Consider the following 72,089-nt stretch of genomic DNA (forward strand, 5'->3'; position numbering starts at 1 on the left):
TACCACTTTTGCCGGGTTGTTGTCCGGAATTCTTACAACATGCCCCACCCAACGAATTCTTCCAGCTTTTGTTACCTGTTTGCCGTAAAGTTGGGCGAGCTCGTGGATCATCCTTCACCGCCACACACCGTTCTCCAGCATACCGCCAAAGATTGACCTAAGCACCCGACGCTCGAAGACTCCAAGTGCTTGCATATCTTCCTCGAGCATCGTCCACGTTTCATGCCCGTAGAGTACTACCCGCCTTATGAGCGTTTTGTACATGGTACATTTGGTGCGGGTGTGAATCTTTTTGGACTGCAGCTTATTGTGGAGGCCATAGTAGGCCCGACTTCCACTGATGATGGGTCTCCGTATTTCACGGCTATCGTTATTTTCAGACGTCAGTAAGGATCCAAGGTAGACGATTTCGAACGTATCTCCGTCTATCGTAACACTGCACCCTAGGCGAGCCCTGTCGCGCTCGGCCCCACCTGCTAGCATGTACTTTGTCTTGGTCGCATTCACCACCAGTCTCATTTTTGCTGCCTCGCGTTTTAGGCGGGTATACAGGTCTGCCACCTTTTCAAATGTTAGGCCAATAATGTCCATATCATCCGCGAAGCAGACAAATTGACTGGATCTCGTAAAAATCGTACCCCGGCTGTTAATCCCGGCTCTTCGTATAACACTTTCTAGCGCAACGGGTACGAAAGTCCATCACCTTGTCGTAGTCCCCTGCGGGATCCAAATGAATTTGTGAATAAACAATGGTGATTTGGAAATTTTATGCAACTACAGCAATTATATTTTAAATAAATGCTGAAGAACTGCCGAATTTGTAGCAATTCCTTATGGTAATCGTAGATGAATTTTTAAAATCCCCATGAAATAAACGTTTGTTGAAGAACTCCTATTGAATCTGTAGGAAACCTCCTAGAAGCAACCACTTAAAAATATATGGAGGCAATCCTGGGATAGTCGTTTCAGAGCAATTCCTGTGAAAATTACTGGAGGTCGTAATGTGGGCAGAATTTTCTGGACCAAATTCTAAAGAATTCCTGCAAACATCCTTTGAAATATCGCTCATAACATTCTTGGAGAAGTACCTTAACCCCTCTACCGGCAGCTTCATTTTTTACCGCAAAATTCAGATTCAAATCGTTATAACTTTTTTGTTTTTCAATATTTTTGCATCATTTTTTCACAAGCTCTCAAAAAACTTTTCTAGTTTAAGGATCTGTGTCGATATAGATCATTGGTCATCTGGTTTTGAAGATATTCCAAAATTCCTTGGGGGACCAACCCGTAACTACAATCTCCTGTTAATTTCTCAGGCTACATAATTTCATTCGTATTCGGATATTCACTCTTCGAAACAATACATTAATGAGAGTATGTTGTGAAAAAATGAAGCAATTTGGTGCAGCCGTCTTTAAGTAATGACCATTTAGGTTTCTGGAACCACGCTGGCCAAATAAAGATCTAAAAAACTTCCAAAAACATCATATCGTTATTTTCAGATGTCTCCAAGAATACTGAACCGATTTGTATGATTTTTTCAGAAAAGCTCCTTATTAATTGGCATTATATAGCCCACATTTTATTTTTTTGATAAATTGATCAAAAAAAAAATAGCCGCCAAAGGCATTTTATATGCAAAATGTCGGTCCCCCAAGGAACATCGGAATATCTTTAAAATCAGATCACCAATAATCAATATCGACACAGATCCTAAAACTGGAAGAGTTTTTTGAGAGCTTGTGAAAAAATGGTGCAAAACTATTGAAAAACAAAAAAGTTATAATGATTTGAATTTGAATTTTGCGGGTCTGAGAAAAATATCATTAAGAACATGCTGAATAGTCGCGTAATAGTCTCTGAAGGTGGTAGCCCAGTAAACACACCATCGTATATAATATGATATAAGAGTACAAATGTGGAGGCGATATACGTACATATTGCATACAGCCTTATGGCGCATGTACGTATATCGCCTCCACATTTGTACTCTTATGCGCTATCGTATACGAGTTTGTGTTTACTGGGAGGTCATTTGGCATAAAGTCGTTTGGAATAAAGCCGTTTGGCATAAAGTCGTTTGGCATAATAGTCGTTTGGCATAATGGTCGTTTGGCATAATAGTCGTTTGGCATAATGAGTCTGATACCAGAAATTTTTCAATTTTTCGATTTTAAGTTTCTATTGAATCTTTCTGATGCCATCAGGCTTGTTTTGGAGTCAATTGATACAAACATTTTATTCAACAATCATTCGCTCTTGAATAAATTTAAGCATATTATGAAATTATTGCCAATAGTATTTTATTAATTATCCAGAAATTACCCTTCTTTCAAATATAAATTCCTCTTTTGAGTTTCGCTATTGGAACAAATTTTTGCACTGAAGATTTTTATATATTTAGCACAAATTTACCCTTCTTTCAATTGTTCTATTTTTTTTTTTCTATATATGATGTTACCATAATTATAGGTTTGAAAACTGTTGATTTAAAATGTCAATAAATTTCTCCTTCTTTTATGCATAGGCTGTTCTTTGGAGCTATATTTTTTAAGTATTTTTTTGTTCCCAACTAACAAAAGGGCGGCAATCGATAACATTGATCTGCTCAAATTATCAGCAAAAAGAAAAATCGATTACTGTAGTTACTTCGATGGGTTGTGCTATTTTTCCCCGAATGTCGTTTCCCCGAGCGCCAGTTCCCCGAATACCCCGTTCCTCCGACTAGCCCATTTCCCCAAAAAGTTTTCAGCACTCATAATTGTCGTAACTTTATACATTTCAGGGTGGTAAACGAACTGACCATCTAATATGCACCCTTCTTTATTTAATTGGCAGTTCTTTCGAATTTTACCGTCCTCAGCATTTTTGCCAACATGCGTATTGCCGAGAATGACAGAATACTTCCTTATTTTGACTGTTTATCGTTTTTTCTCGTCACCACTTTTCGGGGAAACCAGTCATTCGGGAATATGGCATTCTGGGAAAAGTAGCACAATCACTTCGATGATTCTGAACGCACTTTTTATGTCTTTTCGTTTTATTATGTCGCAATATTTTTTGGCGTCCATTCTTCTATTGGTTCAATTATAAATTTTGCCTTCTTTTAAAAATAAGCTGGTCTTTATATTGATACTGTTTTAAATTTATTATTTAGTAAAGCTAAATGTTAACCATTTTTATATTTTTCTGTTTTATCAATTCTTGCCAGTGTGTTGTTAGAATGATAATTACTTTAGAACCAGCCAATATTCACCATATACTTTTTTTGGGGCAAACGCGTGATCTCCTTCTGAGATATGCTGGGTAAATATCATTTTAATCACAAATTTTCCCTTATCTCGATAATAGACGATGTTTTTGATATACACTTCCAAAATTAGAATTTATATTGAACCGTTGAAAAGTTTTGCCACTAATATTTTCTTTTAAGGCTCAAGAATCCATCATTCAATCATCAGCAATCATTAAACACGAAAAATCAGTTTTTTTGTTCAAATTTAAAGAAATCCTCATTAAAATCTATCGTCTCTGAAGGTTTCTCTTAACTTCTAGAATTTCGCTCCCGGATTCACTGCAAGCAGAATAAGTCCAAAAATTGTCTTAAAACCCCATTTTGTTTAAAAAGAGACTCTCTTAATTAAACATAGAAACTATTCAAAGATTTGCATTAAAATAGTGATCAAGACTCTAAAAAGAGACCTGTTTACCAGAAAAGACCTATTTTTCTAAACCTGTTGTAATTTTTGCTCTTTTCCTACAAAGTTTATTGTTTTTGTAGAATAGGCGAAAATAGTTTTGTAAAAAAATTAATGTTCTCAACCATGTTTCATATGCTCATGAACGAGAACCAACTTGGCAAACTTATGTTTTACGTTGAACAAATAAATATGACTATAGTATTAGTATAAGCGGTGCAGCCGAATTTTTTTTTTTCAAATCAGATTCCAGATCAGATTTTTTGATCCAAATTATACCATTATAAATTCAAAATAATTTCCCTAATTGTGGCTGAAATTCCCTGATAATTCCAGGATATTTCCAGGTTGAATAAAATTCCCTGATAATTCCAGATTTTCCAAGTTTTTCCATGTTTTTCCAGGTTGTAGACACCCTGTGTAATCAATAATGTCTGTCACGGATACAATGATAACCAATTTTGTTATCATTGATAACAGTTGTTATCATTTTGATATCATTTAGCCATCTGCCTTTGCTCGGGTAGGTTCTGACGTCGATAATGTTGAAGAAGTGCCGTCCATCAATCAGAACGTGGTCGATTTTTGCTTCTGTCTGCTGTGGTGATCTCCAGGTGTATCGGTATAAAAGGCTGTGCTACGAATGGCCATATTCTTGGAGGTGGCGAAATCAATTAGTCGTAAGCCGTTTTCATTCGTCAGCTGGTAAGCGTTGAACCTGGCCAACGTGAGCGTTTAGATTTCCTATGATGATTTTGACGTCGTGGTTTGGGCAGCGATCGTACTCGCGTTCGAGCTGCGCGTAAAAAGCGTATTTATAATCATCAGTGCTTTTATTAAGCTGTTGAAGTTGAAGAATCGGCCTTTGAGTTTCAACTTGCACATTCTCTCATTGATCGGCCACCACCCGATCACGCGCCTCTGCATATTTCCCATCACTATAAAAGCTGTTCCCAGCTCGTGTGTTGCCGCAGCTCTGGTAGATGATATGGTTACCTCTAAACGTTCGCACAATTGATCTCTTTCAACACACTTCCTGCAACGCTGCAATGCCGAATCAGCGGTCCTTCAGCATGTCGGCAAGTATGCGTGTGCTCCCGATGAAGTTGAGAGATTTACAGTTCCACGTACCAAGCTTCCAATCGCTCCTTTTCTGGTACTCGGACGATGATCAGCCGCCCCTGACATGGGGAACAGACGTTGTTGTGAGCCGCTCCTAACATGGAGTACAGACGCTCAAGGTTTGCAGAAGCAAACTCAAGCCTCCCCCCCCCCCCACCTTCCCTGTCAGCATACGACCAGAGTTCCCACCGGGGTTGGTTACCCGATCTTCCCTAAGGTTAATCTTACCTCGGCCAGTACCACGAGGAGGGATAGGAGTTACTGGGCAAGAGGCAAAGGACCACACAAAGGGGTCTATTTTATTCCTGCAGGTACGCGAGGTACCAATGGTATGCCTGGTGTGGTCCTCGAAGCTCTTTAATCTGGTAACGCAAATCCGTCTCTGAATATCAATTTGAGCTGGTAACGAGCCACTCTGGTCCCACTCATAAGCACGCTCTAAATATTTATGCCCGCTCCGAATTGCTTGTACTGACAAATGTGTTTACGAATGCAAATGCCTCCATCCAATGATTGCACAGCCCAGCCGAATGCGAGAAGTGTAACCGGGGAGCAAAAAATCGAAAATTACGTTCTGCCACTTTTATTATTGGAATAAATTTTGTCACTCTATATGCACACTCCGAACACAAAACACTCTTCGCCCGTCGTCGCTGTCGCACGGTGTTAAAATTTCGGATTATTATCGAAGTTTCGTGTATCAGAGATTTTTTTCGGTGAGAATAGGTTTCCTGACACAATTTCAATAACCTGAAAGTTTTGAAATATTCTGTCGGGAACAATTTGATTCATTCAACTTTGATTTAAATAATGAATATTCTCTATATTCGAGGTACATAAAAGTTGGACAATAATCGACATTTTGACACCGTGCGTCGTCATCCTCGGTGCTGTCGGTTTGCGAATATAAAAAAAAATACATTCGCGAAGGTTGAGAGTAAACAGTATTAGCATCATATGGAGAACCCATTTGCCAGAAATGGAAATGATTTACTCCCTCCGCTGGGGCCCTATGTTGTTGCTACGTTGCTGTAATGGTTCGGGAGTAATAGATATAAGCAACAAAAAATAGCAATAGATTTATATTCGCTTTTGCCGTTACACGTGCTGGGTACTCAAGATTCAGTTTAAGGGCCCTTCTGGAAATCTCAGAATGGATTTTCGAGTTTTATGCATGGAAAGCAGTTGCGTTGTATGTTTGTGATCGGTTTGAGTTCATAAGAAGGTATAAAATATCTTGGAATAACAGATTTTGCATTGAGAGAGAAAATGTAAATTTGGTTCATCCATCCATTTAATTGTGGTAATCCTTTCAGGACACTGTTGTAAAACAAAAATCACTTATAACCCACTGCTTTAAAATCTAAACTTTACCTGAATTCTAATTTCGTCAACTAATTCAACAAAAAATCGAAGGCGCAAGCACTTTTCTTAGAGCAGGAGTAGCAATCTTACCTAAGGGCATTAAATCAACGCGATGGAAAAGAAAAAACAACAGGATTCTTCGCTATTCCTAAGAATAAGTCTTGTTTCTTGAACCTTCTCCCCGTGTCAGATGTGTTGAGCAGCTTCAGTGGCTAGTTCATTCCCGGAAGGCAAACATATTTCAGAAAAATATCGCGTATTGTGCTTGCTACTTCAAGGACCTCGTATTCTGAGGAAATCACATCTAACGAGAAAACGAGGAGAACGTCAACACTTGTTCCCAAGTGACGCCAAAAAGCGCAAACATCAAACATTCATGAATGTGTGACAAATGGACTAGAAACAGAGCAGCGATGGAAAAAATGGCCTATTTCTGACGCCGTTACGAGTTGAGTGTCACTCGTCACGATTGTGGCACAGATACAGTCCTGCGCGGCTATACTCGGCTACCTACCTACCTACCTACATACATTGTATGGGCAACGTGATGGTGCTTCCGGCACGTACTCACACGGGCTATTTCCACTTCAGAGACCTCCGCTGCCCGCCCACATGTCGCTTGGATGGTTCTTTTTCCGTCCTTCTATCCTCATATCCATCCCTAAGGGGCACAGAGGAGGGTCTCCATAAAAAAGTTGGACAAACCCCCAGTAATCGCCCAAAATGGCTAAAAATGTTACCAGTCGATAATTTTAGTATTATGGTCCAGTATTTTAACTCATAAAAGTAAGTTTAATCATTCAATACTCAATTTTACATGAAAATTTAAACTTGTTCATAAAGTAATCATCCATTCATCCTGAAGTTTTCAGAGTTTTATCACACACAGTGTTGTGAAAAACTCAATTTCTCCAAACTTACGCTTGAGATTTTTCATGCGTGAATTGCCAATCACGCAACTCATCAGTAAAAATATCATGGATGAGTTGATTCACCTTTTTGACTCATTGTATTCTTCAATTTTGCACAGTTTACTCACATACGGCATTAATTTCCTGTTAGTCTGGTAAAATTATAGTAATCCTTTTTAACGTAAACAACAACATTCGGGTTTCACGAGTTTTTGACGGGTTTTGCGACTGAATCATTTTTTTACAATTTGAGTTGATTGAGTGATTTTGCAACAAAATCTCAAGCGTGAGATTTTCGAAGCAGATATCTAATGAGTTTGCTCTCACGGGAGAGCGTATTGATTGAGATTTGAGTGTGAGTCTATCAACACTGATCACACATAACAGAGCATATAACATATCGTCAGTCTTGGGCGATGACACTTCTCTAGTTGCGTACAGCCAGCATATTCGTGGTCTTCCACGAAGTCGCCGACCTCTACTTGGTTTCTTTTAGTCTGTCTAACGTCACAAAGGAAGGTGACACTTTGCCTGCAACCCGAACTCTTAATTTCGAACCATCTTGCGTAGCACCTATCAGCCTAAATAAATTCGCCGGAAAACCATGTTTAGACATTATCAAACTAATTAGTTAATTAATTGACTCCTTATTATGTGGAAATTCAGCCCGAGGCTGGTTCCTCCCCGTATATAAAGGGGTTAGTTTAAAAGGAAGGAGTTTATATATGCGGTGTTCGTCGTTTCGATGTTGTCGAATGATGTGCAAGTTCCGTATCGAGTTTAAAGTCATAGCAGGGGTCATAATTGTAAGAGATTACCCATTACGCGGGTAGATCACTTTTTCATGGTGCGTTATGGGGTAAAGATCTACCGATGAACCCTAGTCCTGACTGCTTGAAACGAAGAGAACAGGATATAATAGTATTCAAAGGAATATATTTTAGTTCTTGTTACATTTTTAAACCTTGTTGAAAATGACAAGTCTCGGTTTTCCCAGTTGCCGAGAATGATCTTGAGACAAGGGAAAAAAATGAGTCGAATACAACAGTTTGTTTTCTAGTCTTTTATTTTAGCGGTGTAATTTCTTGGCTTTATCAAGGGATCCGATTTTATTTTCAGATGTCACGTTGGATTCGATTTTGATTCTCTCCCTCACTGGCTTTCGATGACACTCCTTACCTAACGCGATTGTTATGTTTCAAGATTACGGCTCTGTTATGGTTTACTACCGTGTGAGCCTTTAGTTTTAAGTTTGATTTGTAACGTTTATCTAAAGGATAAGGAGGTATTGTGCCTCTTTGAGAATGATTTCCAATTAAAATTACTCAAAGGGGGTTTTCCCTCTTTCAAAATTTCAGTTGAAAATAAATAAATAATAAATAAATAAAGGGATCCGATTTTGACTGATAAATGGGCGCGCCTGTGGAGAGTGTACCCACCACATTCTTCAAAGGGTATAAATAGCGGAACCTTTCAATTAGAATCCTTTCCTGCCATCAAGTTAGGAATTACAACTATAAGAAAACCGAGTACTTTATCATTTCTCAATAGTGATAAGGTAACACGACATGCACTTAACAAAGGACACGGGATATACTACAATAGATCAAATATTGGTCGCATTGATTTACGTTCCGAACAGAAAAAAAAATGGTTGGGGGATGTGGTAATTTCGAATTCCTTAACTGGTCCATGGTCTTAGCAGGGGTCATATTAAAGTAGAGTCCAGCCTCTTAAAAAAAATATCAGCTGTCGTTCCTTTACCGCATAATTTTTGAGGGTGCTGTCAATTCCCTGGTTTTCTTGTAGATATTTCTTAGATGCTCCAGGGTAGGACAGTTTACCATAAAATGTTCGACATTTTTTTTGTGTCCCGCATGTCTCGCACTGGCGGTGGAAACTGTCCCCTGTGCTTCTCATGTTGTGTGTCAATCGTGTGTGTCCCGTACGCAGCCGAGAGAGGATGACCTGTTCTCAGTGAGCAGGTTGGTCTTGCCATGTAGTCGTGGTATTTTTAATTTTGCGGAGGAACAACCCTTTTTTCAGGAGCCATTCTCCGGACCAGGTGGTCCGCAGTCGCTCCTTCAGCCAGGATTTTACGTCATCACGAGGGATTTTTCTTGATAGTGCCGATTTACGGCCATTTACGGCCGATGCCAGCAGGTGTGTCAGCTCGCTCAATGCCGAAGATTCCGCAGTGACCGGGGACCCACATAAATGTGGCTCTAATGGATGGGCTATCCAAGGCTGCGTGGATTCTCTGTATGTAAGGGTGTCGATTGCTCAGGTTTGCATATTGCAGACAGGACACTGTATGAATCACTGATGATTAGCACCGGGTATTCGTAGGGCGTCGTGACGGCTACAAATATGGCCGCAGCTTCAGCCGAGAAAACGGAGCACTGATTAGGGAGCTTGACGCTCCGCCAGCTTGAGCCGTCCATGTATCGGACTTCATGTTAATTGAACTTTCTGTTCAGTATCTTTCTGAAAGCGGTATATACTTCCGTGGGATTGCACTGTCTCCGGAAATGACTCCTAATGTTTTGGGCTATCTGGGGTCTCTTGGCCGATCAGCTTCGGGATCCGATTCGGTGAAGCCCGGCCACCGGAGGATGCGTTAAGGGCAGAGTTCGCGTTCTCTTCAAGGATGTAAGTTTGCCGTCTTCCTTGGTCCTTTCAAGATAACTGACGGTGCGGTTTTTGAGGGTCAGAGTGGCTTTATACCGGAAAGGTAACACACCAGCTTCTGCGCAAGCTAAGTCAGCAGAAGTGCAAGGTAGCAGTGTAGAGATCGCCCGGATGGTGTTGTAGGTCGGCGTCAGTGTTCTCACTAGATTATCTTGTGATCGGCTGGTAATCTCGATTCCATAGAAGTGGTGGCTACATATTACGGCGATGGCCATCCGATATAACGTGGCACGGTCGTTGCGCGTCCGTTTGGAGGATATGCTATGGATCAAGTTGACATGGTTTGTACAACTCTTCTTCAGCGCGAGAAATTGACTGCGGAAAGAAAGTTTTCAATCAAGCGTCACTCCCAGCACCTTAAGAGTCTTCTTTAAGGCGACCGACTTTCCATTGGCTGTTATAGGTGTTTTTTGAGTTGCAGATGTGAAGTTTCGGGCTCTTTTCAGGGGCGATGTCAAAGCCTGTGTTGCCAGCCCATTTGGTGATGGCGTTCACTGCCGCTTGCATCTTCCGGCGGATCGAACCGGAATGTTTTCCGGTGACTAGGAGCAAGATGTCGTCTGCGTATACCCGTTTCGGTAGCACCAGAAAGAACCCACTCATGGCTACGAGGAAAAGTGTGATCAAAATCACAGAGCCTTGAGGCACTCCGGTCTCCTCTCTCGTGACCTTTGATCGGTGATATCAGGACCTCTAAGGTTCGGTTTGTGAGGAAAGTCTTAATAAAGTTCAACACGTTACCCGATACACGCCATTCTACTAGTTGCTTGAGGATGTTGGGGGCCCAGGCCCGGTTGTATGGCTTGGCAAGGAGGGATACGATTTCAACGTGTTCCTGCGCCTTCATTGCGCTTTCGAGGATACTTTCGAGGTTCGTTGGGTAAGTTACGGTGACCCTGGTCGGAATGCATATTGACGGTAACCTAGTAGGCCATTGGACTATCGGACGGTAGCTGGAGGTACTGTTAGCCGGTCCGGAACTCTTGGGTATGGGGACTACTAGGATGCGCTTTTAATCTTCTGATAGCGTGCCGGCAGTCCATTCTTGATTTATTATTTCTAGCAGCTTGCTTTTTCTGTTGTAACTAAAGTGTTTTCGCATTAGGTATACTCTTGTTTTTCTGATCCTGCAGACTTGCCCTTGACCTTTCCCAGGGCGTAATGGAGCTCTGCCATGGAGAAGGGTTGGTTGAAAAGTTGCTTTTTGTCAGGGGGAGTCGGGAAATTAATCACACATAATTGTGGGTTGGGATAATGCATTAAAAAAGGTTGGCGGGTATTTATCAATATCGGATATCCGTGAAAGTACTCCGCGAAGGCATCCGGGATCGTCTGTGGGTCCCGCGTGGATACTCCTTCGATCTGGTCCTTATTTATTGTGTCGACGAAATTGGTCCAGGATTTCCCCTTGGCTTCCCTGATGATTTCCCGGCATTCGTTCAGGGCGGCTTGGTAGCATTTGTTGGCCATCTCAAGGTCGGGGTGCTCAGCGAACTAGTTCGTCTTTGACCTTTAGCAGGCGCACAGGGCCTTTCTGCGAGTTTTCGTAGCCGTCCTCCTTTCGGGAGACCACCACTTCTACTCAAGTTTGGGGTAGTCTTCGGGATGGGCCTTTTTTGTCGATCAGGTAACTGGAGCAATTAGGTCCGTGATTTAAAATGGGGGGGGGGGGGTTTGTTCAATTCAGGAGTTAATGTCATATTGGAACTGGGTTCAGTCGGCCCGGTCATAGATCCAACGAGGTCGCCAAGAGGTTTGCAGGCTGATTGATTTGTCGAGTCTAAGCGTAATCGGGTAGTGATCACTTCCCCGGTTATCCGTTTCCACGGACCAAAAGAGGCGACTAGTGATGGAGGTAGAGGCAAGATAAACATCTATGGCCATCTCTGTCTGCCCGCGGATGAATGTAGGGGTCCCATCATGGTATTATCGGTTCGACTGCCCCATGCTCGGTAGTGTCTATTGACGTCGCCAAGTATCACCATGGGGCTGGGGATCTTGAGTAGGATTCTAGTTGGTTCCTTAGATGATCTTTTTCACTGGCTGTTATCTTGCTCTTGAATCCGACGAGGTTGTACTCGGGGAAGTTGAACACGAAGATGTTGGGCACGAAGATGTTGGACACGAAGTAGTTAAACCTCGTAGACAGCAGACCGGAGGGGATGACAAGGGTAATCCGTCGATTCCGGTACAGAAATGGCTTCCGGTCTGTCGGGGCCTTGTCTGCTCTGACCGTCCTCTGGGTATTGCGGGGTACAGTTTTCTACACCTTTGTGCGTCCCGTCAGCTGCAGCAACACTCGGGTGTTGAAAATTGTCCATCAGTACCGGTTGGGCTGTAGCTTCCGCACTGACGGGGCCCCCCCAGTAAACACAAACTCGTATACAATAGCGCATAAGAGTACAAATGTGGAGGCGATATACGAACATGCGCCATAAGGCTGCGTGCAAGATGTGCGTATATCGCCTCCACATTTGTACTCTTATATCTCATCATATACGATGGTGTGTTTACTGGGCCGACTACCTGAGGCTCCCGATGGTGGTAAGTTGGTTGAGGGGTTGTTCGTGGATGGATTTTGTGGTGTCTCGTAGTGAAGGTTGTGCTCAGTCGACCACAATAGCTTCGCAAGAAAACATGACAGTTTTGTTTGTTTCTGTTCTGCTTTCAATGTTTCACATTCGACAAAACAGGCAAGATCGTACTATTCTTGTTGTTTATGATCCGATGTCCGAATTCTATGCAAAACTTATGATTTATGCAAATGTCACCGTGTCAGACGACACTCAATTGACACTTTTATGTGTTTGTTGACGCTCATTCTGAAGCTCGTGCTGTGACTGCTGACCGTGGCAACGAAACTAATGTAGCGCAAAATGTCGAATGTTTACAGCATTGGTCTAGCTCGATACTGCATTTCATGATTTCGGCGTTCTCCTGTGTTTGTTGTTCCTTCGGGGTGTTTTGGTCGTTTGCAATGTGGGTTCTGTTTTTGATCCATTCCTAGACCTGGAAGAACGGTTGCAGGGTTACGTTGTCTACTATTATCTCCTCCAGTGTGTCATGTTGGCTTTTTTAGTTTCGGTGGCCGAGATGGTGCAGTTACTTGGGGATGCTACAGGGTGACTTCCTTTGGTAAGGAGTGTTTTGATGAACGCATCTTTTTTCGCCAGATCGGAGACTGCGTGTTTCGTGTCGAGCTTTTGGTTCTTCTCGTGCGTCTTGTTCTTTTCCTCGCAGTTCTTACAAGAGGCTGATTCGTCACAGTTTGTCCTTCCTCTCGATAGTTCGAATGCTGTTGCATCTTCAGCTATGTTCGGGGTGAGTTCTTCGTCGTAAGTCTTGCTGCACTTACCGCAGGTCCGCTAAGTGGCTGAGCACCGCTTGCCGGTGTGACCAAAAGCCAAGCATCGGAAACATAGGCGCGGAGAGGGATAGTAGTGGCTGGATTGACATCTGGTCCACCTTAAACCAATATGTTCCGGTATAATCGTGCCGTTGAGTGTCAAAATGATGACCGGGGAGTTGACTGGTTCGCCTTTATCATTACGGCGCTTGATGCGTCGCACCTCTTTGACATTCTGGTTCGTCAGGTTTTCGACCAAGTATTGGTCACTAAGACCCACGGTGTCGAGATTAGTGACGACGCATCTTACTTGATTGAGTGTCGAGTGCTCCTCGATAGTGTTACCAGTACCATCACTAAGTTGCTTCATCCGTAGTAGTTGTTTTATTTGTTCCTGACTACGTACCTTCAGTATGTACGTCAATAGGGTCACCGATGTGCTTTTCGACTGACAGAAGGAGAGGGAAGGGGTCGGTCCGAATTTGGACGGAAGTTCCGGACATCTTCAGATAGTGAAGCTGTTTCCTTCGGGGTCCATAAAGGAGGGTATTAATGCCTCTGTGTACTCTCCGTTTCTTTGGTTAGTGATTCCACTGCCGCCACCACCGGGGCCCCCTAGGTCCCCTGGTCGGAGGTGGAGGCCATTCGGAGACATGACGCCGCCGAGCTGGGAATAAGATGATCTAAGGATCTCCCAGTTCACCGGCTTGGAAATTCACAGGGCAGCACTCACTGTGATGACGAAACTTTTTGATAGAAATTCCAAAAAAGAATTTGTTCACTTTTTGAAACACTCGGGTTATGTAGCCACACACAGTCGTGTGCTTTAATGAATGACACTATGCCTGCGCCAACCGCACAATACGGAAACAATGGGTTATTACCGATTTCGACCGGGCTTTTGGTGAAATCACTCGTGATCACTTGTCGCTAAATAAATATAGCGAAAACGGAATCGATTATCACGAAACACCACCAAAAATTGACGAAAAATACCAAGCGCGAACGCGGTCGTTCATTGAGTCGTACGCCGCCTTGAAATCAATGAACAGATGTTATTAATCTAGGATCATTCACTAGGTAAATCTTGGCCCGTTTACAGTGGCCCTCATGGAAACTAGCTTGGCTACTTATCCATTTTCACCCTTTAACAACTGCAGAAAGTGCTCCTTCCACCTGACAGCCTCCGCCGTTTTATCGGTCAGCAAACTCCCTTCATGGGCAAGCACTGTTACGGTATTGTGGTGCGCCATTGACCTTTGCTAGAAGGAATGCTATCAGCAGTACCTGCTTTCCGAATTACGTGTTCTTTGAAAATACAACACTTCCAATGGAGTGTTAAATGAAAAAAACATATGTTTAATACGAGCATTTGTGTTTGCTCTGTAAATAAATTCAAATAATATTCTTTTACATCAAGGATTAAAGAATTCAAAAACTATAATATTTATAGATTTTTTTAACTTTGCAGTGAACCATTGAACTTTACTTCCCAAATAATGGCGATTAAAATAGCTTCTTTCTTAGTTGTGGGTGTTTGGAACACAAAACATATTTTATACACGAAATTTTGATATCAACTATGGAGCTTCGTTCGAATTTCTGCCACTGTGCACGTGACTGTGAATGAGACGACACATAACTATTTCAGCATTGCAATGCGAGCTTCCCATTGGGAAGGCAATGATGTTTACTGCAGAGATGGATGACAATTTTTATTTATTCACGAAAAATCTTCATCCCCCATAGATATCGGCTGCGGGCGCCAACGAAAGGCTCTTATCCACATGGTGACGTATCTATCCTGTGCTGGTTCCGTATGCCCACACTAGGAGCCATTTTTGCGTGTGAGAATGTGGGTATACGAGCGAGATGACAGAGTGTAGTAACCGAAGCTGGCAGCAAACAGCACTGGGATTCGAGGAAATCGCTCCAGGGAGGGTAATAGATATGGATGAGGCTGGGCGCGCCGCTGACGTTCTTACGTTTTATTTTTATGGAAAATTCTGATGTTCCCTACGTTGTCTATCTTTTTATAAGCAAAACACATTTTTACGCAAGGCAGTTCATAGTGACGCACTCAAATAAGCCTACGATAATTCAAAAATAATCGTTTTACGTTTGTAGTACACATCAACCTTGTATTACTATCTTTGACTTACATCACATAACGTTTATGGATTGTTAGTCGCTGGAAACAGTGCTAAAACTAGACAGAACCCAGCTGTAAGTGCGACGTAAGAAAAAATATGAATATAAACGTGCGACAATTTTGGGATAGTTACAGTCGTATTTAATGCGCAAACATCGTTCGCCGTCATCATCCTGACATATCTGCCACCAGATGTATCAGGTTTCTTACGGTAGTTTTGTTTCGTCGTAGTGCGAGCTTTGAACTTATTTGATTGCATTTAGTTTTATTTAGCGTGCACCTTTCTAAAATATAGATCGCTGTCTCAATGCTATCCAAGGTTTTTCTTTATCAAATTTTGTTTCGGCAAATGAAACACATCATTGCTGCAGTAGGCGTTGATTTGGCAGGACGTTCTTTTTTTCAAGCAACTGACATTTTTCTCTCAATTTCAGGAGAGAACATTTTCAAGTTGAGTGGATTCGGACCGTTTGTGATACGATTTAAGGAGAGGCTGATTATTCCTGTGTGGTGCGGTAGTAGAATTTATCCTGTATGGCACGGTGCTTGAAGATTTTCAAGCGGACGTTATTCGTCGTTATTTCAAGATCTCAATCTCCTGAATAAGTTTCCAAGGATTATTTGATTTTGGATCATCTTGTCTGTGTGGTGCGGAACACGGTAGACACAACAAGAAGTTATTACCTGTGTGGTGCGGAGGAAGTTATTGTCTGGGTGGTGCGCGAGGAGAAATTTATCAAGAGGGCCATCCAGTTTGAAGCTTGAGGTCTCATCTTCGCGTGAAGTTTGGATTTCCTAAGTATCTCTTTATTATTTTTTTTTTTTTTTATTTTCATTAACTGTTTTCATTAAAAGTTTTGATTTTCTTTTGAAATTTAATATTTTTGCGCCCCAATTATGGATGTTGATGCAAATAATTCTGTTTTGAAAGATGGTGATCCTCCACCGGGTCCATCATCTTCTACTACTAACAAATCTCGTATAAAAATATATCCTATTTCTTTTGCTGGTCCATTTGTGGTATTTTTTCGGAAAACAAACAAATGCCAATAAATGTTTTACTTATTTCATCCAAAATTTATGAAAAGTACTTTTCTGTCAAGGAAATCAAAAAGATTTCACTTGACAAATTACGAGTTGTGTTTAGTTCGCGTGATGATGCAAATTCTCTTTTAGAATCACATCTTTTCGCAGAATCTTATCGTGTATATGCTCCAAGTAATTTCTATGAAATTAATGGAGTTATATACGATGAGTCCTTAGAATGTGAGGAAGTTGTTAGTCATGGTATTGGTATTTTCAAAAATAAAGCTATTTCGCCTGTTCATGTTTTAGATTGTCATCGTTTATCTAAACTTTTATTGAATGACAAAGGCTCTGAATATGTTCATTCTAATTGTTTGAAAATTACATTTGCTGGATCAGTACTTCCTGGTTTTGTAAAAGTAAATAATGTCATTTTTCGTGTTAGAATTTTTTTCCGAAAATAATGCATTGTGAACGATGCCTTCTTTTCGGACATACAAATCAATTTTGCTCCAATAAACCAAAATGTACAATATGTGGTCAATCACACTTATCGACGAGTTGTAATAAAAATTCTGATTTATGTATTTATTGTATTCAAAAACAAAACCTTTTGAAAGATTGTCCTGTTTATAAAAGTAATGAATCCAAATTCCATCAAAAATTGAAGAGCAGAAATCAGTTGTCTTATTCTGAAATTTTGAAAAATTCGACAGATTATACCGCTCCGAATATTTATGAATCTTTAACTGATGATGAATTTGAGGACACATTGAATTTAGATAATTACATTTATAAGCCCCCGTCAAAAAAAAGAATTCAAAAAGAAACATCTAAAACTCATGTTAAAATTGATCCTAATGCAAAATCATTCAATGAAAATTTCCCGCGATTGAGTTTTTCATCTTCTCGAATTATTTAAGGTTTTCAACGAGTTGATTCTGATCCATCAAAAAGTAATGTGAATGAAAATGCCAATACTTCAAATGACAACAATAATATTAGTGAAAATTCTTCAATTTTAGGAATTTTGGAGGAATTTGTAGAATTGTTGGGATTTAGTGATTCCCGGAAAAAAAAATATTAAAATTATTTTACCATTTGTTGCTTCCCTACTTGATAAATTGAATGCTTTTGGACCCATCTTTGCTTCATTATTTTCATCGTAATGGCTTCAAATTCCAAAAATGATTTGAATATTTTACAATGGAACTGTAGAAGCATAATTCCAAAGGGGTGCACGACGTTAGGCATAAATACGTTAGGCATAAGGACGTTAGGCATAAGTACGATAGGCATAAATACGATAGGCATAATGGACGTTTGGCATAATGGATGTTTGGCATAATGGACGATAGGCATAATGCCCAAAATAATAAAATTAAAATTGTCTGTGTGAAACTGCTGTTCAAATAGTTATTGGAATTGTAGATGTAAATATTTCCATACAAAATGCACGCTATGCTAAATGCTGAATACTATGCTCTGTTAAATTTGAGCTTGACTGTTAATTGACTTTGAAATCATAGTTTACTTTTCAAATTAGACGAATTTCAAATATTTTCAAGGTGCTGATCAAAATTGTTTGAAAAAAGCCGAAAATTGTTGGCAGAAGAGGCAAAGGAACTGTTTTCATCACATTAAATTGACGAGCAGATTCGAAGTGGGAATGAAACGTTTTTATTGGCGTCACACTACCAGGATATTATTGTTGAAGAGTATGTCACCTATCATTACATGCTTTTTTGTCTTCACTCTAGATTGTTGTCTTCAAGTTAATCATTTGCATTATAAGTATTAATAATTACATGGAAAATTTCCCTTCTTTATCATTAACGCAATTATGGAAAAATATATAACAAAAAATGTCATTTAATCACCAAACTAAACATCTCTAGACATAAATAACACTTACTTTTCGCAAATATAAATGGATACTTACAAAAATGGATTGAACTGGACTTAAGAATGATAACAATGTCCATGATAAAAATCTTCTTCCATATCTTCCGATAATGGATTCATTGTCAAATTTCATAACACCGGAAATAGTAATTTATTACCAACCAATTACCCCACACCCTCGTAACATTTATTGTATGAGCTGTTACACCCATCCACCTCCATCACCGTAATCGAATTTGTAAATGGACCCCTACAATTTTCGATATGAGAAGAGTTTTTGAATGACACATACGCAAATTTTTTATGCCAAACGTCTATTATGCCTAACGCCTTTATGCCTAACATCCATTATGCCTAATGTCTTTATGCCTAACGTCCATTATGCCTAATGGGGTATACTCATTCCAAAGATAGATAGATTGAAAGTTATGCTTGAACATAACAAAATTGATATATTTTGTTTAAATGAAACTTGGCTAACTGAATCAAAAGCATTACGTATTCCATCATTCAATATAATTAAAAAAGATAGAGATATTCTTTTTGGGGGAGTTTTGATTGGCATTCGCAATGGTATTGAATTTAAATGTATCAATTTATCATTGAATGCACGTTTCGAATATATTATTTTTTCTGTAAATCATGCAGATTATCTTTTTCATATAATTTGTTTATATATTCCTCCTAATGCAAATTTTTCATTATCTGAATTGAAAATGATTTTAGATTGTATTCCTCATCCTTTTTATATTTTGGGTGATTTCAATGCTCATAATTATGCTTGGGGTAGTGATAAAATTGATGATCGGGGATCATGTTTATTGGTTTTGATTGATTAATATAATTTCAACATTCTTAATGATGGATCGTTCACCAGAATTGCTGTTCCTCCATTACAAAATTCACGCATTGATTTATCTTTATGTTCTAATAATTTATCTCTCAGGTCAACTTGGAGCATAATTAATGATCCTAATAATAGTGATCATCTTCCAATTTTGATTCAAATGGGCCATTGTAATCAAAACAATCATCATGTTAATTCCTCTAACCCTGATTATGCAAAAAATGTTGACTGGGTTAAATTTTCGGATTTAATCCTTTTTTAACTAATTAATCTTAAAGATTCAAATTCCCCAATGGAAAATTATACTAAATTCATCAAAATTGTGTTCAATTGCTTACTTAAATCTCGAAAAAATAAAGTTGTTTGCAATAATAAAAAAACAAACGTCCTACATTTTGGTGGGATATTGATTGTTCAATTGCTTTGAAAAATAAATCGGAGGCTTTTAAAAAATTTCGTCGGTCAGGATCTAGAGAAAATTATTTTTTATATTGTAAAGCAGAGGCTTGGTTTACCCGTACTACTAAATTTAAGAAAAGAAATTATTGGAAACATTTCACTGAAAACCTTGATAGAGACACTTCATTATCCACATTGTGGTCTGTAGCAAGAAATTTGAGAAATTATGATAATTTTTCTCCTGTTTTATTGGAGTATTCTGATAATTGGATTGATCAATTTGCATCTAAAATTTGTCCAGATTTTGTTCCTCAATCTATAAATTTTAGAACAAAACAATCAATTAACTATTTTCCGGAGCTTTGTTCGCCATTTTCGTTAGAAGAATTAGATTTGGCATTATCTATTACAAATAATACAGCACCAGGTATTGACAATATTAAATTTATAGTACTCAAAAACTCACCTTATGAAGGGAAAGTTCATCTACTTGCAATCTACAATTCATTTCTTTTACAAAATATTATTCCATTAAATTGGCGTTCAGTTAAAGTAGTTAGTATACTTAAACCAGGAAAAGATGCTTCTTTGGCTGATAGTCATAGACCAATAAGTTTATTATCCTGTCTTCGTAAACTTATGGAAAAAAAGGTTTTAAATCGTCTTGAGATATGTGCTGAACATAACATTATTTTATCTTCATGTCAATTTGGTTTCAGAAAAGGACGTGGTACTCTTGATTGTACAGCACTTTTGGCTTCTCAAGTTGAACTTGCATTTAATAAAAAAACAGGATACTATTTCTACTTTCTTAGACGTGTCTAAAGCTTATGATTCAGTACTTATTGATTTGCTATTCAATAAAATGAATACTTATAAAATTCCTTCAATTTTATCCAATTTCATATACAACTTATTTTCATTCAAAATTATGCATTTTTATCACAATGGGTCGTCTAAATTTACTCGTAATAGTTATTTTGGTCTTCCTCAAGGATCTTGTTTGAGTCCTTTTTTGTACAATTTATTCACATGTGATATTTCATCTATTATCCCAAATGGTTGTTTCTTAGTTCAATTCGCTGATGATAAGGTTATTTCCGTAAGTGGATATAACAGACAAATCATACGTCATTATATGCAAATTTGTTGAGATAATATTGGTTTGTGGGCTTTCGATAATGGTTTTACGTTTTCAGTGCAAAAAACTAAATATATTATATTTTCACGTAAACATTCCGCAGTAAGTGTAGATTTATTTCATAATGGATATGAAATCGAACAAGTATTTGAATACAAGTATCTTGGTGTTTGGTATGATTCAAAATTAAATTGGAACTTTCAAATTAAATACATCCAGAAAATTTGTTCTAAAAGGATTAATTTTCTTCGTACAATTACTGGTACTTGGTGGGGTGCTCATCCTTCTGATATGATTATTCTTTATAAAACTACAATACGCCCAGTTTTAGAATATGGTTGTTTTACTTTTGGTTGTGCCACTCAAACTCATTTTTCTAAACTTGAAAAAATTCAATTTCGTTGTTTAAGAATTTGTTTAAAATTAATGAATTCTACTCATACTAAATCTGTTGAAATTTTGGCAGGAGTGGTTCCACTCAAAATTCGTTTTCATGAATTTAATTGTAAATTTCTAAGTCAATGTTTCACAAATCAGCTTCCTCTTATTCAAATTTTAAGTGATTTACACGGAATAAATCCTTCTAGTAAAATGTTAAACTCATTTAATCATTGTTCTACCGAAAACATATTACCTGGTTTTCCAAATACATTTTATAATTGTGATATTAATGTATATTCTTTTAAGACCTTTGTTGATAAATCTTTACATTGGGAATTAAATCAAATACCAAGACATATGTGTAATCGATATGCCAAACTATGTTTTGAACGAAAATTTTTTGGATTCGACCAAAAATGTATTTATTACACAGATGGATCGTTAGTTCAAAATAGTGCAGGTTTTGGAGTTTATAATATTTATGTAGTCCATTTTTACAAATTGAAATCTCCTTGTTCTATTTTTGTAGCTGAATTGATAGCATTGTACTTCACATGTAATACAATAAAGGATCATCGTTCAAATATGTTCGTTATTTGTACTGATAGTTTGAGTTGTATTAATTCCGTTGAATATTTAAAATTTAATTTTAAAACTCATTATTTAATTTTATTGATACGAAAATTGTTATACGATTTGCATTCTCAGGGGTTTATAATTAAATTTGTTTGGGTTCCAGCCCATAGTAATATATTTGGTAACGAACAAGCGGATTATTTAGCTAAACTAGGAGCTACTCGCGGAATTATTTATGAACGAAATGTTTTTCATTCGGAACATTATGCTAAAATCAAAAGAAATGCTTTAGATTCTTGGCAAATTGATTGGGATTCTAGTGATAAAGGTCGATGGTGTCATTCCATTTTTCCAATTGTGGATGAAAGTACCTGGTTTAAAAAAATGTCTGTTGGAAGAAATTTCATTTGCATGTTTTCGAGACTAATTTCTAATCATTATATTTGTAATAGTCATTTATATCGTATTAAAATAAGGCTGATACAAATATTAAATTTCTTTTATGTCCGAGACCACTTGGAAGGTACGAGGGGGGGGGGGATAAAAATAAATAAGGAACAAAAATATAAGAAGGAAAAAAAAGTTATTTTTTTGAATTTTTATTTTTAACGATATTTGTTAAACTTTTATCAAACGTCCTCTGGTTAATTATTTTACTTGTTTTTACTTTAAAAATTGTAAAATCCTAACTGATGTCAAAAAAATTATGAATCTTTTTTTTTTTCTCCCCTTCAAAATTTTCGGATTTTTGAAGGGGGGGGGGGGTAAAAGACATAAAAGAAAATTAATATTTGTATCAGCCTAATTGATTCAAATTTATGTGATTATGATGAATCTTAACAAGATATCGATCATATAGTTTTTTATTGCAAAAAATATATTTTGCCAAGGAAAAAAACTAATAGAAAAATACAAAAAAATAGAAATTACAGTACCTTTATCTGTTCGTGATATTCTTGGTAGCAAATCACTTCCTATGTAAAAAGTTCATACAACTTTTTCAGAGATATTAGTTACACTGTTTGATACTGCTTTGCTTTTTATCTCTTTCGTTTCAGAAATCAAGAAAATAACCTTCCCTTGTACCCTGTAATAATCCTCCCTTTTTGGTTACTTCCTTTTCAAGAATTCGGCTCTGATATGGATCACTTCCGGTTGAGCCATTAGTTTTAAGATTTATTTTTGTAACGTAATAAGAAAAGATAAAGAGGTTTTGTGCCCTTTTGAGAACGATTTCCAATTGATATCACTCAAAGGGGTTTTTCCCTCTTTCAAAATTTTTAGTTCAATAAATAAATAAATAAATAAATAAATGAAACACATTCACCGCATAACGTATGACAGGAACAAGTTCAACAGCCCTTCTTAAGCGGCCAAGTGCACTAGATTCCACTAATGCTACCGCTAAACACTTATTAAAAACACCGAGTGGCTGGCGAACTTAACACGACACCAGATTCCGCTAATTTAATTGTCGTTAGTTAAGCGCAGCGCACACAACGCGCAATGAATCCCGAATGGAAAGCCACACAACACCCAGCAACTAACGCCATTCAGCAACAACGGCGGGTGAAAACCGTTGGGGTCCATACCGAAACGGGTTACAATTGAGCATGGTTGGGCACCAATATCAACAACAGTATTCGGTTGACTAAATGCAAGAAGCAGTCCGGATGATGCGTGGACAGTTGTAATTCAGTGAATGTTGGATAGCTCTCAGGTAAATAGATCTTACCTTATTCCAAAAATAAGAAAGCTCATCTGAGAAGGTGGGATGTCTATTAATAGGGACCTTCCTTAGCCGAGTGGTTGGAATCCGCCCCTACAAATCAAAGCCATGCTGAAGGTGTTTGGGGTCGATTCCCGGATCAGTCCAGGAACTTTGCGTGATGGAAATTTCCTTGACTTCCCTGGGCATAGAGTATCATCGTGATTGCCACACGATATACTAATGCGAAAATGCCAACTTTGGCAAAGAAAGCTCTCAGTTGATAACTGTGGAAGTGCTCATATGAACACTAAGCTGAGAAGCATGCTCTGTCCCAGTGAGGACGTAATGCCAAAAAGATGAGATTGATGTATTAAACGCAACCCTGAATTATGTGAGCAATGTCCTTGGAAAATTGTGGAAATGTTTGAATTTAGAGCTTCCCATGCCGTTGGTACAGGGAAACGACATTATTCACACCGTACCAACCAACTGGTGAAAGCAAACCCCCTTCCAAACACAAGCCAATGCTGGCACATCAATTGTGCCAGTGGCAGTTAGCTTCGCCGCAGAATTTATATGCAAAAGTTTAAATCCCTTTCATTGTGAGCATCTCTCGCTCTTATTTCGCGCGAATCGTCTTCGTCTTCGTCCTGGTCGGAATCCTGCGACGACGTTGCAGGATCAAGTTGATTCGAGGGAAATTGGTGGCGACGGAGCAGCATTTCTTTTCCCTCGTCAATTACTGGCGCTGACTGACAGCGACCAAAAGCGATTTGATTCAATGAGTGTGCATTTGGGTAATTTGGTTCGGGGTTCGTACGTTCGTTCGCTCGCTCGCTCGATGAATTAATCTGCTGGAGAATGCTTGGTGATCCATTCATGGGGCTCATAAAATGAAAATAAAGGATGCTAAATGGGAGGAAAAAAGTTCTGCCCCTGACACGTACAAGCTCTCTGGCTGGGGAGCAGAGATTCAACCCGATTAGTGTCAGATTCCGTGTGTAATGAGGTTAGTCCATATGGAACTGGAATGATGCAGCATAAAAGAGTTGGGGATCGTGAAAAACGAGTATTGAGCCAATTATAACTGAAAGCATAAGTTAACTGATGATTACATTACTGCCATTCCACGTAATTTTTTTTAGTTCTTTTTTAGTATGATATCATAGCAAAAACCGCTTTCAATTGACTTAACCTATTTGAACCTTAATATATAACGCATTAATCGTGGCAATGGAAGATTGCAACGATTTTTGTCTGAAATTATTAATTATTTTATTCGAAATTTGTTCCAATATTTCAACATTGGATATTCTATGTAACTCATTGGTACTATGCCAGGGAGGAAGCTTCAGAATAATTTTCAAAATTTTATTTTGAATTCTCTGCAGAGCTTTCTTCCTGGTATTACAACAGCTAGTCCATATTGGTACAGCATACAACATGGCTGACCTGAAAATTTGTTTGAATATCAAAAGCTTGTTCTTAAGACAAAGTTTTGATTTTCTATTAATAAGGGGATAGAGACATTTCACATATTTGTTACATTTGGCTTGAATGCCCTCAATGTGATTTTTGAAAGTTAAATTCTTATCTAGCATGAGCTCTAGATAATTAACTTCATCTGAACAATTTATTGGAACCCCTCTCAGCGTGACAACATGTCTACTTGAAGGTTTCAAATAAAAAGCTTTTGGTTTATGTGGGAATATTATTAGTTGAGTTTTGGAAGCATTAGGAGAAATCTTCCATTTTGCAAATATGAAGAAAAAATATCCAAACTTTTTTTGTAATCGACTACAGATGACACACAGGCTTCGTCCTTTGGCGAAGAGGCCTGTGTGATCCGCAAACAAGGATTTTTGACATCCATCAGGTAACTCAGGTAAGTCAGATGTGAAAATATTGTATAATACTGGTCCCAAAATGCTGCCTTAAGGAACACCAGCTCTTACAGGAAGTCTTTCAAATCTGGAGTTCTGATAATTAACCTGAAGTGTACGATTTGACAGATAACTTTGAATTATTCTAACAATGTATGTTGGAGAATTAAAGTTTTTTTTAATTTTACGATCAAACCTTCATGCCAAACACTGTCGAATGCTTTTTCTATGTCTAGAAGAGCAAGACCAGTAGAATAGCCTTCAGATTTGTTGGAATAGATCAAATTTGTTACACGTAAAAGTTGATGAGTGATCGAATGTCCATGGCGGAATCCAAACTGTTCATTGGCCAAAACATCATTCTGTTCGAAATGACCTTTTCAAAAAGTTTACTGATGGATGAATGCAAACTGATTGGACGATAGCTAGAAGCTTCTGCAGAATTTTTGTCTGGTTTTAAAATTGGAACAAATTTTACTTCACATTTTGGAATTGCAATGCTCCTGGCTTCAACAATGGAATTTGTTAAAGTTCCAAGACCATTGTCAATATCAAGTTTTGTTTGTGAAGAAATGTTAACATCAAGATTAGAGTCAATAAATGTTTCATATATATCCAGTCGGCTCGAAAATAATTGAAAGTGGAGCTGATAGGATTGAGAATCGCTTTATGGGATGTTTGAAATGTAACTGGGAGATGATCAGAATCAAAATCAGCATGAGTACCTAATTGGCTAAAAGATGATTAGAGTCGGTTAAGACCAAATCAATCGTAGAAGGGTTTCTAGAAGAGGAAAAACATGTAAGGCTATCAGAGTATTGAATTGAGAAATATCCTGAAGAGCACTCATCAAATAAAACTATGCCGTTGGAACTACTTTTAGAATTATTCCATGACCGATGTTTGGCATTAAAGCTACCAATGACATTTTTTTTGACTTATTGCGAGTCAATTTTTGCAAGTCAGTTTGGAGCAAATTAACTTGCTGTCCAGAGCGTTGAAAAGGCAAATAGGGAGTTATGAAAGTATATTTGCCAGGCTGTGTTTCAACAGAAACACCCAAAGTTTCAAAAACTTTGATTTCAAATGGCGAAAACAGTTGATGTTTTATACGCCTATGAATGATAATTGCAACTCCCCCACATGCCCCATCAAGACGATCATTACGATAAACAAAAAAGTTAGGATCTCTTTTGAGTTAAGATCCAGGTTTTAAATACGTTTCGGTAATAACTGCTATATGCACGTTATTAACTGTAAGAAAATTAAACAGCTCGTCCTCTTTATTATTCAGAGAACGAGCATTCCAATCTAAAATCCATTAGAAAAGCGTAATCCAATGACAATTTGATTTGTAAATTTTACACCTACTTGGACTGCTTCAGTCATAATGGTGGCTTTGAACATTTCATCAATCATTAGATTCAATTGTTCAGTTAGAAAATTAAAATCAGAGGCAGACATATCACTTGAAGTGGGTACATTATCTGATGATTTTCCGTTAGAGTCTACCAAAAAGACGAAGAGGCGGAGTAGAAGTTTCCTGTGGCGGCAGGGTTTTTTTTTTCATTTGCTTTAAAACAAGTAGAACGGGTACTCATAGCATGAATAGGGGAGGAATTCAAATTACCTGCTACGATATTGGCAAAGGATTTTCCTTCGGTAGATGCATTCGAAATTAAAAGATTCGAACGGCTACCCGACGGATTATAATTAGTTTGTGAATGAGCATGATTATGATCATCCTGATGGGTATGATTCATAATCAAGCGATCGTTAACTGAAAAATGAACATTGTTGGCAGAGTCAAGGGAATTCCGGAAACGACCTTATCGTAACGGGCATTACCGTTCATCTGCCTGGCACGAGTTTCGACAACTCGCCTATGCGAAGGGCAAACCCAAAAATATGACTTATGAATGCCCCCGCAATTTGCGCATATGAACTTATCGCTATCTTCCTTCACTGGACAGACGCCCTTAGCAAGAGAAGAACCTCCGCAAATCATGCATTTAGCATCCATGCGACAATTTTTTGTACCATGACCCCACTTTTGGCACCGACGGCACTGAGTGGGATTCTGCTAATTTCCTCCAGGTTTCTGGAAATGTTCCCATGTCACGTGGACATCGAACATAAGTTTAGCTTTTTCTAAAGCTGTGTTATTATTTAGATCTTTTTTGTAAAAGTGAACTAAATAATATTCTTGCGAAAGCCCTTTCCGAACAATGTCAGATTGGGTTCTCTTTATCATAATGATTACTTGGACTGGGGAAAATGCAAGTAAATCATTTATTCCATTCTTGATCTCTTCAGGTGATTTATAGTCTCTTGAGAGACCTTTCAAGACAACTAAACGTTCAGTTTTGTCGTCATAAATAAAAAAAATTGTGATTCTTCTCTTCAAAATGTCTGAGAAGAAGTTCGCGATCTTTAAGAGTTTCCGGCAAAACGCGACAGTCTCCTTTCTTTGTGATTTGGAAGGAAACCTTGATTCCCCTAATGGAGTTCAAGATCTCCTGCCTAAATCCCCCAAATTCGGAACAACTGACCACGATAGGCGGCACTCTTTGCTTCCTCACTTGAACCAAAGAGCCTAGGCTAGAGGCTGCTTCGATTTGGTGTTCGGAAAATTTGTCTAGAGCATCGAACTGATTGCTCATTTCGATACAATTATTCATTTCACCCTTGGAAGAAACTTCGCATTCCGGGGAAGCGTCCTTTCTTCCATTCTTGCCACGTTTAGTGACAGTTTTAAATCCCACTTTTTTGGAAGGAGGTAGTGAATTCATTGATTCACCCTTCCTTTTGTTTGTTGTTGATACCATGTTAAGTAAATAAATGTAAGAAGACGTGACCTCGTGAGAGGTTTTTTCCCAAGACGGTGTCCAAGAAGGATTATCACCGCTAGCTTTCGCCAACGGGTCTAACGAAAAATCGAAGGCACGGGTCCAAACAAGGATCGTAAAGGGATCAATAGTAGAAAAAATAGTACTGAAAAGTACTGTTTTAGTAGCACTGAAAAGTACTGTTTTATTGCTTTAGGTAGTTTATAAGAAAACTTCCAAGAGCAGAGATAATTCGTGTACGCACAGCACGAAGGAACGATGCGCACTGTTTAGTGATTAATTGTTTTCCTCTTTCAATGCCGGTATTGGTTTCAGTTGTTCGGGTTCTTGTAAATCCGATGATTCTCTATTAACTGTTCTGGGTTGTTGAACATGACCATGTACTACTATCAGCTAGCTAATTATTGTCTTGATGCTATGTCGATCTCGGTTCATCGTTGATATCGCTGACTTGCTTCATTTCAGATTGTTTATCGTTGAAGACAACATCACGTGCGACGAATACTTCCCGACCAATCGGTATCCGTTTGGTGCGTATCCGACAAAAACCGCCTTTTCCATTTAATCATCCAGCTTCTTCCATTTCCGTTTTGGAACATGTACGAAACATTCGGTATTTTATGCTTACTTACGAGATACCTTCACTCCAAAATGAACACTCGCCACAAGTCGGCACAAGTAAACAATTTGAGCTTCTTCTCTTCAAGATGTTTGCGAAGATTATTGCGATCTCTAAGAGTTTACGCAAAACGAGACAGTCTCCTTTCTTTGCTATTTGGAAGGAATCTTTGATTCTCCTAATAGAGTTCGTGGTCTACTGCCTAAATCCTCCAAATTCGGAACAACTGACCACGATTGGCAGCACTCTTTGTTTTCTCACTTGAATGGAAGAGCCTGGGCCAGATGCTGCTTCGATTTTGTTTATTTACAATTATTAATCACAATGTATTATTCACAATTTTGAAAAGTGTTTCAATGTAGAGTACGTTGCCACCATCCCCAGATTAGTCTTACGTCCTAAATTCCGTATGGTTTACTTTGAGCATTTATCTTTTTCAATTGTATTACGATTATCATAACAAAATAAATATACTGCAACTATTTGAGCCAATGGGTACACAGAAAAAACGACAACGAGCCAATGGTACCAATACTTCCTCCAATTTGAAAATTGACTCCTACACTAGACAGCGGGATAAGCACGTGCACAAGCAAATATTTTTTTATTTATGGATAACTGAATACGAAGGAAAAAACTGGAATACACAATTCGCTCGGGCAGATGCACTCCAATCAGCTATGCGTATGTTATTGTTGATGTTGCGCGTGTTGTTCTTCCTGTTGCAGCCCCCCGGAGCAGCTCTAGCCTTAATCCTCCGAGGACGACGGGCGGCCATGTCGGTGATATTATTTTTCATCCCACACATGTCCATGACATCCATTAACTCTAGTAGATCGCTGGCGGTAGACAACGTCATCCAGCCTGCATGGACTGATCCACTATACCTTACTTCGGGAAATGGGTCACGGTTGCCAGCTCTTAGGGAATATTGAATCAATTAAAACAGTAACTTTGAAACGATACAAAATCGAGTTCTCTTAATGATTCACCAAAAATTCTTTTAAGAGAAATCCACATTACTTACGAACTCTTACAGTTAAATTGGCAGCACTGACTTCCGCTTCTGGGTGAGCTCTTTTTTTTGTCCAGTAGCTCAGCAAGCACTTCGTCATCGTGTTGCTATGCATGCACGCTCTGGCACTCATAAATGTAGTGATTTACGACGCAATCATGCATGTGCTCATCGCATGTGTACATCGCTCCAACTACTATAGGACCCGAAATGATGACGACGAGGACGCACAGCGGTTCGGGTTTTCAGAAAGCTGGTAAAAGCAAAAACTTTAACTATTAACATAACATACTTAGCATAGACTGACTGAGCATGACAATGGTTGCTACTCTGTGATTGATCGCAACTGGTAAGAATTGCACTTCTATTCAAATGAATAAGGAATTGGATTTTCCGCTTATGCTAGAAGTGCTAATTTCAGAAGACCTCATATTAATGCCCAATAACAGTCCGTTGGAATGGGGAAGGAATGTTAGTGTGTAATGATTGTTCCTGTTAGAAACCGGGAATACCTCTGCATCTCCACAATCACCATGGGAAAGGAGTGAGGGTGGAAAATGATCTAGTGCTGATCGCAACTCTCCGCCCAAACGGACTTTCAATACTAAGGAACCAATTGAGAGAGATTGCCTGAGTTTACTTGAACGTTGATTTTTTGAAAAAGTTGAGAGCCTGTGGATCTGGACCACTGTGAAACGAGAACAAGGACGAGGCTACAGAGGGATCTACTTTCATTTGTTGCATCCATTCCATACTCTGCTGATAGTGTGGAGCCTCGCGGCAAGTATTGTAATGGGACTTGGGGATGGATGATGAGGGCGAAAAAATAGTTAACCCCGAAACAACAAAGGTTCATCCCTCGCTTGGATATGGAAGTTGCATGGTTGTTACGATGAGGGAGCGGTGAACGGGTAGTACGGATTGCATGGGATTACATTATTTCGTAGTCGATTGTGGGTCACCGCACTCGACGGTAGCACGAGGACATGAATTTGGTTATTCTGATGGAATTTTGAGAATCGTATTATTCCAATCTTTTCTGGAAGCAATTCTGAAACAATATGTTAGATGATAATCTCGAACTCCTAATCCGTCTCAAAAACGTGGGAAAACGGCTACATATTTTATTTTTTGAATAACCTAAAGTTATCTATAAAATCGTACACTTTAGGTTAATTATCTGAATTTCACATCCGATTAACTTCCTGTTAGAGCTGGTGTTCCTCAAGGCAGCATTTTGAGGCGAATATTATACAATATTTTCACATCTAACTTACCTGAGTTACCCCAAGAATATTAAAAATCATTATTTGCAGACGACACAGGTTCTCCACCAAATGACGTAGCTTTCGAGTCTTTGTAGTAGAATGCAAAAAATATTCAAAATGTATTCCTAATAGTTGCAAATATGGCAATCAAGTTTTATAAAATAAGAATGATTATGTTAGCAGATACAACCTAGGTATGAGAAATGAATGCAATATTTGAAACGTTACTCATAATTGATTTGAAAGGAAATCGATTCAAGGATTATATATTTAGTCGTTAGTTTCCAGAAAATGTGTGTTTATCTCAATCTCAAATTTTGATAGCTTCAGAATTCCCTAACTACCATTCAACAACCAAAATCTGATTAAATCTGAATCCTGTCATAAATAAACCCAATTTTTCATCCTCAAATTGACGACTAGGGAGAGTATTTCATTTTCGTGATGGGAATAAATATAAAGGGATACCAACGAACAGCATCTGGGGGCCCATTCGATCATAATCAGTGTCGTTAAAAACAAATAAAACTCTGCCCTTTTAATGATTCAGTAATTGTGCTAGAAAGCGAATTGTGTCCTGTTCTTCATTTTTCTTATCAGGACTCGGGAGCGATTGAATTATGCCATAAAAAAATCAGTCACCACAGCAAATTAAAGACCAAAATAGCACTTTTTATGAGTTTTCTCACATTCACACATACAGATACACAATTACTTGAACACGTGGCGTTCACTAGATGGTGGTTGAGTTCTGAACTAATTTTCACTGGAGAGAAACGGGAAGGTGATAAAAATCGGATCGTAAAATTATGAAGCATTTCGATTGCATCGTCTAGCCACGGGCTGAGGACCATCGGGTCATATTCAGTTCATGGTACCACATTGAGAAGGCAATAAATTATATATTAGGTTTTCAAATTTCCTATACTGAGCGTGTCCTTGAATTTGAAGTGTAAGGTAAATCAGCTTGGAATTTAAATTCTATAATGTACATTAAAAGTGCAATTTCTATAGATACTTTGTGCACTGCATTATTTCATCAGATAAATGCCTTTGAAAATCGTAGTAGGCAGCGCGCGCGAAAGGATGTGTGGAAAATTGATCTGTCTCGTTTTAATCGTCTCCTCAAATTTTTGCATTCGGCTGGTGAAACGGATAGTGCAGTTTGTGAAAAAAGTGTCTACAGCGGAAATGAAACGGTTTATTTTGCACGCGCTCTGTTTGGTAGTGTTTCCTTAAAGCCCAAGCAGAAGGTGAAGATGCATCGAAGCCGGTCCTCAAGTTTTCAGGAGCGCGGGTCTGGAAGGCCAGACATCGGATCGGGCTGAGGGCTTGATCGAATGGTCACTCGATGGTGGTGACCAATCGATCAGGTTTTCAGCTTGAACCTCTGTCTGATTCTCTAGACATGTGCTCTTGAGGGTTTGAGTTTTGTATTCGTTTCATATTCAGAAGAAAAAAAAATTGCGTCGTCGCGTCGCCGGAGTGTTTATTTTTCGTTTCAGTTTGCACGTTTTCTTAGTGTAATCGAGTACAGGTTTTTGCGTCGCCGGAGTGATATTATACCTTTGTGAAACGAGCATGCTCATTAAAGCAGCTACAGTTGCTCAATCAAGCAGAGATAATGATCAATTTGGTGAGCTCGTTTCATACTTTTATTTTGAATATACAATATATTATGAAACGTATTTTTATCATGACAACGGTGGGAATGTTACTTAAATGAATTGATCAAACATAATATGAAGAGTTCGTCACTTTAAGTGTCAACATAAACTCTAGTACATTAACATTAAAACCTCATACCTTTATTTTTACCTGATTTTTATCATTAAACTTTGAGTGGTTCGACGCTAAAAGTGTTGACTTACCGTATGTTCACGTTGCCCTTAGAGTACTGATAGGTTATTTTTAGAACTGAGGATGCATGAATCGCACCACTTACCAAGGTGAATCCTGATCATGCAGCTATGATCCTTCCCCACTAACAAAACTCCTCCCCATGACAACCATGGAGATGCAGAAGTGATCTCGGTCTCTAGTAACAATGGATATCATACTAACACTCCTTCTCTTCCCCGATGACCGGAAGGACGTGGCCGGGGCCGTTATTGACTTTTTAATATTTGGAGTTCTCGAAATTGTACATTGAAGATGGAAAGCTACTTGGCAATACACACCACGGAATGATTCAGTGAGTGGGATTCCGCTTAATAAGTTCAATGCATTCTGCGAATGGATGCTAAATGCGTTCACCTGTGCCTCGCAGATACAAGTGTATTGGTATTCACTTCTTTTCGTGTTCCATCTGATTCTCGCTTTTACACAATCGGTTTCGACGCTTGTGCAAATGTTAAATTTCGAGAAAACGAGGCATAAGTTCATGATTTCAATAGTATTGACTCCTTCGTAAACTACTTCAGTAATTACTTAAGTTATTATTCCTGCATTCTTCTTAGTATGACCAAGTATAAGATTTATTTGAATATTTTCTTTTGAATTTCTTTAAGCATTTCGTTCAGAATTTTTCTAAGGATTTTTTCAGGAATACTCTCAATGTTTAATTTAGGAATCAATTAAAAATTATTTAGGATTTTATTATGAATGTTATTTATAGGTTAAAAGCACCGGTTGTGGCCATCCTAAGAAAAATGTCAATAAAAATCACATGGAAAGTCGTATGTTTACTACAAATATGTCAAATGCAAGCTTTCAATCCATATTATGTACGTAACATATCGAAACTGAGCTAAAACCATTATTTCGCTTTAAAAATCTCGTTGGTCAATGTAGGCCTCCAGAACCAGTTTCGGCCAGAGATTTAACTTCGGATCCTAAATTAGCCAATCGCATTGAAATCACACGAAAGTGGCCAAATTAGGTGCATTGGAGTTGAAATTATAAGGAAAATTTATTGTTTTTCTTATCCCGACTAGCAGATCATATCAAAATTATATCACGAATATAACATATTGAGTTACAAATATCTCCCATTGAAGAAATTTAGATAGGATGTATTGTTTTTTAAATGATTCATAACAAGATTATATCAGAACGTATAATAATTCATTTTATAACACATCATATGGTCGTTGTTCAGACAGACAGAACCAAGTGCTTTTTCAATGATTTCAGAAAAATGTACCCCAAGCGTCCGGAATAACAAAATATTTGCATTTTTTGCAATAATAATGGACCTTACCTGTTTGATGAAACATCTGTGTCAAAATAGCATCGGAATAACCAGAATTGGCGGAGTTCTTGGCTTATCTTTACACGGCCAAAATATCATCTAGTCCAGTCTGTCTGAACACCGACCATATAATCCTCAAATAAATTTTCTGGGAAGCACGCTTTTGATTTATTTTAAAAATAGACTCATTTAGAGTTTTATCCAGAAATTTCAACATTAATTACAGGAATTCCAGAGAAATCCTTCCAAAATACTCCAAAGAAAGTCCTTCAAGGAATGTTTCCAAAAACTGGCAGAAGTTTATGGAATACAAGAAATAATATCATGAAAAATTTCTGTTGGATTTTTCAGATTTGCTCTTGGTTGTGTTTTTAAAGATATTCATAGACAATTTGAAATTTATGAGTTAAGCCTAAAGGAACCATGGGATCAGGGCCGCATTTATGGGGGGTCCCACAAGTCTTGACAAATATATTTGTATTAATATTATTTTTTTAATATATTTTTTTATCGTTCCATATGATTTGAAAGATTAAATTTTATTTTAAGAAATTCGGAATATTGGGCGAAATTTATGAGTTTAACCCTCTAATACCCAAATTTTTATTTTCAATCTAAATATCATTTTAGTTATCTAAAATCGTTCTAAACACGTTTTGGGCAATGATTTATTTTTATTCGCAAATCTATGAATTTGGTTTTTGATTTGTATAATTTTATTTTTGAACATCCCTATTCTTTTTCATTTTTTATTGAAGCCTCTTCTAGTTACTGATTTTTGGCAACAATAAAAATTCAAGTTTTTTCGATACTTTTAAAAAAATCAATAATATTTTTCTGGAAATTTTTTTATTTTCCGTGTAATTAACGGAAAAACAGGTTTAAAATTATTTTAATACCATATAGTAGTAAATTATTTTAATACAATATAGTAGGAAAATATGGAAGGTACGATTTTTATATTACACGTTAAATGAACCCCATGCATTTGTAGGTTATACAATTTTTCGAACAATTTTCAAAAATACAAAAAAGTTTCAAAAGTCATAAAAAACTTTTCTTATATGCGTGTAACAAGGTTTAAGACAAAAATTAAATCATTTTGATTTCTGAGCAACGAAAAAATACACAAAATTCCAAATGTACCCCGTCTAAAGGCGGGGTTGGGTATTAGAGGGTTAAACGAAATTAATGAAACAAAATATCAGAACATTCATAATGGAATTTAATTGACTTCATGAGAAACAAGAACATTCGAAAATGATTTGGAAAAACAAGTAGAATGCAATCCTTTTGCTTTAGTTAATAACTATTTTCTAACGTCCCTTTTCCAACTGTTACGAAAGCTTACTCATCGAAGTTTAGTACTAGATTAGAACTTATGTATTGATATATTAATGTGCAAAATTACTCTTTCGATCTCACTGCATAGCTGGTAGCGTTCATGTGCCTTGAATATAGGAACTTTGCAGACATTTACCTTGGAGAATAAGACCAAGAAGAGTCTAGACAGGAAACAAAAAGAGACCGAAAATGGGCCAAAAAGAAAACACTAAAACTAAACGTAATTTAAGAGGATTCAGAAAACAAGAGTTCGATTCTTCATCATAGAATTCTCCAAGACATTTCCCTTTTTTGTAATTTCGCGTAACAGTTCGACAGTATCACTGCTCGTATTACCAATTGTTTTTTTTTCATGATTTTCTCTAGAAATTTATTGATAATTAAGGTGATCTAAATCTGAAGAGTGTTCAGATCTGAAGATTCAGAGATTATTCCGAAAATTTCTCCAGAATATCATTAAGGCTAAGTAGCCCGTCATTCGTTTTGGCAACAATTATGACGTATAAGCTTGCTCTTCAAAGTGATAAAACTCAGTCTTGATAGTTTATATTGACTTGAAAAAGTATCACTGTACGTGCTTAGATGCATAAAGTATATAGATACTTTTTCAGTTGTGTCAGTGCAAAACCAATTGATTTTCTTTGATTCGAAATCGTGAGATGAATAAGCAACAATCATCAACGACGCATACAAATTTCAATGACGGCTTACTTCGCCTTAAGTGATTATTTCCCGTGGAATTCATCCAATAATTCCAATCCAAGCATTTTGTTTTGGATATCTCAAGAATAGAAGATTTCTTGAAGATTTCTTCAAGTTTTTCTTCGAGACATGTGAGATGCAATTCTTGAAGATCCTGCGGATTGGCTACGTCAAAGTCTTCTAAATTTTTCTGGAGCCTATAGAATTTTGCATCAGGATTTACTGTCACCAGAATAAGGAAAAAAGAGACTTAAGATACTATTTTGATTAAACTAGAGACCTTGAAGACCTTCCAATAAAAGAGTCTTTTTATAGACCTGTATTTAAATAAAAAAAACAAGCTTCTAGAAAAATACCTGCTACCAGCCCTAAATCAATTTCTTCAACTCAACATTGTAAAATAAATCTGTATAAATCAATATCCAAGTTCATATTCGACAGAAATAGGATAAGCATTATTTGAATTAAGGTACCAATAAGAAAGGAATCAACAAATAAATTTCATTGTTGACGAAGCCCCAAAAGCATTGAATTTAACCTGTTAATATATAGACTTCTGATAATGAAAACCTTACTAAAACATTAAAAATATCCATTCTATTCTAATGTATCAACACAGTTTTCTGAGAAAAAAGCCCCCACAAGACAATGGTCCCAGGGCCCCCACATTTGTAAATCCGGCCCTGCATGGGATGGTGCCCTGAACAGATGTTTGCAGCACCCTCTCAGATTTCTGAAACTTTCTGGATGTGTTAACTTTCACAAGCTAACCTACTTTGCATACTTGCTCACATAGGTATTTGAAAACAAACTGTATGATTCATCGCAGATTGCAATTTATCGAGGATTTTTGGTAAAAAAAAGTATACTTTGCAGGAGTATACGGAGTCTTTGGAGACACAAATCCTAGAGAGTTATCAGGATCAATTTCTTGAAGAGTATCTTCAGAGATTTCTGAAGGTATCTTAAGAAAAAAAACTGAAAGATTGTTTTAGGGACAAAAGAGAAAATACACTTCAAGATTCTAAAGAATTATTTACAGTTTTTTAATCGTTATTATATTTGTAATGTCTGATCAAATTCAACAGTTCAATTTCCAAAAAAATGGTTTAAAATTCCTATCTTAGAGCAATACCTGAAGGAATCCCCATTAACTTTCTCGAATGTTCTTTGTAAAAATTACTGAAACAATTCATGATGTAATTCTTTGAATTTTGGAAAGAAAAACTGTCATGCTGCATTCTTGGAGGTAAATGGATGAGATGAATCCTGCTTGTTTGAAATCAAGAATAAACTTTTGAAATTTCTAAAATATATTGTGAGATATTGCTGAGAACTCGATGAAAAAATTCGAGCTACTACTAACAAATGATTGGAAATAACAAAAAACACTCAAAGTTTCTTGAACAATCTGAAGAAAAACTATATTGTGGGAGTTTTAGAAGAACCCAGAAGAAATTCCTGGCGGATATGTGGAGATATGTCAGATTACATTATAAATTCTTCTACGAATTACAGGATGCATTATTTTCAAGATAATTTAACTGATATTGGACAATAAACCTTTTGAGTTACACATCAGTTTTTGGCAGATTCCTCACAAGATACTCTGCGGACTGTTATTAAAACATTTGAATATTGTCTAGTGAGACCTTCGACAGAAGTATGATTTTTAGTTAAACTCCAAGAAATAAAATTAAAAAAGTTTATTATGACGCAATTTTGCATAAACATAAATTCGGAAGCCCATATTTTGAGCAAAGAAGGCACATTTGCAGTAATCGATAGCTTTGATTTCTCATGAACGCGTTATTTTTGTCGGCTCCGCCAGCTTTGTTGAAGGTTGGACAACTAACGATTCGGCGTTAGCGCCTCCTGAGTCCTAGAGGGACGGTGGTTAACGGTTTTGAGTAAACTATAGACTCGGCATCCACCAAACCGTCAACAAAGTCTCATCGTCCGGGTTTCAATTAACGCACAGGGAACCGAGTGCGACTTTGACAGACCTTATAAGGCGCTCCCATGAACCTCCAAAGTCTGCACCGCACTGGGTGGGTTAAAAACCCATCTTGTATTCGTATTGGTGAAGGTATCCGCCAATTTCCGACCAATCGCCCCGATCTGATCTCACGGTTCACTACTGGCCCTCTGAAAATTCGAGCCATTCTCTGATCGGATTTCGACGGGTGATCCACGACGTGCCACAAACCGACGAACTGCCATCTTACAGGACATCGTAGACAGATAATGGGCCACTTCCAAGTGAACGGCTCCGACAGTGAGACATGTAAGCAATGCAACCCATCGTTTCACACAACTACGCCCTACATAAACCTGTGTAGGCCTTGTAGATATCCTCAAATGGTTTCTGGCGGTCACCATGCAGGGCCTCAATTCATCATTCGTCTCCAGCGACTGCGTTGATCTTTGCTACGGCAACTCTATTTCTGGATTATAGAGGATGTCGGGCCCACGGAACCATCGAGTCACCACTAAGACGATTCAAATTTTAAAAATTTTTGAGAATCCAATCTTCCGTATGCTCGTTACCATCTTTACCATAAAAATAGCGTTCAGTGAAATTTTCAGCTTTATTCAAATAATATAAAGTGTAATTCTAAAAATCCGTATACAAAGTATACCCGTTATCCTTTATGAAATAAATAAAGACAGTTGCAATTTATTTGCCCAACCATCTGCAGTTCATTAGTTTCCTTTAAGCATTGCCACTTTTAAGCTGTAGCCTTTGTTTCAGTGAACAATAAATTTTCTGCTTATCCTTCCAAGACAAGATGTAAGATGGGGTTTTCAAAGCGAGTCCTTTTATTGTTTCACTGCTCATTCAACTTGCCCGCCGCTATGCAGTTTTCCAACCCAACTACAATACTACCATTGACTTCTTCTGTACCCTGATGGGCATTAACAATCCCTCACGTTCCATTCAGTTGTGCTTTTTCTGCTCTCATTCAATTAAAACTTTATCCCATCGTCTTTAATAAGGCTTTATGGGTTTTCGTTTGGCAAGGCCACAATGCGATTTATTTTAATTATAGGCAAGTCAGTGTGCTGCAGTTGGCTTGTTGCTAGAGGAGAAAGTATGAATGGAAAAATTGCGATGTCAGTTAGCGGTTTACCGCTATAATGAACGATTCTTATATTCTTCGAGAATAAATTCCTACAACTTGATTTATCGTTTTGTTTTGGCGAGAAACTATTGAAATAACAAACAAATTTTGGTTACATTTTATTATATTGGAAATCAAATAGTGCAGAGAACAAACACGAAATGCGAGGATTATACGCTCGTTTTAAGTTTTGGAATGCTACCTCATTTTGTACTCATATAAAAAGCAATATTAATATTAGTGGTAGTGATAGAAATCCTAAAACTTTGTAGAGCTATCTCAAAAAATTTTTACTAAGCACCGATTTTTTTAATATATTTTACAAATTCTAAGCACTGTCATTTGCATCTGCACAGGGTTTATTTTTGCTATTTTATTCAGCGACCAGTGAAAAGCTAGAACGTACGACCAACGTGAAAATTAAAAATCACAGCGCCCGAGTAAAACGAGAAAAAACCTTCGTTAGATCCTGCTCCGTGACGCTGAATGAATTTAATTTAATCACAGAGCTCGCTGAGCAATATAATAGGTAAATATCCCCGGTTACAGGTATCCTTTCGATGACGACGATACCGAGGCTGACAACACTCACACGAGAAGCGATGCCCCCGACAGTGATTCTGCCACGGACCGAAGCAGGAACGGGACACTGAGAAAATGAGGTATAGTTAAATTGAATAGTTTCTCTATGGTTTTGATCTTTATCTTCTAAAAATGTAATTTTGGAGACATAATTCAATTGCTTCGAAGATTTGAAACAAACTAATTTATTTGTGTCTCTGTACCACTTAAACAATGCGTTCCTAAAAAAAATTGAAATAGAAATTTACAAAATTCTTAGCAATCAATCAATTTAATGTCACCAAATTTTTCTCAGTGCAAACCGCACCAATGTTTTGACAGCAAATTTCGCTCGGAGAAAGCGTTGGGAACGGTTGCATGTGGTGCAAATCCGTTGCTCTATCGTCAACATTTCAACCATACCGCAAGCAGCTTTCCTGCATTCCAACCTTCGTCCATTAGGTAAGCTTGCCTAGCGTGAATTCAGTTTGCGGTGACGATGATGATGTTGCTGCTGTGGCTGGTGCAGTTCGATGCTCGTCGTTAACCTCAGTTTACTCTGGCAAACGGTGCTGCAAGTGCATTTTCTTGTGGTCTCATCGTCCGAAATTCACGTTTCTCAACCATATTAAAAAGTTGATGGATATTGAGTTGAAATATGAGTGATTAGAAAAATGTGTATTGAAAAACCTAAGGTTTGCGATAATGAAATCGTTGGCTTAAGCTAGTCAGAATCACAATCCGTTCTTATTTTCAACATGGCTCAGTTTTTACTTCTAATACAGTATGAATCTACAATACCAAAGATGTTAAATAACGGAAACCCTTTCTCCCTATCAGAACTGAAATGGAAATTACCGGATTCAAGGTTTCACATTAATCATGGGAAAAGGACTGCACAGGAATAGATTAATACCTGCTTTGAATTGAACTCGACACACTTTCTCTTGTCTTCATCTTTGTTCGGTACCATTGTTCCCATTATCAATGTACAGTCCCACTGGGAATTGCACCTTCGGTAGGAGCATAACGCCAACCGGACGTGGAAAGTCAATGCTTGATCTAAATTGAAAATCTGCCTGCGAACTTCCTGGACAGGTCAAGATTTATGCACTACCTGAATACACATCATATAGGGATGGGATGACATCAGTTGACTCGATGAGATGCAATGGTTGACGTAATACACTTCACCTTACTAGAACTAGGGAAACCCTCGCTCCTAGATGCTCTTATTTCAAAATTGAGTGAAAAGCAGAAATTAAGCTCTCTAATATGTTGTAACCCCAATTTACGAACTAGTTCGGGGGTGCGTAAATTGAATAGGTTCGTGAATTGAATCAGTGCGTGAAACAAGGGAGTTAGTTCGTAAAACGAGTTTTTCCTTTTGGAATCTACTTGTATGAAATGGATTTTTATTATTTTGGGAAATTATGCTCTTTTAGTACCATTAACATTACTTACTTTTACTTTTGATGGCGCTACGTCCTTCAAGACATGACCTGCGCCACAATGTCACGCCAACTAACTTTATCCATGGCTGCTAACCTCCAGTTTCTCGATCACCCACACTTCCAAGATTCTGCTCCACTTGGTCAAACCACCTAGCTCGTTGCGCTCCCCTTCGTCTTGTACCGGCTGAATTTGAGTTGAACACCATTTTTGCAGGATTGTTGTCCGGCATTCTCACAACGTGACCCGCCCATTGTACCCGTCCAGCTTTGACGAGTTTCTGGATACTGGGTTCACCGTAGAGTTGCGCAAGCTCGTGATTCATTCTTCTCCTCCATACGCCGTTCTCGCATACTCCGCCAAAGATCGTCGCAAGCACATGTCGTTCAAAAGCTCCTAGCACCCCACTTTTTTGGAAGGAAGTAGTGAATTCAGAGATTCACCCTTCCTTTTGTTTGTTGTTGATACCATTGTTTAGTTAATAAACGAGTGACCTTCGAGAGGTTTTTTTCCCAAGACGGTGTCCAAGAAGGATTACCACCGCTAGCTTTCGCCAACGGGTCCAACGAAAAATCGAAGGCACGGGTCCAAACAAGGATTGTAAAGGGATCAATAGTAGAAAAAATAGTACTGAAAAGTACTGTTTTAGTAGCACTGAAAAGTACCGTTTTTAATTTTAACACTGAAAAGTACCGTTTATGTAGCACTGAAAAGTACTGTTTTATTGCTTTAGGTAGTTTTTAAGAAAACTTCCAAGAGCAGAGAGAATTGGTGTACGCACAGCACGAAGGTACGATGCGCACTCAACATCAGCTTCTTTGTTCCTTGCAAGTAACGGACAATTCGTTTCAGGGCTTGCCAATGCTCGACGGTCGGCTGTTGCTGGAAACGCCCCAGGTAGCCAACAGGATAACAAATGTCCGGTCGAACGCTGAGCGTCACATACATCAGTGATCTCAGCAACTCACGATATGGTTGGTTTGCGTCCGGTCCATTTCGATCGAGCACCAGGCCTTTCTCCATCGGTGTACGAGCAGGATTGCACTCAGCCATTCCAAAACGGGTCACCAGCTTTTCGATGCTGGCATCTTGAGAAAGCTTCAGCTGCCCATCGTCGTGATTGTACTCTACCTAAATGCCTAATAAGTGTCGGAGCTCTCCACAGTCGGACATTTCAAACTTCGATGCTAGGTCCTTCTTAAGCTTTGAAATTGATTTCTGATTGCGTCCAGCCACCAGGAGATCATCAACGTACAGGATCAGTATTAGCTCGTCGTTGTCATCCAGCTTGTTGTACAGGCAATAATCGTGTTGTGAACCCTTAAAGCCCATTATGACTATCGCCTCGTTGAATCGCTCATTCCAACATCTGGGAGATTGCTTCAAACCGTACAACTTGACCTTGTTTCGCCATCCGGGACTTCCATGAAGATGGTTTCTTTCAAGCGACCGTGGAGAAACGCAGTACGAACATCCATTTGGTGGAAGTAGTATCGCCGATGTACGCCAACTGCCAATACGGGCGGATGGTTGCCAGGCGAGCCACCGGAGCATACGTCTCTTCGTAGTCGTGACCTTGCTGCTGGAGATACCCCTTCGCCACCAGTCGGGCTTTGTAGCGAACCGGTCTACCGTTTTCGTCCTCCTTCAGTCGAAACACCCACTTAGATTTGAGCGGTTTCACGTCCTTGGGGCAGGTCACAAGTTGCCAGACATTGTTCTTCTTCAACGACTCCAACTCGTTTGCCACAGCACGCATCCAATCGTCTTTGTCATCTCGGCGGGCAATTTCACCAAACGTTTTGGGTACATCTGTGGACAATGGGACAGCAGAAATTGCTCCGTAACCAACAAAATAGTCGAGCAACTTACCCGGAAGTGTGCGCTCCCGGACTCGTGGTGTTCTGGTTGCGATGGGAGCGCCGAAGCTGTTGCCTCGTCCATCTCATCATCGGAATCATCAAGCTGGTCTAGCAGATCTTGCTGGTCTGGTTCTTCAAACTCTCTTGCCACTTCTGGTTCTTGCGTAACGGGTTCGGCTTCGGCTTCATCATCCCCCTCTTTTTCGTAGGAACATTTGACTACCAACGGTGAATCTGTTTTGGCTTCATTGTCAACTTCATACGGAAAACGATCTTCATCGAACTTCACGTCACGAGCCACGATGATCTTCCGATGAGTTCGATTCCAGAGCCGATAGCCATTCGGCGCGTAGCCGACCATCACCGCTTCAAAACATTTTACGTCCAGCTTCTTTCGTTGCTGACCAGGTATCCAAGCGAAGGCTCTGCATCCGAAAATTCGAAGCTTATCCAGATTGGGTTTCACTCCTAGCCACAGTTCCGCGGGGGTCTTCTAGACCGACAGGGCTGCCGTCGGACTCCGGTTCATTAGGTACACACCAGTCAAGGCAGCTTCACACCACATCTTTTTCGGTAATCTGGAGTCTATGAGCATAGCACGTACCTTTTCGATGAGCGTTCGATTCAACCGCTCAGGCACCCCATTTTGTTGCGGGGAATATACAACTGACGTCTGAAGGACTTCGTTAATCGTCATCTGAACACCCTTGTTGCTCACACCTTCGATGGTTCCTTTCTTTCGAGCTTCCAAAGTTTCACCGTCCTTCGTGACGTTGATGATGATGGGACTTGATAGCTTGCTCAACGACGAGAACACGGCAGCATCGTTCACTAGATGATTGCTTGATCCGCTGTCTAGCTTGAAGCTTAATCGTCCGTCACTATTTCGGGCTTCATCTGTGCGATCAGCCATAAAACTTACCGCCTTCCTTCCAGATCCAGTAGCCGACTTCGCTTCACTGGGGTTCTTCTGCCGGCAGTCCTTCTTCATGTGCCCTTTCTTGCCGCACTTATGGCACTCTCCGATGAATTTCTTCGGTCGATCCTTATTTTTCTCACCTGCAAACGCCGTACATTTCTCGATCGTTCTGTCCTGTTGCCGTTCAAGCTGCTTAACTTCACTATAAATTTATGTGATTTGTGCTAACGTAAGAACAACACGACATTCACGAAAACGCGACGTGAGACAAGACATAACACTTATAGTTCTTACTATCGTCAAAAAAGCTTAAAATTTACCTTTCTGTCGACCGGTTTCGGGCGCGATGTAGCCCATCTACGGGACAATGTCCGACTGATTGCGATTCCTACGATGTTCGTACACGTCCGAAGAGAAAACTGCTAGTGAAGTGTCGTGTCCACCAGATCAAACAGACACGATACGATGGGGGGATCGTCTTCATTCATCAGCGGTCCGTGGTTGTTGCTGATGAACATTGATTCCCAGGCGTTAAGATGGGAAGCTTTTCTTACACTTTTGATAAGCTTTGCATTTTCCCAATCTATTTCGTGATTGGAATCTACCGCATGAGCTGCCACACTGGATTCGTTTATTTTATTGGAAACAACTGCATTTCTATGTTCTTTAAGGCGAAGATTCTGGTGGCGTTATGTGGATGATATTTTTGCTCCAGTGAAAGAGCGTTATGTAGATCAAACACTGAATTTGTTGAACTCTCAACATACCACAATAAATTTTACAGTTGAGAAAGAAGTTGAAGGTCGACTACCTTTTCTCGATCTATTGATCAGCAGAAAAGAAGACAACACATTAAAATTTGGAATTTACCGCAAACCAACTTCTACAAATCGCTACATTACATCTGACTCTAACCACTTTGGTGCCCAAAAGCAAGCTGCGTTTCATTCCATGGCACACCGGCTTTACAATATACCTATGGACAAAGAGGAATTTGACAAGGAAACCCACCAGATTCACGTAGCTGCCGAGGTGAACGGATACAGCAAATCGTCTGTGGAAAAGATACTCCGCAAACACAAACGAAAACGACAACGACGAAACATCACAACACTTGAACAGGACGCCGAAAAAGTCAGAAGAATTAGTTTGTCGTTTTTCCCGAAGGTTACCAACTCAATCAAAAATATACTCCGTCGACAAGACCTACATGTTGTTCACAAAAGCGACAAAACTTTGCGCGATTTATTGTGCAACCTCAAGGACAAAGTTCCACCGGATGAGCAGTCTGGGGTTTATCGAATCCCTTGTAGAGATTGTCCGGCAGTTTACATCGGCCAAACCCGCCGGAAAGTGAGAGTTCGCCTTAAAGAACATAGAAATGCAGTTGTTTCCAATAAAATAAACGAATCCAGTGTGGCAGCTCATGCGGTAGATTCCAATCACGAAATAGATTGGGAAAATGCAAAGCTTATCAAAAGTGTAAGAAAAGCTTCCCATCTTAACGCCTGGGAATCAATGTTCATCAGCAACAACCACGGACCGCTGATGAATGAAGACGATCCCCCCATCGTATCGTGTCTGTTTGATCTGGTGGACACGACACTTCACTAGCAGTTTTCTCTTCGGACGTGTACGAACATCGTACGAATCGCAATCAGTCGGACATTGTCCCGTAGATGGGCTACATCGCGCCCGAAACCGGTCGACAGAAAGGTAAATTTTAAGCTTTTTTGACGATAGTAAGAACTATAAGTGTTATGTCTTGTCTCACGTCGCGTTTTCGTGAATGCTGCTTAACTTCTTCACCCAGAAGCCGTTGCTTTACTACGTCCAACGTCAGGTTATCGTCACCGTGGTTCTCCAGGGCAGTTATCAACGGGTCATACCTTTCCGGGAGCGTACCAAACAGCGTTAACACCATATCCGGTTCCTTCAGTTCCGCGCCTGCCCAGACAACCAGAAGTCGCATAACAGTTTACGAACAAAGTCGTTTATTTATACAAATTGCATCACACCCGCACTACATTGTGGATGAAATCGTTTGATTGATGGATTTCCTCGCATAAAACGTTATTTTATGAGTTCATATGTACATTTTGTTTCGCCCCGTACACTCGTACAAAGATAGTCGGATCAATCCGTAGCAGCTGTCAAATGAACTTTGTTATCATAAATTATGTCGCATAAGAGTACAGATTAGTTCGCAATAAAATCGGTACACTCGTATTGCATGTTATTTTTCATCATATAAAAATGCACGTATATCGCCTCCACTTTTGTACGTATAAGGCCTTTTCGCACCATCTTATACGTGAAACTTTCCACATATAACCATCGCATAATGCAAAAAGTGATTCCGTTATACGTATAATCTGGTTGTCTGGGTGATACTCGTAGTTGCCGGATCAGATCGTCGAACCGCACCAAATGGTTCCGCATGGTTTCGCCTTCAAGCGCATGAGTTGCTTCCGGACCAGATTCTGCGTCGCTAACGATTTCGTGGCATGACTCTTTTGCAATGCTTGCCACATATGCTTAGCCGTTTTTGCTTCGCGTACCGTCTCCAGGCACTCATCTCCCAGGAACCCGATCAACCACGACTTTGCCTTCTTGACCGCCTTGTCGAACTCCGCTTTTTCAGCAGCTTCTTCCGGGGCATCCTTCGTCAGGGTATGTTCCGCTCCCATAGCGTCCAGGTACGCACGTACACGAAAACTCCAGTTATGGAATCCAGGACCTCCTTGGTATTGGGGGATACCGTGCACCGAATCTTTGCCGGACGAGCCCATAACCTCTTAGAATGGGGTACCGTTTCAAAGGAATGGAATAAGCTTGGAAAGCGTCTGACTTCAACGGAGGTTTATTGGCAAGTGAACAGTTATGAAAAATAACAAACTCTTTGTAACTAGGGTCGGGGGCGTAGCCAAGGATATCTTGATTGTTTAGCTACTTAGATTACAAAGGAACTATTTAGTGAGGCACTTCGTCAAGACAGCGATAATGAGGATATCGACGGCACTGAGCTAACACATAGGATGGTAGCGGTTTGTGACGCAACTATACTGCGAAAACCGAGGAATAGACGGGGACCAGCTTACTGGTGGAATGACACGTTCAGCCCGCCTCACACTGATTGTCTCAGAGCCAGAAGGCGAGCTCAGAGCGCAGGAACGGAAATGGAAAGACGGGAGCGACGCCAGCTGAGATGTACCCAGACAAGCTGAAAGTAATCTGGGTCTCTTCCCGAATCACGATCTAACATCCTGGCCACCAACGCCGTACGGTGAAGACGCAGAAGCAATCACCGAGGACCAGCAAGTGTTCAACGATGTGCTTATAGCAGCGGTGAAACGTCTAAAATCAAAGGAAGCCCCTTTTCCAGACGGAATCTCGAATGACGGAATAATCGAAGGACATATTCAGGAGGGTATTGCAGAAGTGTTTTGACGAAAGTAGCTTTCCAGGAATATGGAAGATCCAGAAGCTGGTACTGCTGCCAAAGTCAAGAAAGCTACTTGGAGACCCAGCCTTGTTTAGTCCCATTTGTCTGATGAGTCCCATCTCCTGGAAGGAATCGTCCCCAACAGGCTGATAAAGTGTACGGAGAGTGAGCACGGGGCGTCAAAAATGCAGTTTGGATTCCGCAAAGGAGTATCAACCGGGGGGGTGCGAGCTGGATAGCAACAAGCAGCCTGGCTGCTGTCAAACTACTGCTTTCATGAAAATGATCAAAGCATGCCTAGCAGTGTGTAATATTTAAATGTTATGCATTTTATGTGACACAAAACTACCAACTCTTGAAGAAACGTTATACTTGCTCTTAATTATGCATTAATATATTAAAACTTTTGTAAAGCATGTTCCTTACTAATGTACCTTCAGATACTATCTGATTCAGCCTATTCATTGGACTTATTACTAGCATCCAACTGCAGAAGCTTTGTGTGAAGTGTTTTAAGTGTGCACCTTGAAAATAATTTCCTGCGAGACAAGCAAACAAACAACGGTTAGCACTGGTGGAAAATATTGTGTTTAAATTGAAATTCCAAAATGTTCGAGTCCGCACCCCTTAGGTATCAACGATAGATGCAATTCGAACAGTACTAGAGTGTGCGGCGAAAGCGTCGGAGCAGAAACGAAGGGGAGATCGATACTGCGCCGTGGTTACAATAGAGGTGAAAAACGGATTCAGCAGCGCCAGATGGGAGGCCATCACCAGAGCACTGCACATAAATGCAGGTTCCCGACTATATGTGCAAGATCCTGAAGAACTACTTCCAGAACAGGATCCTGATGTACGAAAGAAATGAAGGGCAGAAGTCAATGCAAGTGACAGTGGGCATCCTTCAAGGTTCCATTGTCGGTCCAACTCTGTGGAACGGGATGTATGATAGAGTCTTGACACTGCGGCTGCCCAGGAAGGTGAATATTGTTGGTTATGCGTATGGTGTGTCACTAACGGTGATGGGCGAGACGCTGATAGAAGTCGATGCCGGTGATGAAAACAATTGACGCTATCGAGGTCTGGATGAGCAGAGTCAAACTGCAGATTGCAAACCACAAAACAGAAGTGCTTCTATTCAGCAACTGCAAGGCGGTTCAGCAGATGGAGGTCAACGTCGGAAGGTATGTGATTGTACCGAACCATCTGCTGAATTCTGACAGCCACGTGGATTACGCATGCGCAATGTCCGAGAAGCAATCAACACAATAGGGAGAATCATGCCAAACTTAGGCGGTCCTAACAGCAGTACGAGATGTCTGCTTACTAATGTCTCGTAATCGACAATGATGAACGAAGTTCCAGCTTTGGGCAAAGCACTGGAAACAAAGCGGAACCGCGGAAAGCTGAACAGAGCGTTTTGGCTGATGACAGTGAAAGTTGCGAGTGCGTATAGAACGGATTCACTGAATACGAAGATGGTTGCAAGTGGTAGTTGAAATACGCGTATCTGTCAAATATAAACAATTAAGGCGAAATTAAAAGGTACATGGTACTCCAATCTACTTTTTTGTTTTCCTTTTGAGATTCTTCTCAGAGATACATTAAAAAGAATTGAATTCAGTTTAAAATTACAAATAAACAAAGAGAATATCACATTTTCAGTGAGGTGAGCAGCACCTATTAGGAATCAATTAAATGGTCTTAATTTGTATACTATTACTCTAGAGCTAAGATGCTGAAAGGATTCGATAGTTCCCGTGTAAATCAAAGTTCAAAAAGTAATTAAAAATAATTAACAGATTCATTGTGTAAATCCGAAAAAAGTTGTAATTTTGGACTCTTCCGAAGGCTTTAAACTAAATTCTGAATAAGCATTTTATTGCCTTTTTTCCACCATCCAAACCACCCAGCTCGAGATCTCCGGCAAGCTTCGAAATTAATTAAACTTCAAATTTGGCATCGCCATAGCAGCACAACATGTGTTTCCCTTCAGTTTAAATTCCAATTTCACATATAAGAAATTCATGGCCTGACATAGTTATCCCTTGGAACAGTTTATTTCGAACTAAATTGGGTTATTTTCTGCTTTCGTTGGGAAATGTGCTCCGCTTTCGCCGATGGTGAAATCCCGCCAGTGCCAAACATCAATTTCTATTTTCTTTTAAATATAAGAAACTTGCAGTCCGTTGTCGTCTTGGAGTGGAAGTGGAGCGCTTTCTTGCACCAAGGGCACCAAATCTAGTTAGGGGGAGAGAGATGGTTCTCGATGGTAACCAACCTAGTAGTTGCCGGTGGATGTGGAAGCGAGCTAACAATGAAAACGATAATGGGATAAACGGATATCAGTTTCTCGAGAGCACCCGAAGTAACATAACAAATATCAATTCGATGTAATATAACGCACTCATGGACTGTTGCAAACGTCAGTTAGTAAACATCGAAACGGCACAAGGACTGACAACAAAAAGTTTTCTTGTGTGTTTGACTATAAAATTACTGTCTGTTTTAGTAAAAGAATTGATTTAAAAGGAAATTTTGAGTAATGTTTTCGAAAACGCTCATGAAATTTCCTAATTATTGAGAATTTGAGAACCATCATTTTCAATTACAGATTTCCAATTAAACTCATCTGTAACAACTGGATTAGGTTTCCACCCGCGCATCAAATGAAAATTTAATGAAATCCTAATATATACAAACCAGTTCCCAGGAGTTTGCTTCCAATGAACACGTGGCTCGAGTGAGTAATAGTACGGTACCATGTTGGTAACAATGTCCGCTTTGTTGTGGTTGGCCAGTCGGTTGAAGTATGGGCTCCGAAATTCGGTAAACCAACACAGCCAAAGCCCGCTACTCCCGTTCCTATTTCAAACCAGCCATGCAGCTAGTTTAGCACAACGTGTTCAGACGGGAAAACTATAATTCTTCTTCTTCTTCTTTCTGGCATTACGTCCCCACTGGGACAGAGCCTGCTTCTCAGCATAGTGTTCTTATGAGCACTTCCACAGTTATTAACCGAGAGCTTACTGTGCCAATGACCATTTTTGCATGCGTCTATCGTGTGGCAGGTACGAAGATACTCTATGCCCAGGGAAGTCGAGAACATTTCCAACCCGAAAAGATCCTCGACCGGTGGGATTCGGACCCACGACCCTCAGCTTGGTCTTGCTGAATAGCTGCGCGTTTACCGCTACGGCTATCTGGGCCCCAACAACTATAATTATAACATTTGGAATCAAACAGAAAAATGTGTAAGTAGGGAAACTTACGTATTGACGGCAGCCTAAGCAGCTGATCTTTCAAGAGGGCAATTTTACGCAACAATAGAACACAACAATTAGCAGGAGACACCTGAACTACACTTGAGCACTCTTCATCTATTAGTTTTTATACACAAAACACTATTTTATTCTCTTAATCTCCTATTTTTCCTCACCAAAGTCACGAGGCACTTGTTCTTTTATCGGCAATGCAGTTACTATTGTCGGCAATAAAAATGTTCACTTATGAGATGAACCAGCCTAGGGCTGAAAGTCTCAATAATAAAGAAAGAAAAAAAAAAAAAAATGTTCACTTCGGCAATCCAAAACTGCGCAAAAACTAGTTTATGTATTGGTAACATTTCGTATTTGTTGACAAATCCTGAAATTAAACGTCACTCATTATTTTCGACTCGTTGAAAGGGCCAATGCAGAAAAATACAGACTACACTGAGAACAAAATTGCAGTAATAAAGAAAAAAGCAGAGAGTCAAATTGAATACACAACGCCACTAAATTTATGCAGACTAAGGCGCCGTCCACAAATTACGTAACGCTATAGGAGGAGGGGGAGTAGGCTCAAACGTTGCGACTCAAACACAAAATTTCATGCAAAGACCGTTGCGGAGGGGGGAATGGTACACTTTAACGTTATGTCTGAAATGAATAAATATTTTATCGAATATTTATTGTATTTAATCTAACTATGGCCGCATTTCGGCTGTAAAAATTGCCACGTCATGGTTATAAACTTGCAGCAAGTGCGAATCCAACCCAGAAGTTGCAGCGTTACGTCATGGTAAATTGATTCATAATATTGTGCTCTGCAAGAAAAATCCACAAAACACGATTATCGGATATCTTGAATGTCAGAGTTGCATTTGAATGGGTTATATCAAAGATGATTAGAAGGAAAAAGATAACCGACTCCTGTCTTTTCTAGGAGACATGAATAGCGCCGCTCTGATGAGTCAAAAGCTAACTAATATGTAACGTTCTCCTAGTGACCACCAGATGTTGAAGTGTTCGTTTGTGACATTCACGCTTAAGAAAAGCTACACAGCTCAATCAGGGATGTTCGATATTGCCAATCATTTATAAATGCCATAAAATGTAAGAGAAGAAGAAAAAAAAACAGCACAGGAATATTTTTTTAGTATGTGTAAAAATTCCTCCAATTTTGTGTTGGTCCAGAAGAGCCTGATTTGATGTGAGTTGTACTCATTCCTGTGTAAATTTTTTAAAGCGTGTTTGTTTTGATTCATCATCGTTTTATAATTGCACGATGATTTTAATTTAGTCGAAAATAATGTTTACGCGCTTTTCACTCAACAGATGGCAGTAGTGTTACTTGAATAGCGTGTCGTCGGCAAAATGTATGGCAAAATAAAGAGTCGATCATCTTTTTCCTTTAAACCATCTTTGGTTATATGCATGCCCTCACACTACTGTTTATTAGGGTGCGGCTTATTTTTCAAAAGCTCTCAAAACCAAAAATTCTTGTACTTTTATTAATTCGAATCATATTCGAAGAGAAACCTCAAAGTTTAAGCTAAAAATATTAAGATTTAGAGGGGGCACAAGCGTCTGGAAGGTAAATTTTCAAGTTATAAAAAATGGCTTTCAGTGAAGTCACCATAACTTCGGTAATTGGTAACCAATTTTGAAATTTTCGAATTGAATTTATGAAAACTTTGAAGAATATCAAATTTGTGTGAAATCAACACTAGTTTCAATAAAAATTAGTTTACTCCAAATGTTTCCTCATTTTACAAAATAATATCTTTGTTTGACCATAACTTCATGAATACTCGACCGATTCTAAATCTTTTTGCATGGTTTAGAAGCTTAATTGTTTTCAGACTTTTTATACGCCACATTTCACTAAAAAATTTTTTTGACCATATTATTCATCAAAAACTGCACAACAACTGTTTTTTTTTTTTAACAAAAAAGCGTTTTTTTTTTTTAATTTTGACAGTTAAACAATATTTTTAAAGCTGAAATTGGCTTTCCTCATTTGTTAAACCTTTGAAAAGGACTACAATTTTTAAATTATTTTTAAACAATAATATATTTGCTCATGTTAAAAAATATATGCACTATTCAACACGTAATTAAAACACATATAAACACAAGTTTTACATTTACATACAAATATTTGAAATCGGTTGAGTATTTATGAAGTTATGGTCAAACAAATATAAAATTTTCAATTAAATGATAAAATTTTTTCGAGAAAACTACTTTTAACAAAGACTTGTTTTGATTTAAGACAAATTTAATGTTTAATGTTCACAGTTTTAAAAAATTTAATATTAAAAATGATGATGCTAAAAGTTTCAAATTTAATTAGAAATAACCGAAATTATGGTGACTTCACTGAAGGCCATTTTTTATTACTTGAAAATGTACCTTAAGACACTTGCGCCACCCTAAATCTTAATATTGTTGGCTTAAACTTTAAGGTTTCTCTTCTTATATGATTTGAATTCATAAGAGCACACGAATTCTTCACACTTAAAATAAATCGCAGTGTCCTGTGAAATAAATCACCGAATTCGAACCGTAACCAACAAAAATACAGATTTTTCTGTGAAATTTATTATTTTACCGATAAAATCCGTGAACCCGACTGTTTTACCGGAGAAAAACTGTGAAATCCACTATTTACCGGAAAAAATCCGTGAAACAAACAATTTTACTGTAACCCTGTGAAATACTAACGAACAGTTCGGTATCAGCATTATTTTCGCCGAACTTCTGTGAAATCGTGTGAAAGCCGCTCTGGCAGGCATAAGCTTCCTTTTGTTTCAGTTTTTGCACACTATTTTCAAGCAGTGGAAGCTGGCTTAGTGGTAGCAAGCCTGCTTCCTGATCGGTAGGTCAGGAGTTCAATTTCCAGTCGATCAATTTTCTTGTTTTTTTTTTATGATTTTGTTCAATCATTTTACAGATTGTTCGTAGATTTTTCACCGAACCTTTAGCTGTTGAGATTACGGTGAAATTTCACCGTTATCCGTAATTTTTTTTAAGTTTGTTGGTTTTGAGAACTTTTGAAAAATAAGCCGCACCCTAGTGACTATGCGCAAACTATCGCTAAAAAGTAACGCGAAATTGAAAATGCTACAGGCATTTTTTACAATTTTTTTTACGTTCATATTATTCTCAGTGTATGAGAAAATCAGAATAGGCCCTTTGCAAATCAATCCACTTATAATTTGACACAAAAACATCATCCTCTGATTGCCTGTAGAACAACAGGAGTGTTGCCAAAATAGTTAAGACGTATATTTTATATGTTTCTCAGTATATTGAAGTTTATGCGCTACAATCTTCAGATAAGGAAAGTATTGAAAGGCTCAATTATTACCAATGCATGCTTTGTTGCCTAATTCCAATGAATTAATTAGCTGTGTTCGATTGTTTCAATGAATTTGAATTGTGAATCAAAAATACACCGCAATTGAATATGCTTTTCTGGCAACCTATTCCCGTAATAAAAAGTGATTGCCGAGGAAAGCAAAGTGCATTAATTTTAATTTGTGATTTGAAGACTAAAAATTCAGTATTTTCGAGTGCTTTATAGATAAATCAAAAGTTTAATAGTGCATGAGTGATCGGTGTGTAGATTTTGTGACAAATTGGTATTGGAGCGGAGAATTGGACTTCTCAAAGTGGTGAGTTTTTCTTAAGCTGTTCTTGTGTTGTTTTATTCGGCAGCTCACGAATGACGATAATTTCGTAAGCATTTATTTCATTCAATTATAAAACCCATGTTATGTAATATTTTTGTGAAAGATGAGGTTTACATGGAAGATTATAGTTCAAGGAGTATGTTGAGTACATTGAAGTTATCTCTTGTTCCGTAGATAAATTTAAACAAGGACGATAAGTTAGTGCTGCCGAAAATACCCTCATGGTGCCGAAGCCATCATTTACCCTAATACATTTGATGAAAATTTAGAATATGTTCACCGGGCATGCAGAAAAGTACTAAAATTTTTGTATGAGACATAATTTGTTTGAAATTGCACGACTTAATATCGATTCAATCGAATATTATTTACATATTTGAGTTAATAACTATGGAAGTGCTCATAAAAACACCAAGCTGAGAAGCAGGCTCTGTCCCAGTGCACAGTGGTCCAGGAATCAGTTTTACGCGGAAAGATGCATTTTGAGCTTTAGAATGAAACATTAGACAAAAATGGTCTTCTACATAGTTGTTTGTATGAGTTAAGCCCTTTGTTTGGTGTAATTGAAGATTGGGGTGGACCACATTTTCATAGAAATTGTGTAACTAACTTTCTTATTTGTAGAAATTATATTATACATGCTTCAGCAAATTTGTAGACCATTCAATTTTAAGCAACTTTGTTAAAAAAAGTTTTTTTGTATCTCTTGAATTGACCGATTTAGAGCTTTTTTCCTGCAGTGACATAGGGTGGTCCGAACAAAACTGGTTTTCTGGCTCTAGAGTTTTCAATTCAAATTTCTCATCAAAGTAGTCTATGAAACACTTTTAGAGCTTTAAAAAATGCGTAATTTGGTGAGTGAAGAAACTCGCTATCTCCTTTCGTTTAGGAGTTATTGTTGTTTTTCTCTCAAAAACATGCCTACTTTGATTGTGAATATCTCGGATTGGGGCAACTATAATAAATATCTTTTGACGGCATTCAAAAGACAAAATAAAATTGTATATTATATCAAAAAAATACAGATGTGTTATTTTTATAACTCTAATAAAATGCCTTGAAAAACAAAGGTTTTTAAGCAGAAAAACTTTAATAACTTTTGAACTAAAATAGATATCATCAATATTTTTGCATGAAAATTTGCGTTTTGTTATGTTCTTAAAGTCGTTCATAGACCGCTTTGACGAGAAATCTGAAATAAGAAAGATAGGGCTCTAAAACTATTTTGAAGATTTGCATGGTATGTACCCAAGTAACCAATTGGCACGCTAATTCGCCCTCCGTGCCAATATAGTGCTACTATACAGCTGATATGCCCTATATTAGCCGTATAATAGCTCTATAAGGCCAAAAAGGCGAATTAACGGGCTAGTGGTTACTTGGGTATTTCTTTATTATTTTATATTTTGAGCATGAAAATGAAATTTTAGACAAAAATGATCTTCTACAAAATTATTTCTAAAAATGTAAGCTTTCATACTGTGTCATTAGAAACTAGGGTGGTCCACAATATCACACATAACATATAATCAACTTTTTTATTTGCAAAAATACTGGTATATGCTCTTAGGCAAAGCGGTAGAACTTGAAGTTTTGATCAACTTTGCCAAAAAAAGTTTTTCTGTAGCTCAAAATTTGACCAATCTAGAGCATTTTTTCCTAATCATCGCAGGGTGGTCCAACAAAAATAAGTTTTTTAACTCTAGTTTTTTTTAATATTATTTTCTCGTCAAAGTCGTCTATGAACGACTTTTAGAACTTAACAAAACGCAAATTTTCATGCAAAAAGATTGTTGATATCTATTTTAGTTCAAAAGTTTTTGTGATAAAAAATGTTTGAATTTCAAGACGTTTTATTAGAGTTACAAAAATAACACATCTGTAATTTTTTGATATAATATACAATTTTGTTTTGTCTTTTGAACGCCGTAAAAAGATTTTTTTTATGTTTGCCCCAATCAGAGAAATTTACAATCAAATTAGGCATATTTTTGGAAGAAAAACAATAATAACTCCTAAACGGAAGGAGATAGCGAGTTTCTTTACTCACAAAATTACGCATTTTTTAAAGCTCTAAAAGTGTTTCATAGGCTACTTTGATGAGAAACTTGAATTGAAAACTCTAGAGCCAGAAAACCAGTTTTGTTCGGACCACCCTATGCCACCGTAGGAAAAAAGCTCTAAATCGGTCAATTTAAGAGATACAAAAAAACTTTTTTGGCAAAGTTGCTTGAAATTTAATGGTCTACAACTTTGCTGAAGCATGTATAATATAATTTCTACAAATAAGAAAGTTAGTTACTCAATTTCTATGAAAATGTGGTCCACCCTAATTTTCAAGAAAACCAAACAATGGGCTTAACTAATACAAACAACTTTGTAGAAGACCGTTTTTGTCTAATGTTTCATTCTAAGGCTCAGAATGCATCTTTCCGCGTAAAACTGATTCCTGGACCATAGTGCAGTGAGGACATCATTCCAAGAAGGAGAATAAGAAGAACACAAAACCAATCGAAAAAAAATACTTGAATAATTATCAAAGTATTACAAACTTCACCAATACGTATTCTTTTAAAAAAATAGGAATTTTAAGATGCTAAGTTAAATGCAAATTGCCTGAAATCATTCATCCATATCTCAAAACCAGATATGCTTTTACATTTCAGAGAGCGTCAATAAATTCAGCGACTTAAAATTAAGTTGATAGCGGTATTTTGATGCTTGAGAAATAAAACTAGTTTCACTTTGTAATTTGAAAAGCAGAATATCTGTTTACGAACTGGTCAAATTTACGAATCAAGTCAATGTACTGAAAACCACTTAAGTTTGTTAATCTAAATTCAATAAACTATTTGCAACAATTTCATCAAAGAGGTAGGCTCGGAGAGACCAATCAATGTTCCGGAACATATAGACCGGAGCCGAGGACGTCGAGAGGATGACCCATTTTCACTACGAGTGGTTTCGAAATTTATTATGTACTGCGGTCGAGAAACAGTCGTGCCTGATAGCGCACATTTTTCTGCTGATTAATTGTTAAACCGATGCAAATGAGCTCTGACGTATCGGTTTGGCAGCAAACAGCATTGTGGGGCTTGGGAAGCGGGTGTATGCTCGAGCTCGATATACCACGCCACCACCGAGAGCATTACGGTTTGGCAGCATCCAGCCGATGTCTCAGAGCAGCAACTCGGGGGAACAATTGGTAAAGTTTGTCATTGCAAATTGGTCAATTTGAATAATTTATTTGACGTTGGATGTTTAATTCGTTCCCGATATGGGCTGGAGACGGGTTAAATATTAAGTTGGTGAATATTATTAACAGCACTGCAGAAGTTGTTTTTGTATTACGTGATGAAGAAACGATTGAATTCTATTGATAATTCAAACGATTATTGAACTCTCAAAAGCGTGCCCCTTATTTAGGTTCGGCCACTAAGCTGATTGAATGAAAATTATTTTGACCATGCATCGGTACTCTAGCGTATCAAATTATTGGTGCTACTTGAACCTTTAAAGTATCAAGTATTTTTTTTTTCTAAATTGTATTGATCAAATCTGAAAACCTTTTTTAACAAACTTGTGACCTAACATGCAAGTTAACTGAAATTGTTACATACCTATAATGCATTTTCAAAACGTAACGTGAGTTTCTAGGATAAAATATGTAAACGCTGTGTGAACAATCTTGATTATGTCTCTCAGGGTATTCCACCGAAATGTTTTTCATATCACAAAGCAATCTATACGCTTTCAACACTTCCAACAGATGAAGATCATTTGTTTGCAATTCCACAATTTTGTTCCCTTCTTGCGAAAAAAAAACTTCATCTTCGTGGAACTGAACTTTTGCAAATCAAAAAAAAAAATCGCATTCTGTTTCACAGCTTCAAATGAGCATCCAACCAGCATATTTCCTATCAAAGCAAGACTGCAATAAAAAATGCCATAAAAACGCTCCGAACTGACAGCCTGCAAGAAAGTTTCCGTCAATAGTACCGAAAAGTTTGCACCCGGTTCTCCGAGTGGTGTTGTAATCATCAAAGTTTCCGCAACATTTTTTCACCGCTGCGTCGCATCTCTTCCGAGTTTCCCCTGTGCATGGTGGCATGGAGATTTACGATTCACAAGTTGTGTGGGGAACTAGGTGTTAAATGTTTCGTAGGGCTGATACGCACCAATTCAAAATCTCCAAGATAAGTCAAATTTTATTATTCCATACGAGATATCCATCAATTCTTACGCCTCTTACGGTAATGATTTTCCAATTTACTCATAAAAAATCAATAACGAATGTGAAAGAATGACCAGGCGAAAAGTACGCCATACTTAATAATTGCTCTGAAACTCGAGTTCATACAAGACATGAAGCTGCATAGTGTTGCTGCATCGACAAGTATTTGGAAAACTGTGGAATTTCGCCACAAAAATACCATAAGGTTTTTAAAATCGTTGACTTTGATTTAATCTTTTCAATAAAATTCATAGATATGATTGCCTCAATTGTCTTAAGTATTTTTTAGCACATTTATATGTAAAGTTCCCTGTTAATTTATTCAGAGTAATGTTTTCAACCAAAATTCACATGATAATAAATCTTAAAATAAATGAAAACCCAAATTAAGTACTTCTTCTTCTTTCTGGCGTTACGTCCCAACTGGGACAAAGCCTGCTTCTCAGATTAGAATTCTAATGAGCACTTCCACAGTTATTAACTGAGAGCTTTCTTTGCCTATTGACCATTTTTGCATGTGTATATCGTGTGGCAGGTACGAAGATACTTCTATGCCCTGGGAATCGAGCAAATTTCCTTTACGAAAAGATCCTCGACTAGCGGGATTCGAACCCACGACCCTCAGCATGGTCATGCTGAATAGCTGCGCGTTTACCATAACGGCTATCTGGGCCCCATATAAAATTAAATTAAGTACTATATCATTTAATTCCACTAGAGTTTGTATCCTTTGACAGAGACGCGTATTTCGACCTCAACTGTATGGCAGTCTTCTTTTCAAAATTCACAGTTATTTTTTTTTCTCAGGTGTCGCATATAACCCCGTCTTCCCTTACCTACAGAAGCAAAAACGAGTTCCAGAAAGGAAGAAAAATCCAGACCGCATTAATCTTTTCACACCCGCAGCCGCAGCACAGTGGCATCATCATCAAGGGATTCGAAAGTGCGATTGAGTGGAAGGTTCGCTTCGGTAGTTCCCGTTTGATGTGATCACATGGCAGGCACAGGAGGGGGAGGGGGTAGACTCAAAGGGTCCAGGTCCAGGGAACGGGAAGTGCAAAAACTTGGAAAACTTTGGCTCGTGCAATTCAGAGCCAAGTTTATCCGCAAACACTATTAAACGTCGGCAAATAAGTGAAGATGGAAGTTTTCCCGCTTCATTCTTGGAGAAGAGAGGGAATTTTCGCTGTTTTTGAGGAATATGATCAACTTTAACCGATTCGGACGACCAGCGTCGTTTGATTGCGCTTGTACAACTTTGCTGAGAGGATTGCTGTTTTGTTGTATGTAGGAAAGAAAGTTTAGGTCGTGATGATTTGTTCTTCATATTTAAAACATGGCGTAGGCATTGGGCAATCAGCATCATTTTCAAATCGCGTATTTTGTTTTGGTTTCCGATATTTTCTCACCATTTATTAGAAATTCTTATTTACACTGTTCAGAATCTTTTTCGACTTTGGTTATTCCATATTGATTCTGGATATATGTATTCTGAAGTTATTTGGGAGACCTGAATTCACCATAAATTTCATACGACCAGAGTGATACCAAAAACATGGATGAATAAAAAAATGAAAAATTCAATAACTTGTTGAAAAATGGTGCAGAAACGCTTCAAACAAGAAAGTAATCGTGATTATTTTGCACCAGTGTTTCGTTGAAATTTTCATATCTGATGCATGCAAAACTTAAATCACCCAAATGGCTCGATGCTGTGAGAGTTGCTGTTTTGAACGCCCTTGCCACACATACCAAACGAGAGAGTGAATGTTTACGTTCATAGTGCTCTCCGATTGCGATGTGCCACGAACTTTTATGATTCACGAACCATTACACTCTCTGATTATGATCCGATAGGCTTGCTCGGATCAAAACCCAAACGCTGGTTGGAAATCATTTAAACCTAATTTACCCTGGGAAATCAATGTAATAAGTTCATCTGCAAAATTTCTCGGAGGCTAATCGAATATTTGAAAATTTTAACTTAAAATTGTAGCAATCAAAATGTTTAAGAAGAACTTCATAGGTAAGCCCGTCAGGTTCAGGTCTTTTTAGAGCACCGATTCAGCACTGAATTTAGCTCATCTTCTGTAATCAGCTTTGTTAAATCTTCTCTGTCGTCATTTGATAAAAATCTCGTAAAGTAATTCAAACGATCATCACTTGGGGATGAATATATGTATATTTGGTTCATCTAATTGAAAGGTATTCGAAAAATGTTCAAAAGCAATTCTTCCTTGCTCTACAGGTTCTGTTATCACAATGTCTCCTTTACAGGCATTGCAGAATTCAATCTCATTTTATTTTGAAGCAAGATCAAAGCAAGCTAAGAAAAAAATCTAATCGGTTGCGGCTCGTGATCAGCAATGTATCGCAAGTTGTAAAAAGTCTGATAAATAGGAACAGCAAACGAGAGCTCCAAAGAGAGAGCGATCATAAAATCTATTTTTCTCGCTTGTTTACCGATAGGGATAGGTGTTTTACTTTACTAGCACGATACACAACCCCCGAACTTCCGATAGCAATAGTGTTCCCCAGGACAGGAGCTTGCGTAGAAGGTTTTTATCGTGCACTGCTATCTCCCTGATCTGATCAAAGTTGTAGCAGTATACGACAAAAAAGTCTCTCATAATGTGCTGCATATTATGATAGTTACAGACCGCGATACGTGAGAGATTCTCTCAATTTTCTCAGGATTTAGGGGTCTATTTTGTAAATCGAATGGATTCATGTGACTCGTCTATAGTCATTGTCGATCAAAGTAAGCATGCATATTTCAGATGTCACCCGTCGACTCCCATAGTAATCCAGTCACATAGAGTGACAACTGTCGATAAACTCGAGTGACAGAGCCGAGTCGAGCAAAATTTTTGGTCGACAGTGACTCCAGTCGAGTCGTTTTTGATGGACTCGACTTATAAAATAAGGCCCTTAATCCCTGCTCTTTTACGAATTTTGAAATTTCCGCTACTTCCCAGTCATTTTATCTGATCTGAAACCTGGAAAATGTAAATTATTTCGCTTTGCATCTAATTTGAAATCGTCAATATTGCTTTCCAAATGAGTCAATCGCTGATTTTCTATTTTAATCAAACGCGATTTGATCATCTTTATATCTATAAAAGTTGGTTGTCCAGTGCTTTACTTATTCATCCATTCCAGCATTTTCCGATAAAATAACGATTTATGATAAATTGACTAAAAACAAAATGACGACCAAATATATTTTGTATGGGGCATGTCGGTCCCTTAAGGAACATCTAAATGTCTTCAAAACCATATGATCAATGTTCAATGTTCAAAAATGGTGCAAAAATATCGAAAAACAAAAAAAGTTATCGCTGTTTGAATATTGTTTTGTGGTAAATAAGTGAAGCTGCCGGTAGAGTTATTAAAGCGTGATATCCTCACTTTTACAATTAAATAAATCTAAATTGAATACTCACAGTTTCCATTATATCATTCGCTTACTACCAATCTTCGTCTCACTCTCTTTCATTTGGCTTGATTTGCTTATTACGTGATCTCACCGCCACCTTCTGTCATCCACTGATAGTGGAACACTTTATATCCACCACTTATTGATCATTCGACGTGTCCTACAACGAACTATCGTCGGTCCCTACGCTTTGTTGTACATCATCCCTGCCTCGTTTCAACGAGCAACTTTCTGCCTCCATCGATTGTGTTGCATCATTAGGGTAACTCGGTGTAATACGCCCCACCGGGGCAATACGCTCCTCTGAAGTTTCATGGGATTGAGGCTTCTTTTACACGTAAATATGATTACATTTCTTAACTATCCGCGAATAAATGATGTTGCGCATATATGTTCTTTGAGAAGTATAAACAATCAAAAGAAATTCTAAAAATATCTAAAATCAGGTTTTTGGCGTAAAATTATGCGTCCGATAAGCAAGCCTTGCCGTTAATGAAGCCCTTCCTTTACTATTGTACTTATTTCAAAAACTTTCACCGGAAGACGACTGCTAATGGACCCCTTTAAGCTTAGCAAGTGATGGAATTCTCCTTGGAAACATTTCTACAACGCTTTGAACTTTTTTTCTATGGGAGGGGCATATTGCCCGGGTTGTTTTGAAATGTAAACATTGGGACGGTTTACAAAAGAACATCTAGTACACTTTTTAGAAGCAACCTGGAAAGAGAAAGTTGCATGCAGAGCATGACCAACTAAATAAGCAACACATTGACATAAAAAACTTCAGGAGTGATGCATTTGCTATTGCGATAGAGCAGTTTTTCCTTAAGGGGGGGCGTATTACACCTTTTTACCTTACATGTCGACGTGGGCGATACTTCGATACCACTCGATACGTAACACCATCCGCCTCCATTATAGCGGTGAGGGTTTCTTGCTCTGTTGATACTTGTGCTGCAGCATTTGTTATCTCTTTAGTCTCCGCCCGATGGTCCAGTTCACGGTCTGGTTCCTCCGAATCGTAGGCTTCCGCATCCATCTCCTTTGGCTCGGTGTTTTTACTCTTACTTACAATTAAACTGGCCTGGCAGCAACCGAAACCAAAGAATTCAAGTTCGTCATTCTTCGCTCGATCCCTTTGTCTTGGTCACTCAGGTCCAACACAGTTTTGGGTTTTTTTTTCACAGTCCCTTTAAATCACCGCTGTATGAGTCGGATTGATCTGATCTCAAACGCTCATTACGGGTCTCCGTTGTGGGAAATCCACTTGAATGTGATCCGTGCTTGCATATTGGTAACATTTATTCGCCAAACCTTCAAAATACACGCGAACGCGCTTGTTCCGAAAATTGACATCGCCTTCCCTGAGTTCTATGTAACGCCCTCGAACTGAATTGAAAACTGGATAGCCAGTTTCAGCTCCGTATGTATCGCGGACCAAACGCTGAATGTTCCCAAACATCGAAATAACAGTCCACATTACCTTGTCCTCAATTTCTGATGGCAGGTTAAAAAGCCCAACATACCGAACTACTTAGTTAGCAGCAGAAAATGTTACTTTGCAGCTCCGATATTTATAGATTACGAAATCCATGGTTCCAGGCAACATTATCACTATTTCTTCTTCCATCTTAAGCTTAATAATAACCGACATCGTAGATTTTTCCTTGTACCAATACTGTAGATTACTTGATCGTAGTTTCATTTTTTCTCGCATAAACGCAAAGACGTCGGCATCAGCCAGCTCCGTACTTCAAAGTTCGAAACAGTCATAAAGACTAAAGCTTGAGTCCAACCATTTTAGCTGCCCTCTTGTCCTATTTATATGAGAATCCGGTTTGAAAAACGAAACAAAGGCAAAAAACCAACTACAGCACACTAGTTAGACTGTTAGCACACGGAAAACATCTGTTCTGAGCGGAAGCTTAACCCACCGTCGGTCGCCCTAGTGTACTGAGTACACGCACTTTGCGAAATTTTGAAAAACACGATGAAAACCCCTTCAAATTGATCCGGGTGTTGGTCCTATTCCAAGATCTACTCTTCTTCTTGCTTGAAGGGAAGACATTTTTCGAAAAAATCAACGAAAATATTCGAAAACTTCGTGTTTCTAACCTAAGTTTTTACGCGTGTACTCAGTACACCAGTGCGACCGCTCGTGTAACTTTTTTTTTTACCGGCCCGTCACATGAGCGGTCGCATCGTGTACTGAGTACACGCGGAGCATTTTGATTATAAATCTAAAACTAGGCAAGATAGAGTATTGATATCTTCGGCAAATTTCTTCAGTTCAACTGTACCAATCGGTCAGTGGACAAATGAAACTTTGAAAACATCTTCACCCTTCAGTGGCCATCGGAATGTGTCCCGGGGGAACCGATGAAGTGGACATTTCGCAATGCTACATCTCGATCACAAATATCTCAGGATCTAGATTTTTTAGCAAGATGGTGTCTTTGGCAAAGTTGTTCAGTAGATCAAGGACTAACATGTGATAGGATGCTTGTTTCGGAATTCTGTCACCAGTTGGCGCTAGTGAGCATTAGTTTTTCAAACACGGATATCTCAGGATCCTGATTACCTAGAAAGATGCGGTCTTCGACAAAGTTGTTTAGTAGGTCAAGGACTATCATATCATAGGTCATCTAACTTGAAATTCTGCCATCAGATGGCGCTTGTGAGCATGCAATATTTCAATCACGAGTATCTCATGATCCCGATTTTTCAGAAATATGGTGTTTTTGGCAAAGTTGTTCGATAGTTCAAAGAGTAATATGTGATGATCTATTAATTCGGAATTCTTTCACCAGATGGCACTAGTGAGTGTAACATTTTTTGAACACAGATATCTCAGGATTCCGATTACTTAGAAAGTTGACGTCTTCAACAAAAGTGTTGAGTAGGTGATATACCATGTGATAGGCCACCCAACTTGAAATTCTACTACCAGATGGCGCTTGTGAGCATGCTGTATTTTGATCGGGGCAAGCTGTAAAGTAGATCAAGGACTAAACATGTGATGTGACGTTTGATTTGCAATTTTTCCACAACACGGTGTTAATGATTATTAGAGCGTTTCATAATATAAAAAAGTTTGAAAATCCAATCTCGCATATGTTCGTTACTATAATTACCATAAATATAATGTTCTGTGATATTTTCAGTTTTCTAGGTGATAATTAAAAGGTGGCCAAAAGACGATGTAGGTTTATATGCAAATTACTATGGAGACATTTTAAAAAATGTTCCAAACACGTCAATACTAGATTGTTTGTGCAAACTTACCATCACATAGTAAAAACTCACTCTTCAAACTATAATAAAATAATTTGCTGAAGAGATAAATTCATTCCAACGGATAGGAGCAGAGATATTCATGAGTTTGTTTGCTTTTATTTAGCTTCATACGGGATTATAGCCCTGCAAACATTAAAAAGAAATTCCCAAACAATTTGGCTCAAAAGGGATTTGTTTTTTCAGCAACATCCTTCATTAGGGTTTGAAAAATGAGTTTTCACTATGGGATGATAAATGTGTACTTACATTACAGTACTAACGTGTCTAGAACATTTCTCAAAAATTTTCCATAGTAATTTCCATATAAACCTACTTTGTCTTTGAGCCACCTTTAAATCACCACCGAAAAAGCTAAAAATTTCACAGAAAACTATTTTTATGGTAAGGATGATAAGGAAGATGCGGGAGATTGGATTTTCAAACATATTTATATTTCTCATTTTGAAAATAAAATTAGATTAGAAAGATGACGTCTTTGTTATTCTGTATATCACGGGCTAACGTGTAAGGGGTAAAATGTACTCAAAATTCTTCCACATTCAATTTAAAATACAGATGCTAGATGTACTTCCATCAGGCTACGCAAGAGGTCCCAATTCAAATTTTTCTAATGCAGAATCTCGAGTACCCGATCATTTTAAAGTTGACGTCTTCTTCAAAGTTATTCAGTAAGCAAGTGCTGACATGTTATGGGCAATTATATTTGGAATTATGTAACCCGGCGAAAGTGAGCAAATGATTCTGATCACTTGGGCTATCAGTGCACGTTTTGTCAAATGTTAAAATATTTCGGTACCAGTGAATTGATAGGCAAGCACAAAATAATACAAGGGATATAAGGTTCATTATCGTTCAAAATCTAGATTCAAATTGATCAATCTTATTTTTATATTTAGCCTATTAATCAAACTTCTGATGAATACATTGATTATGTTTGCGTGAAAAGACTTCGTAAAACGCAAAGCAGTTCTCCTCACATAAGACGCACTATATCTACGCGATATACAGGTGAATGAAGATCCATACACACTTATATTAGGACTTCGACCTCAGCGAAACATTTCGCCAAGAACCCAAGAGCTGAGAATTCGGTAATTTAAAATATCAAATCTCGGAACATAATCTACCGAAATGTCGGCTAATTGAATTTTTTACAACATAATTACTGTTAGATTTTGGTCAGATTCGTTTTCCACACCATGCCAAAGTGTTTCCTAAATTTGTTATGATATAGCATCAATATAAAGAACAAAGTGTATAATAAAATCAATGTTGAAGGATGATTTTATTTTTTATTGTTTAAATAATATGACTACAAAAATGAGTCATGAAAAGATCTTTTAATTTCGACATGCTTCGGTTTAAAACAACATAATTAACATTGAACTTTCTCTGCACTGGTATATTATGAAACCTCCTTGAGTCACTGTAATTATCCCCAACAACAGCTTTCCAAGGTATTACTGTACATAACGCGATATTACCATGAGTCGATCATCGCTTCAATTATCAGAGCAATCATAGAGCGTTGACTATAATGATAAACCCAGAGAATGGGATTATACTAGAGAAGCGCTGAGAGCATTTAGAATTTATTTATAAACAACACAGGCAATTACAATAGATCGTTGCACGTCTGACATAAAATCAAAACTCCATATAAAAAATATGTCAACAGTGTCCAGCAGTGAATGTCAATGCCATATAAAAAAAATCGTAACAATTCCAGCAGTGAATGTCAAAGAGCAGGACAGTCAATTGAGCGTGATGAGAGAGGGACAGAGAAGGGGAATTATTCGTGACGTCACCATGCACACTTCTATCACATTCGAGGTGATTCGAGCAAAGTTGTAGTGCGCGTGTCATCCTGTGAGTTGCCATAATAGACCGAGCTAGCCGGTGACGTCACTTTCATATCGCTTTGCACTAACTCACTCCCAATTGTTTTTATGTAACAGCTTTCTGCCGCCCATTAGACAGGTCTTTTCATGAGACAGATCCGTGTTTCCATTCGTTTCTATCGGTGGAGGACTGGTGTATACACGAAATCGTCATTTCCATACAAGACTGTCAAACACCTTCCGAATTAGTTTATTTGAAACATCTCGTGAAAAGACCTATTGCTCGATTGGAACCGCGTTTGACAGTTCTTTGATTCCAGTATTCGCGCTTCTCTTTATAAACAAATTCTGTGGATAAACCCTACTTTCTTGATAATCTTAAATTTCAAGTAGTGTAGTAGAATACCTTGAAGTGAATGAAAGTCGAATTTAGTACTGTATCGTTTAATTCCACTAGAGTGTGTATCCTTTGACAGATACGCGTATTTTGATCTCCATTGTAAGCCCGTCTTCAATATCATGTACTAGACTCAACGAAGACTCAACTCGAAAAGTGATTCTATAAAAAAATATGTTAAAATGAAAAGGAGGACGAATTTTATAAAAATTTGTTTCAAGAAAAATCCAACACAATTTGTAAAGACAACAAAAAACGCCGTATTTCTAAATACTGTCAAACCTCCTTGAATCGATGTTCCATAGCTCGATATCGACTCAAGAAACCATACTTGAAACAAAAATCATGGTTACTATGATGCACCCTTCAATCAGCTTTCCAAAGAATATCTGTTCAATATATCATTTTAGTCAGTTTTTTCATTATTTCCATTAGTCGATGATCCCTTAAATATCTACTGGAAATTTGACTGTAGTTAAGATTCTGAAGTATTTACTTATGGAATTTTCATGCTGAATAGCGCCGTTTGGTAGCATAATTTCGAATCAAATGGATTATAACATGTTAAACATACTTTAGCCTTGGACAGAATAAACAACTTTGTTGAAGACATCATTTTCATGATTATCCAATCACGATCCTAGATATTTGGGTTGGAAATACAGCATACACCATCTAGCGGAAGAATTCCGAACCAAGTGAAACCCATCACAAATTTGTACTTGATTAAGTGAACCGTTTATCCGAAACCTTATCTTTTGATGTAATCGAGATCTTCAGATATAATTAATCATAAATATGCATGCTCACTAGTGCCACCTGTTGGATGATTTTTAAAACTTGTGGTCCTTCCCATTTAGGCTTCTATCTAATGAACAACTTTGCCGAATATGTAATATTTCTTAGTAATGAGGATATCTCCGGATCATTTTTTTAGGAATCAGGATCCAAAGATATCTGATATCCTTGATCTACTAAACAGTTTTGCTGAAGACATCATCTTGCTATAATATCGCTAACCTGAGAATTTGTTTACAATAGGGAAATCTGCAAACAGACGCCTGAGAAGGTAACTCAGGCAGTATGGGGTTGCCGCACCAACGACGACCCACTAAAACCAGCCGATGCACTGTACTTAAGCAATTCTTGTTGAATTGCTCAAGTGGTGTACAGTGCATCGATATAACCCTTGGCCTCAGACCCTTATCTCCCCGAACCCACCTTACGGTATTTCGGTATGGTACTGCTATTCTGAGAGAGCCGCGATCAATATACAGCATGCTCACTAGCGCACATGCTAGACCTTGACGTACTCAATACTTTTGCCGGAGACGTCAACTTTCTAGGTAATCGGGATCCTGAGATATCTGTGTTCAAAAAATGTCGTACTCACTAGTGTCATCTGGTGAAAGAATTCCGAATTAAATAGATCATCACATATTACTCCTTGAACTATTGAACATTGCCAAAATCACCATATTTCTAAAAAATCGGGATCATGAGATATTCGTCATTGAAATATTGCATGCTCACTAGCGCCATCTGATGGCAGAATTTCAAGTTAGATGACCTATAATATGATAGTTCTTGATCTACTAAACAACTTTGTTGAAGACCGCATATTTCTAGGTAATCAGGATCCTGAGATATCCGTGTTTAAAAATTTACATGCTCACACGCGAACTGGTGACAGAATTCCGAAACAAGCAGCCTATCACATGTTAGTTCTTGATTTACTGAACAACTTTGCCGAAGACACCATCTTGCCAAAAAATCTAGATCCTGAGATATTTGTGTTCGAGATGTTGCATTGCGAAATGTCCACTTCATCGGTTCCCCCGGGACACATTCCGATGGCCACTGAAGGGTGAAGATGTTTTCAAAGTTTCATTTGTCCACTGACCGATTGGTACCGTTGCAATGAAGAAATTTGCCGAAGACATCAATACTCTATCTTGCCTAGCTTTAGATTGACAATCAAAAATGCTCCGCGTGTACTCAGTACACGATGCGACCGCTGGTGTAACTTATTTTTGAGCGACTGACGGAAGGTTAACATGAACTGGCTCTTCAAATCTCCGGAACTCTTATGGGCTCCTTCAAACATCTTAATAATCTATATAAGAATTTTAGAACGCTCTTTGAAACCTCCAACGGGTTTCCCAGTGATTTCCAAAAACATTTTAAGACCAAGTATTTTCCAGATGGTTTCTCAGAAAGCAAATTGGACCCTCACAAAACCTTTTAAAATTGTCTGATTATCGCTTTAAACCCTACGAACACGTATGCAAACCACTTTAAAACCATTTAAGAATCCCTGGAATCTTCTGATAGTTAGAGAAATTTTTTTTTTCTTTGATTTTGGGATTGCTTACTTCAACAAAAAAAAAAAACAAGTATCATAATTTTGAATTTGGTTAATATTTTCGAACGAATTAAAAAAAAAATCAAGAAGTATGTCATTAAAGCCTTTGGACTCAGCAGAATTATACACAACAAAAACTGCTTCAGCATCTCCAAACAGCTTTTCTGAGCTTCGGAATCAATTTTATATTGAAGGCATCAAAAATATAAGGAAGTTCAGGTCGTTAAGATACATGAAACACCGGCTTATATTTAAAGTTTTTATTAATTAAAATTTGTTCATGTGTTGAAGTAGCAGCCAAGTATTATGAGCCATAGTATTACCTTGTATGTATATCAATTTTATAGAGAAGATATTTTATACAAATTTTTGACTGTTTGGCTGCCGCTTCGGGGGAGCGAAAAAATGCTAAGCAGAAAGGCAACGAAAAATGAGCGAGGAAGATGCAGCACAAAAAAAAAAACCGAGTAAAATTCCATCAAAAAAGGGTGCTCTCACAACTCCCCGAGGACTGTCTGTTCGGGCGGCAGACTCGAGAGTTCGTTTGAAGTGTGAGTGATGGTGAGCATCGCAACGAGAGAGAGAGAGTGGCTGAAAAAATCCTCGCATTTTTCTGCACTCTCACTCGCATCGCTTGAGGATCTGTGTTGAAAATTTTGAGTTTATTTTTTTCTCCTCAGAAAAACGGCAAAATCGCCTCCTCTTAGCATCGCAGAGGAGTTTCTATCAAGCCTGGCAGATGGTCATGGGTTCAATCCCAGGCCCGTCCCTTTCCTCGCACTTTGAAGTTGTATATTTCACTTGCTTCTGTCTTCCACTCTTAACCCGTTAACGCCCAAGGTATCTCACAATTGGAATTCAGCTCCGTTTTTGTTATTCACAGTCGTATTTCCATAAATTAAACCTAATTTCACCAAAAAAATTCAAGTCTATGGTGGGGATCCAAAAATATTCTTGAAAGTGTGTCGTCCATATCTAGTTGTTCTATAAGTTGATTTTTAAGATAAATCAAATATTTTTTCATGCTCTTCGACCCGTTACAATGTAAACAAGTTGAAAAAAAAAAAACTGCAGTTGAGGGATAATTCATAAATTACGTCCCGTACATAAGAGGAAGGAGGGGGTTACAAAAAAACGTGACTACCCATGTGAAAATTGAAGTCTATGCAAAAAGTGTAATATAGCGAAAAATTGAGAAGGATGAATATGGCCAAACTTTCGTGACGTTATTTATGGACGTATCCTGATAAAGAAATTCCAACATAAAAAATAAAAATTTCAGAGGCGAAAGATGCATGCCAGAACAAAATCATTTAGTGACTTCAATTCAACTTTCTGCTCTACCACGTAAGTAAGATAGAGGCATACATACATTTCCATACATGTGCATTAGACTGATGCAAATTTTGAAGTTTTTGCTCCCCTATGCTTAAACAATGTCAATCATGATGAAAATGATCCTCCCAAAATTTGAAGAGATTCGGAAGAAATTTGGTTGGGCACACGTTATTTGAAGTTTATATGGAAATTACTATGGAAAAGGCAAATCTTTTGTGTTCAGTCCTCTAACTGCTCGTCAAAATAATATATGGAAAAGTATACACACTCATCTTATGTGAAAACTTCCCAGCTACAACTTTGCCGAAGACCACATTTCGATGGTACGTAAGGATAATTTGTTATTTTTGATAACAAAGTGTAAATCATACTGAGATGATCATTCAATTACTTTCAGAGCAACACTGCTTTTTTGCTGTAGAACATAGTAGCCTGGATTACTTTGATCTATTCTTTCCGCCAGGAGGACCACTGTTGCCTGCCCAACAGTTGGTGAAGCATGCTACATGCAAACCAACTTTATGATGATGAATAACAATTTATCCTGAAGTCTAATAAAAAAAGGTTGGTCTTCGGCAAATTTGTAGCTAGGAGGATTCCACATTAGAAGAATTTGTTCACTTTTCCATAAAATATCATGACGAAGAGATAGAGGGCTGAACACAAAAGATTGGCATTTTCCATAGTAATCTCCATATAAACTTCAAAT

This window comes from Aedes aegypti, chromosome 2, assembly GCF_002204515.2.
Source record: "Aedes aegypti strain LVP_AGWG chromosome 2, AaegL5.0 Primary Assembly, whole genome shotgun sequence".
Classification (NCBI taxonomy): domain Eukaryota; kingdom Metazoa; phylum Arthropoda; class Insecta; order Diptera; family Culicidae; genus Aedes; species Aedes aegypti.